This window comes from Nicotiana tabacum, chromosome 19 (genome assembly GCF_000715075.1).
Source record: "Nicotiana tabacum cultivar K326 chromosome 19, ASM71507v2, whole genome shotgun sequence".
NCBI lineage: Eukaryota > Viridiplantae > Streptophyta > Magnoliopsida > Solanales > Solanaceae > Nicotiana > Nicotiana tabacum.
Window position 1 is genome coordinate 37,016,730 of NC_134098.1, and position 72,089 is coordinate 37,088,818.

At 36.6% G+C, this 72,089-nt stretch overlaps 1 protein-coding gene, 1 long non-coding RNA gene and 1 other non-coding gene across 3 annotated transcripts; 2 read left to right on the plus strand and 1 right to left on the minus strand.

Annotated features, from left to right (window-relative positions):
- Positions 1-7,823: 7,823 nt before the first annotated feature.
- Positions 7,824-9,396, plus strand: LOC142173843 (uncharacterized). The gene is made up of 2 exons (XR_012703208.1): positions 7,824-7,958; positions 9,196-9,396. It is a non-coding gene; the product is annotated as an uncharacterized LOC142173843 (long non-coding RNA).
- Positions 9,397-17,012: 7,616 nt separating this feature from the next.
- On the plus strand, positions 17,013-20,511 carry LOC107803717 (putative pentatricopeptide repeat-containing protein At5g06400, mitochondrial). The gene has a single exon (XM_016627482.2). The coding sequence runs from the start codon at positions 17,199-17,201 to the stop codon at positions 20,334-20,336; it is 3,138 nt and encodes a 1,045-aa protein (XP_016482968.1). The 5' UTR covers positions 17,013-17,198; the 3' UTR covers positions 20,337-20,511.
- Positions 20,512-34,713: 14,202 nt separating this feature from the next.
- Positions 34,714-34,819, minus strand: LOC142174073 (small nucleolar RNA R71). The gene has a single exon (XR_012703424.1). It is a non-coding gene; the product is annotated as a small nucleolar RNA R71 (small nucleolar RNA).
- Positions 34,820-72,089: the final 37,270 nt, after the last annotated feature.

Sequence of the window (72,089 nt, forward strand, 5' to 3'; positions counted from 1 at the left end):
GAGACCTGCAATCATGGCTTCATACTCGGCCTCGTTGTTAGTCAACCTAGTAGTTTTGATAGATTGCCTAATGGTGTTACCCGTGGGCGGCTTTAAAACGATGCCTAGCCCGGACCCTTTTACGTTCGAAGCTCATTCCGTAAAAAGGGTCCATACCCCGATGATGTACCCAATTTCAATAAGAGTTCTTTTTCAACTTCGGGTACGAGGGTCGGCGTGAAATCGGCCACGAAGTTCGCTAAAATTTGAGACTTGACAGATGTACGAGGTTGATATTCGATGTCGTACCCACTGAGTTCAACGGCCCATTTGGCCAATCAGCCTAATAGTTCGGGCTTGTGCAAAACATTACGAAGTGGGTAAGTGGTCAATACGCATATAGGGTGACATTGAAAGTACGGTCGTAACTTTCTAGAGGCACTTATCAGTGCAAGTGCACATTTTTCTAAGTGTGGATATCTAGTTTCTGCTTCTCCTAAGGTTCGACTTACATAATAAACGGGAAATTGCGTACTTTGCTCTTCTCGAACTAGTACACCACTTACCACGATTTTTGATACTGCCAAGTACATGCAAAGTTTTTTGTCTATTTTTGGAGTATGAAGCAGTGGTGGGCTCGATAGATATCACTTTAATTCCTCTAATGCTTGTTGGCATTCCGGGGTCCAAGCGAAATCGTTCTTTTTTTTGAGTAGAGAGAAAAATTTGTGACTTCGATCTGACGACCTTAAAATGAATCGGCCTAAGGCAGCAATTCATCTAGTTAGCCTCTGCACGGCTTTTACACTGTCCACGATGGCGATGTCTTCGATGGCCTTGATTTTATCGGGATTAATCTCAATCCCTCGTTTTGATACCATGAAGCCGAGGAACTTGCCCGAACCTACCCCGAAAGCACATTTCTCAGGGTTGAGCTTCATGTTGTATTTCCTTAAAATCTCGAATGTTTCTTGCAAATGAGCCAAATGGTCCTCTGCGCGCAGGGACTTAACTAGCATGTCATCAATATAAACTTCCATTGATTTACCTATTTGTTCCTCGAACATTTTATTTACTAGGCGTTGGTAAGTAACTCCTACATTTTTTAGCCCGAAAGGCATCACATTATAACAATATGTTCCATACTTGGTGACAAATGAAGTCTTTTCCTGGTCTTCCGGGTTCATTTGGATTTGATTATACCCGGAATAGGCATCGAGAAAAGTAAGGACCTCGTGGCCGGCCGTGGCATCGATCATGCGATCGATGTTGGGCAGCGGAAAAGAATCTTTGGGGCATGCCTTGTTTAAATCCTTGTAATCTACACACATTCTAAGTTTGTTCCCTTTTTAGGGACTACAACTATATTGGCTAACCATTCGGGATATTTCACCTCCCGAATGGACCCTATCTTGAGAAGTTTAGTTACCTCGCCCTTTATGAATGTGTGCTTTACCTCGGACTGGGGTCTTCTCTTTTGCCTTACCGGTTTGAACCTAGGGTCCAGGCTTAGCCGATGCATCGTTATATCCGGTGGGATCCCTGTTATATCTAAATAGGACCAAGCAAAACAATCTATATTATCGATAAGAAATTGAATAAGCCTTTTCCTGAGTTCGGGGGTTAATCTCGTTCCCATGTATACTTTTCGTTCGGGCAAATGCTCGATTAGTATGACTTGCTCCAACTCTTTAATCGTTGATTGGGTAGCGTCGGAATCATCGGGAAGCGCGAAGGATCGAGGGATCCTTTGATCATCATCTTCATCGATCTTCTGATTTTCTGGTTGGGTTAAAGCTGATGTCTGTGATTGCTATTTGGCATCTCGTACCCCTTTTGAGTCTAATCCCTCTTTTGGCGATGGCAAGGATATCAGATTCGCTTCCTCGACAGCAAATATTTCTCTTGCGGCCGGTTTTTCTCCGTACACTGTTTTGACTTCCCCCGATATTGGGAATTTAAGAACCTGGTGTAGGGTCGAAGGTACAGCTCTCATGTTATGGCTCCATGGCCTTCCAAAAAGGGCGTTGTACCTCATATCGCCTTCGATTACGTGGAACTTCATTTCATGGATGGTCCCGGCCACGTTTATTGGCAGAATTATCTCGCCTTTGGTGGTTTCTGTAGATCGAGCTGTTCTACAACCTTCGATCTAATGATGTTGGTCGAGCTACCTGGATCAATTAACACACGCTTAACTTTAGTTTTATTCATAAGTACGGATATTACCAGTGCATCGTTATGAGGTTGTATGACTCCTTCTGTATCTTCATCATTGAAAGACAAAGTTCCTATGGGTGCATAATCCTGAGTTCGAGATCATTTTTCTCTCACAATCGATGTCTTAGTGAGTTTAAGCACCGGCCCTTGAGGGGTATCGACACCGCCGATGATCATGTGGATGACGTGATGTGGTTCTTCTTGTTCGTTTTGCTTGCCGAAATCCCTGTTTTTGAAATGGTCCTTCGCCCTGTCGCTTAAACATTCTCAAAGGTGCCCTTTATTGAATAACCGGGCTACCTCCTCTCTTAGTTGCCTGCAATCTTCCGTTCTGTGGTCATGGGTGCCATGATATTCGCACATTTGATGGGGATTCCTCTGGGCAGGATCGGTCTGCATGGGTCGAGGCCATTTAGTAACTTTGATGCGTCCGATAACCGACACGATGGCGGATGCATCAATGCTGAAGTTATACTCCGATAACCGAGGCACTTCCTTAGATCCGGTAGGCCTATCGAATCCACTTCTGTTCATCAGCCCCCGAGACCCTTGACCTCGATCACTTCTTGTCACACCCTAAAATCGAGGAGCGCGACCGTCTCTCAACCGAGTGAACCCGACCGAAGCCTGTTAGATTTCATTCTACCCAAACTCATCCATGAATAGAGATAATACATATTATCATTAATTAGACGGAAATGTGTTCATGTCTACAATACCAATTCATTTCCAATAGTTTCATCATTTTTAAAGTCTCAAATGGACAAGTAATACATCCACAACATAACATAGTTTGTCTTTCCCCAGCACCAATACACAACCCACACTATGTCTACGGAGCCTCTATAGATAAAGAAGAGTACAATGATAATGCCGGCAATAAGGCCCCGGCTATACCTCAAATAGAATACACAAAGTACAAAAGATTCATGACCCCGGAATAAAGTGGGGCTCACCAAGTCAGCTGGGAAGAAAGTGCACTGCTATCACTGATCAATATCTCCTGCTGTGGAACCACCTGCATCCATTGAAAGATGCAGCGCCCCCGACAAAAGGGACATTAGTACCGTCGAATAGCACTAGTATGTATAACTAAACATCCTCTCAATAGAATGACAAATAATACAAACAAGATTATCATAATGTCATTGAAAGCCTTAATCAAATCAAACCTCAATTTAGGATCAAAACAGTGTTCAAATTAATTTCCATATCTCACATTGGAAGATTTTTAGTATTGATATACCATTGTCCACAATACCAGTACCATTATTCACCATACTAATACCGCTATTCACAATACCATTATTCAAAAAACCAGTACCACCGTAGTCTCAACATGGAGTCCGATCACGATCCGACCGGCTAGGCTGTCTTATTTGAGACATCAATCCTTTTTATATCAAGCATCGCATTTCATATTACTTTCATATCTTTTCATTTCATTGGCACTAATGGCCATAATTATAAGGACATTCTTGGCATGTTGGCCATATTCAATATTTTATGCTCACTTTATCAATTTCAAATATCATTATCATCATCAACAACAAATACAACTCAAATCAAGGTGTGTAGTACCCATGTGAGTAATTTAGAGTCTAAGGCACATAAAGATATTTCACAAAAATTGGCATAATAGCCTTCATTTGAACTTGACTTAAAGTCGAAACATTATTAATGCACAACCCATATTTTAACACATCCTCAATTGGTAACATAATATGAATAAAACATTTAGGATGTTTGTTTAATATATAATCTTTTAGCCCAATCTTACTCGGAATGGCCAGTCTCATAATGAATCACTCGGGACTTACATAATTTACATGAATATCGTGGGATTCAATTCTAAGAGAAGCGTTTAGCCAACATACCTCACTTGAGCTTTCTTACACTCTAAATATTCCGGAATTCTTAGCAACTTCAATCTATTGTAAAAATATAACAAATTGAATCAAAATTAGGAAGGTGATCATGGTTCAAGCTCATTTGAGCATTTTATCAAATACTAAGTGTGCATTAAGGTTCCAAGGTCCCTTTTATGGAGAATTCCATCATCCCACAACCCAATATTTACCATTTTTAGCTCAACAATCTTCCTACACCTTTGATAATACATGCATGTAAAATAAATAACTCTCATGCCCAAAACTTATCTTGCTAGTTACCTATTTTTAGAAAATTTTAAAATTAGGGTTTAGGGTGTAGAATCTTACCTCTAGGATGAAGACCTAGTGAGCTTCCCTTCTTAATCTTCCAAAACTTGAGCAAGAATTGAAGAAAAATTATTGAAGAACACCTTCTCACTCTAGGGCACTCTCTCTCACTCTAAAATATCAGATTATGTCTCAAAAATGGCCCAAAGAGTGTATTTAACGAAATAGGGTCGGGTTTTAAAAACCCAAAAATGGAGCTCCGGAATAAGGTATGCGATCGCATAACCGATATGCGGACCGCATATCGGTCTCATAATTGGTTACAAAATAGCCAAAAGAACTGTCTGTGTATGCGGTCGCATAGTCGACCGCATAGTTGCTTCTAACTGACCCAATTAACTGCCTCACTCTGTGGCCATTATGCGATCCGCAGAGTGGTTCTGTGGTCGCATAATGGACCACAGAAATGCACTTTTCCACCAAAAATTTTCCTTTACTTTCCAGTGTATTGTTCAACCCAAAATGTCCGAACCTCAAACACGTAAGCCTAGTCCGACACCATGAAATATTATTTTCTTTGCAAACTTTGCCGGACTTTACACTTAAGTACTTCAAAATTTTTCGGGGTGTTACACTTCTTTTGTTGCTTTGTCCGGGGTTATGTCTCGATTCATTGATTCTGTGGTTTCCGTTATACGGTCGGTATCGATCCCAGATCAGACCTTGTTCTCGATTGATATCCCTTCGAGCAGCGGGTTCAGACCCCAACTGATTGTGCACGTCGGCCCAAGTGATAGCTGGGTACTCGATCAGGTTATGCTTCAACCGCCATGAAGCCGTCAAACTTCGTTCGTTCAAACTTTGAGTGAAAGCCTGAACAACCCAATCGTCCGTGACTGGGGGTAGATCCATTCGTTCTATTTGAAAACTAGACACGAACTCCCTTAGCATCTCCTTATCCTTTTGTCTTACCTTAAACATGTCCAACTTCTTGGTCTCGATTTTTATGGCCCCGACATGTACTTTTACGAAGGAATCCACAATCATAGAAAAAGAATCGATAGAATTAGATAGCAAGTTATGGTACCATATCATTGCTCCCTTTGACAGGGTTTCACCGAATTTCTTCAATAATGCGGATTCGATCTCATCATCCTCTAGATCGTTCCCTTTGATGGTACATGTGTATGAGGTGACATGTTCGTTGGGGTCGGTAGTTCCGTTATATTTAGGAATCTCGGGCATGCAGAACTTCTTTGGGATCGGTTTAGGAGCCGCATTTGGGGGGAAAGGCTTTTGTATGAATTTTTTGGAATCTAGGCCCTTCAATATTGGTGGTGCCCCTAGGATCTGATCAACCCTGGAGTTGTATGTTTCCACCTTTTTGTCATTTTCTTCGATCCTTCTTTCTCCCGATTCTATTCGTTTGGTCACTTCTTCGAACATCTTAGCAATTTCGGGATTAGTCCCCGACTCCTACTCATTTGATTTCACTGTAGCTAGTTCCGTTGTATAGGCGATTTCTCGGGGTTGACTGGGCTCCGTCCTACTCGGTATTTGGGTTTGACTCTGCAACTAAGCTATTGCTGCCTATTGAGCTTGCAACATTTCTAAAATCATTCGCAAGCTGACGCTGTTTTTCTCGACGTTATGGGTATCTCGACCTGCAGATCGAGTGCCACCATGAATGCTATTTTCGGGTTCAGAATATAGGTTCGCCTCAATAGACACATGCGAATTAATGTCTATCGGCACTTCGATTCGAGCTCCAACGGCATTGACAAAGGTCTTTCGACACTGGGTGTCAAGTTGTTGTTCTCATCTTGAAGACCAACTTCATTGTTGATAGGTAAGGCCATTTGATTAATAGTTAGTCGTTGCTAATCCGAAATCCAAGATACTTCCGGAAACAAGCGCAAAACAGTGTATTTTTGCAGATTCGTATCAAATAACCATTTTTATCCTTAGCCTCACGGTGGGCGCCAAACTGTTTACCCGAAAAACGGATAGAGTTGAATTTGTACGTAGTTCTAAGGATATATGGTATATCTTAATACAAATCGTAAGGATAAATAGAAATATCAAATACGGATTGCAAAGAATGCAAAATAAACAAGGTTGGAATGAAGATGATTTTTAGGACTAAGCAAGGTGAATCAATTTATGAAAATTAAAAGAATAACTCTTCAATATATGAGTATATGGTGCTTGAGTTACAATGTAAGCAAAGAACTGTCCTTTACAGAAATGTAGCCATCCTCTTTATAGTGAATGATCCTACTTTTAGATATAATTAAAAATACATAGTGGGAGACCCATGATAAATCAGTTTTTCCATAATTCCTGCCAGGATTCTCTCCTCTAGTGGGATTGCAACAGCTCTTGTCTGTGAGCTCGATATTGACTCGAGCTCGATTCTGACTCGGAGTCTGGTATCGATTCGGGGTCGATGTCGGTCGGTCTATGCATCTTAGGCTCGACAATTTCGCCTCGCCCTGTAGTTCGATTTGGATACGAGCTCGATAATGATGCCGAGCTTGTCATTGATCGGTCCTTGAACTCGAAGCTTGATGACATGACTTTGGACCTCGACCTGGTATTACGAAGCCGCCCTTCGATCAAAGTATCACCATACCGACCAGTCCGTACGACGGACTAATCGGTTTTGACCGTATACGGTGTTAATTATAAGTTATAACATTATTCCAAAAACATTGTAATATGTTTGCTTATATCAGTTTGAAAAATAAACGCAGCATTTTGTGAAAATATATCTACTTATATGCGGTAGAAGTCTACAATCACATGGAACATCTTCGTTATTTTGGTCCTCACGTGAACTAATATGAAAATTATTCTTTAAAACTTTTCAAATTAACATAAAATGAAAAATTATATTATACTACTGATAAAGTTCCAACATCTAGTCACTTAGTGCACCTACCTTGGCATGCATCTAGAACATCAGTTTCCTTTTTAGATTGCATAAACTTTGACAAAATGTTCAATTGAATTAATAGAACTCATAATTAAAGCAAAAAAAAAAAAAAAAAAAAATTCAAGAATACTTCAAATAAAATGTAGATAATGCGCAACAAGTTTGAATATTTTGTATATGTACCGAGTAATCATAATATCCCATATAAAGAGAGAGGAGTGAGGGAGAGAGGGAGAGAGAGATTACATATATTTGATGCACGAAATAGGTGCAGTAGTTTGATGGGTCAGAAGAAATGCAAATGTGCAAAGGAAATAAGTAAATCCTCATCCTAATACACTTAAACTAAAATTTTGAGCTGCTCAAAGACTAATCCTCAAAACTTGGAGGGTGTGCTTAAAATTGTCAAAAAGTCATAGGGGTCCAAGAAAATTATCCGAATAAAAAGATACTATTTTAAGGGTTTTATTGCTAAAAAAGATAAAAATAAGATGACAAGTCTTAGGAAGTGGTGAGCCACTCAGAGATGGAATTTGGATTATTTTGTTTGGTTTGTATTATTTGCTTGACTAATGCCAGTTGTGTAGATCTAAGCAACTTGTTACCGGCTGCCGGCTGCCGGCCTCTGCCTTAGGGTTTCGAGGAACCACTTCTCTCTTAAGGTATTTTTCATATTATGATTACTCAATTTTCCCTATACTCAAATTATACCATAACTAGGAAATTGAAATTAAATGATTAGTCCTCCTTTTTATATTTCTATCAATATATGACTAGCAAGTTTTTTTTAATTTATTCTAATAGCTAGAGATATCTTTGCAAAATTATTTTTTCCCACATTTCAATGATCTTAACAACTCGGCTGGTTCACCTTTATTTTTATTTCATTAATAATATGATTGGCAAATTATTGCATTTCATCATTTGTGCCCTATGCTGTAAAACTTGCACCTTATACCTGACGAATAATGTAGTCTGACATCATGAAGCCCTTCTTCATTTGGAAGTTACACTAGTTTAGTGCATTGATGAGATGTTAAAACAATTAGGAACAGTAATTATTGTCTAAATATATACTTAAGTTAATTTTTGTTTCTTTCCCTTCACGCCAGGCTGATTCAAATATTATAGCAAAATGAAAAGTAGGTAATTAATGTTTGACCAAGTATGATTGACCAGAGAGGACTATATCAAATTGTTGGATTATGTTTCATTCATTGAATTGAGTAAACTAAAAGCTAATTATAGTTTCAAAGTTAAAAGAGAAACGAACTTGCTACTTGACTCTAACAGAAGGGGAGGGAGAAAGAGAGCAAACATACTGTGAAAACGAAACCATTACAATCAAATAAAGTTTTGCTTGATCTTTAGACTGAATAAGTTCGAATTAGTGAAATATTACATCAAGAGCAAGCCTATGGTACATTTTGTGGGGTACATGAATTTGTTTCTGGGAGTTGAGTTAATTTTTTCTATTCAGAGTCCCAATTTGGTCGTGAATTTTGTGTATGTGGAACTACTATCTGTTGTTTATTGTGACGTCCTATGATTTGCGAGGGATAGGTGATGTTCTTTGTCGGATTAAGTAAGCGAGTTTATACAAATTAGTGATTTTGAGTCGAATATTGAGGGTAGGATGTTACAGTAGGATATTTTGTCTGTGTTTAATAAAAAAAAATTATTTTTGAAGTCAAAGAAATTAAATAAATTATTTGGATTTCTAACAACCGATTTGATTCACTTTTTCAAGTATAATCGATACAAAAAAAGAACAAATAATAATACGAAAATAAATTGACTGAATAAAGGAAATGAAAATCGTATTGATGCATGCAACCTTTCTTCTGTGTGAGAGAAATAATCTTCTCGAGGCCTCTGAATTGTTCCATGTTTTCGCAGGGAATTCTCGAAGGCTTTCCTTCAGTCTCCTCGAGGCCTCTGAACTGTTCGAATTCTAATTCCTGGTGAATGCCATAGCGGCCTAATTCTCTTCAATTTCCGGGAGCAACATTCTTTCCCTCTGGAATCGGTCAATGAAGTTTCGTAGTGACTTTGTCCTTATTTGTATAATCTTGAAGATATCTTACACGTGTTTTTTTTACCTATTTCTCTCTAGAATGGGCTTAGATGAAAGCATCTTCAAGTTCATCAAAAGAACTAATAAGATGTTCGTGTAAATGAGAATACCATGTTAGAGCTCTTTCTGTAAGTGTCTCCTCGAATGTTTTGATGAGCACTGATCCGTTCTCTTCCTTTATGAGGTCAATCCCTTTGATTCCGATTGTATACGCCATGATGTGATCACGAGGGTCCCAGGTGCCGTCATATTTTGGAATGTCGGGCATCTTGAATCCCTTTCACGGTTGATGGCATTCCGGAATTTATTCAATTTTTTTATTTTGTTCCTTGAGTTGCCTCTGCAAGGTTAGGATAGTATCTTGCCATTCAACGCTTAAAGTAATACATAGGCATCCAGCTCCGGCTTCTCCTAGAAGTTCTCGGGTTGCTATGTGAGCCGTTTTGGAGTTGGGGGTTCCATCAACAGTGTCTGTTCTCGGAGGCGGGGTCGGCATTATAGTTAGTAATAATGTGTTCGAAACTAAAAAATCAGAGAAGTAAAGAAACGTTTGTTCAATAAATAAAATATAAATTATTCCGAGCCCACAAGTTGATTGTGTGTCCCTAAAGAATTTAATCCCCTCACTGTTGCCTAAGATTTTGGATTAATTCCTCCCAGGATAGAACGGAATAACTATTCTGTGATAGCGATATTACAAATCACAGAACTTCAGCGAATTCAACAAACAAAGCAAATCATACTTGACACTTATGTTATTTTGAAAAAACAATGCAACAATGTAGAAAAAAAGGGGAGAAGTTTTCAGATTTTTCATGTATAAAAAATGAGGCCAAGCCTCTAAATTTATAGAAAATGAAAGGTTGAGATGAAGAGGTGCAACCCAAAAGGTGCCTCTTCCATTTCCCATTCACACCCCCTTAAAAAACCTAACAATCCCCCACATGAATGGGAAATGGCAATATGTTTAAAAAATATGCAAAAATTTGTGTGATTCGCAAGTAAGTATTAATCGCATCTAGATAAGTAGGTTTCCCTTTTAACTTTTCGCAGTGAACATATATCGGATATACTCGGTCAATCAGTAGATTTGATATTTTTGAACTCTCGAGTTTTAGTGTATACCTATACAACCATAAGTCATACAATCAGCCCTTTAACTGTCTTTGGTTCTCATTGTTGTGTTCGTTTCAGCCATGAACACCGCCTGGTTCATAAGTGCGTAGAGAACTGACCTTACAGAATTCTCCTTGAAGCGGCTTATACTTCACACTTACATAGGTGATTCCTAAACGTGTTATCCTGTAGAATCACTATTTGATATACTTCGTATCAAACTTAAAAATCATTAAAAATTTTTAATACTTTATCCTTGTTACTGAACATTATTTTCATCACGAGAACGAATCAAAATTTTATTTGACAATGTTGAACCGCCATTAATGACTTTGCTTGATCTTCTTGAACCTAGATCTTGGGATCTCCCATCTTCTAGGTAGAGTTACCGCCACACTAACCTGTCCTCGGCTATAGTCTCATTCTCTTCGATGATCTCTCAACTACCTGTCTAGTTAGGCCTTTTGTAAGTGGATCCGATACATTATCCTTTGACTTTAGATAGTCAATTGTGATAATTCTGCTATAGAGTAGTTGTCTAATGGTATTATATCTTCGTCGTATGTGACGAGATTTTTCGTTATACATAAGGCTTCCATCCCTTCTTATAACCGCTTGACTATCGCAATGTATGCATATAGGTGCCGAAGGTTTGAGCCAAAAAGGAATATCTTCCAAAACGTTTTGGAGCCATTCAACTTCTTCATCGGCCTTGTCTAAAGCTATAAGCTCAGACTCCATTGTAGAGCGGGCGATGCATGTCTGTTTGGACGACTTCCAAGACACTGCTCCTCCACCAATGGTAAAAGTGTATCCACTTGTGGATTTTGTTTCTATTGATTCGATGATCTAATTTGCATCAATATATCCCTCAATAACCGCGAGATAATTATTGCAATGCAATGCATAATCTTGGGTATATTTCAAATACCCCAAAACTCGTTTCATTGCTATCTAATGAGCTTGGTCGGTATTACTTGTGTATCGTTAAGCTTACTTATCGCACAAGTTATATCAGGTCTTGTACAATTCATGATGTACATCAAACTTTCCAATACTCGAGCATATTCCAAGACTAGTTACCGGTGAGTATGTGTCAAAGTAATCAAGACCTTCTTGTTGTCTAAGCCCTTAGACAACTAATCTTGCCTTATAAAGTCAATAATACCATCAACTTTCATTTTCCTTTTTAAAATCCACTTAAAACCCAAAGGTTTATTTCCTGGAGGAAGATCAACTAATTTCCTCATATGATTACGTAATATGGATTCTATCTCATTATTGACTGCCTCTTTTCAATATTGTGCTTCCGATGAAGACATTGCTTCTTTAAACGTTCGAGGCTCATTTTCTAATAAGAATGTCAGAAAATCTGGTCCAAAGGAAGTAGTTATCCTTTGACGTTTACTACATCTTGGATTTCCTCATTAAATATACTTTTCTCTGTTTCTTTCCGAGGTCGCTTAGATTTTTTCACTAGACGACTCACACTCCTTTTTATACGGATAAATATTTTCAAAAATTCAGCATTATCTGATTTGATTACGGTATTAATATGAATGTCCGACTTTCTGATTATCAGCCAGAAAGTGATATGCCTTACTATTTGTTGCATATCCTATGAAAATACAATCACTGATTTTCGGTTCGATCTTTATCCTTTTGGGTTTGGGAACCTGCACTTTAGCTAAGCACTTCCATACTTTAAAATATTTTAAGTTGGGCTTCCTTCCTTTCTAGTTTTCATATGCAATGGATTGCATTTTGCTATGGGAAACTCGATTTAGTATTTGGTTAGCTGTAAGAATAGCTTTCCCCCACAAGTTCTGGGATAAATCAGAACTTATCAACAAGGTATTCATTATCTCTTTTAGCGTTCTTTTCTTTCTTTCCGCAATTTCATTAAATTGCGGTGACTAAGGGGCAGTCATTTGGTGAATAATGCCATATTCCAAATATATTTCTTCAAAAGATTCATATTTGCCACCCCTATTGCTCTGTGAGCAATCATATGAACTGTTGTAGTGTCACGATAGAGCCATAATTAACAAATGGTGAAGTTTTTACGTCTTCTAAATCAATCTGACACAACTAGAATTAATAAGCAGTGAAACAATCTAGATGGTGCAAGTCCCATAGACAATGAACCGTCACCTGTAACTACCTCACTTATGTCACCTAGTGGTAGTCCGGTCATAAGCTATAATGATCATTCACCTCCAACATCTACAATCAATAATCATTCACTACCAGACTTCATTGACCACTCACCTCAAACTCACAACATCCCTACACTTAGAAGAACCCAAAGAGAAATTAAAACACCTACACACCTAAGTGATTACATTCATATGTACCCAAACTGCAATCCAATAGCTGCATACCATCTCTGAATGCATTAACTTCTAAACATCAGTGTGTTTCTCGTGGAGTTTTAATCCATGATAGTCAATCTTTGATGAAAAATGTCTGTCATGATAGTGAATCTTCTTTATATGAAGAAGCTGCTATTAATCCTACTTGGAAAGCAACTATGACACAGGAATTTGAGGCTCTACATGCCAATCACACATGTGACTTAGTCCCATTAACAACAGGGAAGAAAGCCATTAGTTGTAAATGGGTGTACAAGGTAATACATAGATCTAATGGAAGTATTAAAAGGTTAAAGCTCGTTTAGTGGTGAAAGGATACACACAACAAGAAGGAATAGATTACATAGAGACATTCTCACCTGTAGTAAAGATAATTACTGTGAAGTAGTAGCTGTGAAAAGAGGGTGGGACCTGCTTCAATTGGATGTCAACCATGCCTTCCTCCATGGGGATTTGAATGAGGAAGTGTTTATGGAAGTCTCACCTGGGCTTATGGTGTCTAATCCAGGACTTGTTTGTAAGCTAAACAAATCCCTATATGGCCTAAAACAAGCTAGTAGGCAGTGATATGTCAAGTTAATAGAGGCACTCTGCTCTAGAGGTTATGAGAATTATATGCATGATTATTCATTATCATACCGTCATATGAGACATCTTTGGTGTATGTGGAAGTATACGTTGATGATGTGATTCTCACTGGGACAGATCTAGAAGAAATAGACCTTTTGAAGAGGTTCCCACATGACAATTTGAAAATTAGGGACCTAGGAAGATTACACTATTTTCTTGGATTGGAAATTCTCTACAAGATGATGGAGTCAATGTCTCTCAGAGAAAGTTTACCATTGATTTGCTGAAAGAGTATGACCGTCTCAGCTGTAGCTCTTTGTCTTCACCTCTTGATCCAAATGTGAAACTCAAATCAAAGGAAGGTGCTCCTCTATCAAACCCCTACTACTATAGAAAACTGAGTGGAAAATTGAATTTCCTCACCAACACAAGGCCAAATATAGCATTTAGTGTCCAATATTTGAGCCAATTTATGCAAGGCCCAAGGGAACCACACTTAAAGGCAGCTTTTTACTTGTTGAGATACTTAAAGACTGATCCTAGCCTGGGAATTTTCTTCTCCAAAGATGGTGACTATATAGTGAGAGCATACTGTGACTCTGACTGGGCATCTTGTCCAAATTCTAGGAAGTCAGTTACTGGCTACATTGTTTTGCTGGGGAACAACCCCATTAATTGGAAGTCAAAGAAGCAGGAAACCATTTCCTTGTCATCAACAGAAGCAAAATATAGATCCCTAAGGAAAGTGGTTGGGAATTAGTATGGTTACAAAGGCTGCTTGAGGAGCTAACAGTCCCATTGCAGTATTTTTTGACAGTCAGTCAGCACTCCATATAGCAAGGAATCCAGTGTTTCACGAAAGAATCAAACACATTGAAGTCGACTGTCACTTTGTTAGAAACAAGCTTCAAGAGGGCCTCATCTCTTTACATCACATTGGGACCACTCAACAACTTGCAGGCATTCTCACTAAGGCTCCCACACGCATTAAACATTCCAACATTCTTGACAAGTTCAGTGACTCCCTCACTTCAACTTGAGGGGAGGAGGGGGTTATTGAGATATATGATTATAGTCTTCTAGTTAGTTTATATTATTTGTACCTTTAGCATTAGCTAGTTGCACTATTTAGTTAGTCTGTTAGTCGGTTAGTTTTGTTAGTTTGTTAGTTAGTTGGTTTCATTCATTTTCCTATTGCAGTTGTATATATACGACATTACTGAGTAAATATGTACAATTGAGACTTTCATTTCCAAATTTATTTCTTCTGTGTTCTCTCATGATCTCAGATTGCGGCTTCTCCTCAAAGTCTCCTTCACCACCATTGGAGCTTATCTCGAGCTCTGCTCATTTTTCACATCTCCAAAATTGATAGATTGGAAAGAGAGAATGAACTAATTTTCTCAGTTTGGACATGATATGCTCATGTCAAACTATTTTTCTACTCTTTCTTAACTTTATATATTTTAACCTTCCCTACTTTTAATAAGAAAATCAGATAATGGAAGTATGGTCAAGTGATTGGTATATATGATACAATATGAAACATAAACTAATGAAAGAAGTGTATGATAAAATGGTGGATAAAGAAAGCAAAAATTGCTTCATTGCATGACTGTTGTCAGTAGCTCATTGCCTTTGGTGCAAGGCCATTGGATGAATCGCAGGGTTTTGGGGAGCAAGATTTTTAGCTTTTATTTTATTTATGGAAAAAAAAAATTATTACTCCATATAGTTGTAACTTTTCTTACTTCTGCAAAATCTTCTGCAAAAGGGAATGTCGTACCAACTCCGGTAGCAATGTGATGTATCGTGAGCTTCTTCTTCTTCTTCTTTTTTTTTTTTTTTTTTTTTGGCAATTGGACTTGATAAGCTGTGTGAGTCATTCTTTATTGTTTATTTATGGATTAAAGTGACGGTAAAAAGAGATTTTTTTTCTTTTAAATTTTTTAAAATTGTTTGTAGATAATGGTTATGTTTGGTATGAAAAAATATTTTTTACGAAATATATTTTCCTAAGCACATCCAGTATCTTTTTTAGTTTCACTTTCCTTATATGTGTCACTATCATGCACTTGTCTAACTCAATTATGTTTACGGAAAATTGCCAACAAATATCCGTAACATATTAAAAATGGCTTAAAAATATCCCATTAACTTTTTGGTTCACAAATGCCCCTAACGTTTGTTTTTGGGCTCAAACTTACCCCTATATATAACATAAGGGCCAACAATACCCCTAACGTATTGAAAATGGCTCAAAAATATCATCCGTTAACCTTTTGGTCCGCAAATGCCCATAACATTTATTTTTGGGCTCAAACGTACCCCTATATCTAATAGAACTAACCTGATCAATTTTTTGACTTTAACTTCGCCATGTGGCATTTTCTTAATCCGCCACGTATATTATATGTATTAAATAAACCCACCTGTATCTTTTAAAATACCCAACGACCCTGACCCGCTCCTATATATTTGGACGGTCGGCTAAAAATAATTACATTCGCTAGTTAAATATATAAAAAATAGACATTGATTGTATATAAAAATTTGTATATTATACATTAATATTTTAATATATATTTTATATGATATTATTTTTAGGAAAAATTATACGGTGTAGTTTTTCTTTCAAATTTTGCAGATCTTAACAAGTTTAACAAATATAAATTTTAATTTGCAAACATAAAAATGATAATGTTCTATTTATATGATTCTAAAGGAGAAGTAAAGAAACAGATGAAAAGAAAATTATTTAAAACCTTTAATTATATACATATCCAACTGCTTAGCACATTAATGGACTTCACATGATCTTTTCAATAAAAACTAATAGTGTTTTAATATATAACGATAGAGCTAAAATATTAGCAAAAACTGTCATTCCATTGTCAGATTTGCTTAATAAATTCGAGTTATAGATCATAATTAATAGAAAAAACTACACTGTATAATTTCTCCTAAAAATAATATGATGTAAATATATATTAAAATATTAATGTATAATAATGCATATTTTTATATATAATCAATGCTTATTTTTTTTTTAATATATTTAGCTAGTGAATATAATTATTTTTAGCCGACCGTCCAAATATATAGGAGCGGGTCAGGGTCGTTGGATATTTTAAAAGATACAGGTGGGTTTTATTTAATACAAATAATATACGTGGCGGGTTAAGAAAATGCCACATGGCGAAGTTAAAGTCAAAAAATTGATTAGGTTAGTTCTGTTAGATATATGAGTAAGTTTGAGCCAAAAAATAAATGTTAGGGGCATTTGCGGACTAAAAGGTTAACAAATGGTATTTTTGAACCATTTTCAATACGTTAGGGATATTGTTACCCCTTCTGTTAGATATAGGGGTAAATTTGAGCCCAAAAACAAACGTTATGGTCATTTGGGAACCAAAAGATTAATTGAAAATATTTTTGATCCATTTTCAATACGTTAGGGGTATTGTTGACCCTTTTCCGTTTATGTTTATGGTATTGTCACATAAGCTTGATTAATACATATGCAATAATAATTTTGAATATATATTTAAATGTTTGAATATTGTCACATAAAATCGATCCATAATAAGATTGAAATAGAATCCCGTTGTCCCATTGCTTGTTATGCCTACTTATTTTACCTTTAAAAACACAGAAAGAGACCACCATGTGACGCAAGTCACAACTATGGTTCAAGAAAAAAGAGCCTCTATATTTAAAAAAAATCACCACAACAATATCCCTGGAGCTACTACTATGAAGCAATGTTTCAAACGAGAATGATTTTGAAGTACATACGCAAACAAAGGTCCCTAATTTGTGGAAACAAACTGTTGAATCTTGATTCCTCAAGATTTAAGACTTCCTCTGCTTCAATTTCCACCAAGTCATCTAAGCATCAGAAATCCAAGAAAACTGAAAACCCCAGTTTGAAAAACCAGATTGAACCCCAGAATTTCAGTTCACTCTTCAATGAGATCAGAGAGATTTTAGGAATAGAGACTGTAGTAACTGCAGATGAAAACCCATATGGGCCTGAAATACTAGTCGTGGATTCATCATCTTACACGGGAAGTGTTTGTGAAAATGCCAAGCCTAGTACAGAGCTGGAAATGAGAAATTTACCTAAAGATACTCGGATAGAAAGTTTGGTGAAAAGGGATGTTAGTCCCATTGTTCACAAGATTACAGAGATTGTGAGGAGTGAAAATGATGTGATTTCAATGGAGGAACAACTGGAAAAAGCAGGTTTTGAGTATAATGAGGAGGTTGTTGACAAGGTTTTGAAGAGGTGTTTCAAAGTTCCTCATTTAGCTTTGAGGTTTTTCAATTGGGTGAAATCAAGAAAAGGATTTAGTCATACTACAGCGACTTATAACACAATGATTTACATGGCCGCAGAAACTAAGAAGTTTCGCTTGGTTGACGAATTGGTGGAGGAAATGGGGAGGAGTTCTTGTCAGAAGAATCTTAAGACGTGGAGTATTCTGCTCTCCCATTTTGGGAATGCAAAGTTGATTGGCAAAGCATTGTTCACGTTTGAACAGTTGAAGAAATTTGGTTATGAGCCTGATTTAAGGGCTTATAAGACCTTGTTGAGTTCGCTTTGTAATGCTGGAAAAGCAGACATTGCTTTGGAGTACTACAATGAGATGATCAACAAAGGCTTGATGTTGGATGCAGCTATGTCTGGACAGCTGCTCAAATGCTTGGCTAACTCTGGAAATATTGCTGCAGTTCACAAAGTTGGCGACGACATGATATGGGTTTTTAGTATTTCAGAAAACCATGTGTATGGCCTTATGCTGAAGAGTTTCTGCATTGCAGGGAGGATTACAGAAGCTTTGGAATTGATTCGTGATTTAAAGAATAAAAATGTGAAGCTTGATTCTGAATTTTTTGTGACATTGGTGAAAGGACTGTGTAGGGCTGAGAGGATCAGTGATGCATTGGAGATTGTTGAAATTGTAGAGAAAAGAAATGGTGCTGATGAGAAGCTTTATGCAGTGCTTATAAGTGCATATTTGAGGAAAAATGAAATTTCAAAGGCACTTAATCTATTCCAGAGCATGAAAGATTCAGGAAGTTTGCCCACAGTATCTACCTATACTAATCTGATGCAGCACCTTTTCAGGGTTAATGAGTTTCAGGAAGCGTTGAACCTCTATAGCGAGATGACAGAGATAGGAGTTGAATTGGATTCTGTTGCAGCAACTGCGGTAATTGCAGGTTATATCAGCCAAAACTGCATTTCTGAAGCATGGAAAGTGTTTGAGAATATGAAGGATAAAGGAATTGACTTTAGCCGGAAATCATACACCATTTTTATCAAGGAACTTTCCAAAGTGTCAAGGACGAATGATATTTTCAAGGTTCTGAATGAAATGAAGGCCTCCAAGATGGTTATTGGGAACAATATCCTCCAGCATGTTATTTCATATCTGGAGAGAAAAGGAGATATGAAGAACATCAACAGAATCAAGCTGCTACAGGGTGTTTCTAAAGTTCACCAAGAAAATGAAACACCCGAATTGGATGTGAGCAGTCAGCAAGGTCGAAATTTGGAATTAAAATCAGAAAACCTAGAACGGGTGTCCTCAGCTCTTGACATGCCAGAGGCAGCTTCAAAATCCTGTAGCGAATGTGATATACATGAGATTTGCCAAATTTTGTTATCATCAACAGATTGGTGCTTAATACATGAACAATTGAAAAAATACAACATACATTTCACCCCAGAAATTGTTGTGGAAGTTTTGCGTAATTTCAGGCTGCAAGGTTGTGTGGCATTGCAATTTTTTTCTTGGGTTGCGAAGCAAACTAATTATAGGCATACAACGGAATTCTACAATATGGCCATTAAAATAGCAGGACAGGGCAAGGACTTCAATCAGATGAGAAATCTATTTTCTGATATGAGGAGAAACGGTTGCTTAGTAACAGCTCATACCTGGACAATCATGATAATGCAGTATGGCCGATCCGGACTCACAGATATTGCTGTTCGTACCTTTAAAGAAATGAAAGATAGCGGTTGTAAACCCACAGAAAGTACATACAAAGCTTTGATCCCATCTCTTTGTCAGAAAAAAGGTAGGAGAATTGATGAAGCAGTAAAAATATTCCAGGAGATGATTCAAGTTGGATGCACTCCTGATAAAGAACTAATTGAAGCTTATCTCGGTTGTTTATGTGAGCTTGGTAAATTAAGGGATGCCAGAAGCTGTACTGAATCTTTACAAAAACTCGGTTTCAGTAACCCTTTAACTTATTCATTGTACATTAGGGCACTTTGTCGAGCAAGGAGGCTGGAAGAGGCTTTAGCATTGGTTAACGAAGTTGATGACGAGCAGCATGTCTTGAATCAGTATGTTTATGGAAGTTTAGTTCATGGATTACTACAAAAAGGGCAGTTAGAAGAGGCATTGGCTAGAATAGAATCTATGAAGCAGGTCGGTATTCATCCTACTGTTCATGTATATACTTCCTTGATTGTTTACTTCTTTAAGGAGAAACAGATAGGAAAGGCTCTTGAAATTTTTGAGGAAATGAAAGATTTAGGCTGCCAACCAACAATTGTTACGTATTCAGCGTTAATACGAGGGTACATGAACATGGGAAAGGTTTCTAATGCTTGGAGTGTGTTTCATCAGATGAAAAAGAATGGACCATCTCCTGATTTCAAGGCATACTCCATGTTCATCTCTTGTCTATGTAGAGTTGGTAAGTCTGAAGAAGCTCTCCAACTTATCTCTGGAATGCTGGATACTGGGATTGTTCCTAGTACAGTTAATTTTAGAACCGTCTTCTATGGGCTCAACAGAGAAGGAAAACAAGATTTGGCGAATACTGTATTACAGATGAAGTCAGATGTGAAAAAGAGAAGAAAGTTGCTACCTTGATTTTCCATTCCTAGTTGTATGATCATTCTTGCTTAGCTCTCTTCTTTTTTTTTTTTTTTGTGTGTGTGTGTGTGTGTGTGTGTGTGTGTGTGTGTGTGTTTTTAACAACAACAACGATAACTATGCATCAATATCAAGCTATCAATTCCAAGCTGGTTGAGAGCAGCTATATGAAGTAGGGTGAATTACTTGGGCCTCTCTTTTAGTTTAGCAAAGATAATCTCCCCTCTAGTTAGGGGCCGCAACAAATCAATTGACCCATTTTCAAACAAACAAAAAAAGGGCAGTCTGGTACACTAAGCTCCCGCTATGCGCGGGGTCTGGGGAAGGGTCGGACCACAAGAGTCTATTGTATGCAGCCTTACCCTGCAGTTGTGCAAGAGGCTGTTTCCACGGCTCGAACCCGTGACCTCCTGGTCACATGGCAACAACTTTACCAGTTACGCCAAGACTAAAAAAATTGGAACCTATGAATAGTAAAGGAATGGATCTTTGCATGTTTTGTGCAGTTTGTTTTTCTATTTATGTTTGCTTTTTTAACAAGGATTAGGCAAAATGATACTATAAAAATTACTGTGAAGAGAGGGTATTTTGATCAGAACATGTAACACTATCACTTTTTATCATAAGAGGATTGTTTGTTAAGTACGTTTAATATAGATTTGAGATCTAAGCAATTGACCCGACAAAGTTAAAGATATAGCATGACTTAAGTCCAAGAAAAAAAAAAAAAATATATTACGCAGTATTCATCTGATTCGAATTTTTTTAAGATATTATTTCTAGCAATCAGTGTGAGAGAAATGATAGCGTCATGGGTGGATAATAGGAATAGAAATTAAAAAAACTCGACCTTCAATTCGATCTATGAATTGAAGATTGCTCTATTTCATGGTTTAGAAAAATTGCAATAACAGCTAATCCCATGATCAGAGCCTGCTATGGAAAATGACCGACAACGAAATTTTGGGATGTGAAAGAGCATTTAAGAACCATAGCACTGCTTTCTTGTTGTATAATGAGGCCACTACAGGAAACAATGGTTTAGAAATGTTGGTTTTAAATAGGAAGAGTTCTCTCGGCTTACGCTACAAATAACCGTCTAGAAAGTTGACTAGTTAACCACTTAACCTTGATATATTTTTAGCATGCCTCGCCCTAAAAATGTTTTTAAAAATATTGGTGACACACTGACACTTGTGAAAAGAGAAGGCCACGGCTTTGCCGTTACAAAAGAGTCTCACCACGCTCCCTTCCATATGCGTTATCATAATGCTTTGCTTTTACATGCTTTGGAAATAAGGACCTAATTATGTAAATAATTTACTTGTAATCTTATTAAATTACTTATATTTATTATTGTATTGATAATGATAATGAATGGCATCAATGAAGATGCAAGATTAACAAGTTTGTTTGTTTGATATTGTTAGGTATTTTTGATAGTTTTTAAAACTTATGGGTATAAGTTACATTTCATGTTTTTTCAAAAAAAAAAAGTGAAATATGTTTCGAAAAATTATGTCCAGACATATTTTCATCTTCAAACCAAACTTTACCCAAATTAAAATTTTCAAAATAAATTTGAGAATTTATAGGTAAACGCTAGCTTTCTCCATCCCTTCTTTATACTCGTCTATCCCTCGATCAACTAGATGGGCGTAGGAACATGGGAACTTACTTATTTGGCAAGAGTTGGACCATAACACAACATAAAGAGCAAAAGTGGGGTGCTTCACACGTTTGGAGACTTCCCGGAAACTACTTTAACCTGTAGCATTATGATCATTAAGCTTTTAAGACAAACTAACAACCACACAATTGCTAAAGATTTTTAAAAAATGGTGATTGATTCTGTTGCTTCAATGATGAATTATTCGTTTGTAATCAGCAGTTGAACAACTTTATTTTTCTTTAAGCTGACTCAATAAATCTCTTGTTACTTCAATAAAATGATCAAAATTCTTATCGACCTCTTCTAATGGTGACATGAAGCCTGGCGGTTCAGTAAATGACTCTTCGCAAGTTTCTGCACTATTACCAGCACCCACTAGGTTGGTGTCGACATTCCAATAGTCGTTTGAATTCAAATATTTAATAGCATCAGGAAGCCTAGGGTCAATAGCATAGCCAAATTCCTCAAGGCAAATCAGAAGACATTGCTTGAAATCTCGATCTTTAGATTGGTCTAAAAGTACCTTGACTTGAGCTGAGATTTGTTTAATTGTTTTGCCTTGGCCAAGGCCAATTGAATCATAATACGCGTCAAACCTTTCAAGTTGGCAATGCTACTATGCGGAACAGATATAAGAGATGTCGCACATAAGTTGAAATCACTAGTCTTGTGACAAGCTGTTGGAAAACGTGTCGGACGTGTCAGGCTATTAGAAGGGAAAAATATTTAAAAGAGAAAAGCAATAAATTGCACGAGACATGATAAGACAAGATTTACGTTGTTCGGCAATTTTGCCTACTCCAGACCACATAAATAATAGCTCTTTATTAATTGAAGAGAGAAAGAAGAAGTTGAAGGATGATTTGCAAATGAAAATGCATACCCCTTTTATAGGCATTTGAATGTCCTGCCGAGGTAAGCGCTTACATCATAGGTATGCCGATATAAACGCATACATCATAAGAATGTCGATGTAAGCGTTTACATCATAAGTTCATCTCTTTTTAATTTTTCTTTGTTTTGTTTTGTCTACTTTTCTTTCTTTCACATATAACAATAGGGTTGTTACTATCAATCTCCCCCTCAAACCTATGTTACATCAAGAAAGAAATTTTAAAAAAAAGATTTGCTATTCTGTGGTGGCGCCTTCACACTATCAGTCTTGAAGGCTAACTGAGGCAGTGCACAACCTCAGTTTGTCAACACCGACAACTTTGGTTAACAAGTCTGACGGGTTCTTTGATCCTGGTATCTTCTGCCGGGAAAGAGTTTCTTCACTTATCAACTCTCGGATATGATGATACCTCAACTGGATATCTTGAAACACTAGATTCTTGACAAGATGAATTGCACTCTAGCTATCACTGAAAAGCTCACAATTGTCTTGCTCTTTACCTAGCTCTTTAAGAAAATTCTTGAGCCAAATCATCTCTTTTCCAGCTTCTGAGATAGCCATGTATTCTACTTCAGTGGTAGATAGAGCAACACTTATCTGAAGTCTGGACATCCAGCTAATAACAATACCACCCAAGGTGAACACGTATCCTGTGGTACTTTTTCGACTATCCAGATCGCCGCCTAAATTTGCATCGGCAAAACCTTGTAAGATAATATTGCTCATTTTAAAACAAAGTACTATACCTGAGGTGCCTTTGAGATATCGCAGTATTCATTTTACACCTTCCCAATGCTCCTTTCCTGGATTTGACATGTATCTACTGACAACTCCAACTGCATGGGCTATGTCAGGTCTAGTACAAACCATAGCATACATCAAACTTCCTACTGCTGAAGCATATGAAACTTTGGACATGTACTTCCTTTCTTCATCTGTCTTAGGTGATTGGTCCTCCGACAGATTAAGATGGCTTCCAAGTAGAGTGCTTCTAGTCTTTGCATCATGAAGACTGAACCTGCTTAGTACCTACTGTATGTACCTTTCTTTAGACAATTTTAAGGTTCCTTCAGACGTGTTTCTGCTAATCCTCATCCCAAGCATCTGCTTAGTTGGTCCTAAGTCTTCATTTCAAACTCCTCCGCCAGTTGCTGCTTAACTCTGTTGATCTCATTTATGCTGGATCCTCCAATTAGCATATCATCAATGTACAACAGTAAATGATATAGGAGTTATCAAGATTTTTGATATAACAACAATGGTCCATCTCACATCGTGTGAAACCTTTATTATGCATGAATTCATCAAATTTCTTGTACCATTGTCGGGGTGCTTGTTTCAAACCATACAAACTCTTCTGTAACTTATACATAAGGTTTTCTTTACCAGAAACTTGAAAACCTTCAGGTTGCTTCATGTAGATGTCTTCTTCAAGGTCACCATGCAAGAAAGCAGTTTTAACATCTAGCTGCTCCAAATGAAAATTTTCTGCAGCTACGATACCTAACACCAACCTGATAGTAGTTAATTTGACTACATGAGAGAAGATCTTGGTGTAGTCAATCCCTTCCTTCTACTGAAAGCCTTTTACTACTAATCGTGCTTTGTATCTCTTCTTACGATCATGCTCTTCCTTGACCCTGTACACCCAATTGTTTTGCAATGCTTTTTTTTCTTTTTGGTAACTCTGTAAGTATCCATGTTTTATTCTTTTGAAGAGAATTCATCTCTTCTTTCATGGCTAGCTTCCACTTATCAGAGCTTATCACCTGCATTGCTTCAACAAAATGCTCTGGTTCTCCAGCATCAAGTCAGAAGTAAATAGTGGAGAGAGAGAGAGAGAGAGAGAGAGAGAGAGAGAGAGAGAGAGAGAGAGAGAGAGAGAGAGAGAGAGAGAGAGAGAGAGTTAACCTATCTGGAGCATTCGTGGCTCTTTTAGATCTCCTTAATGTAGGTTCAAGATTAACTGATCCCGAATTTGATTCGAGTCCTCACTCCATATCTGATTCTATCTCTGGTTCTGGTTCTGATTCTGATCCAGATTCGGCTTCTGGTTCGGCATCTTCAATTTCAGATCCAGTTGTAGTCTCTCTAGCCACTTCATTTTCTGAGATTTTTTCTAACTCAACTGTTTCAGATGTCTGTCTACTGGTGCTGGTTGGTTCTACTTCAAGCTTGTCTTTGTACATTATATTTTCATTAAATGTGATATTCCTGTGTCTTAGGATCTTTCTATTCTGATTATCCTAAAATCGATAACCAAAATTGTCATCACCATAGCCAATAAAGAAACATTTCTTGGCCTTAGGATCAAGTTTATCTCTATCATTAGAGTTTACCTTCACATAAGAATCACAACCAAAAAGTTTTTGATGTGAGAGAGTTACCTCCTTTCCTGTCCATACCTCCTCAGGAATTTCAAAATCCAGCGGTACAGAGGGTCCCCTGTTTATGAGGTAAGCTATTGTGTTAACAGCCTCAGCCCAAAAATACTTCGGCAATCCAGAATGTATTCTCATACTTCTGGCTAGTTCATTCAGGGTTCTTTTCATCATCTCAGCAACGCCATTTTGTTCCGGTGTTCCAGGAACTGTCTTGATCATTCTGATTCCATTCTCAGAGCCGAATGCTTTAAACTTTTGACTATCATACTCTCCTCCATTGTCAGACTTCAGACATTTTAACTTTAGACTTGTCTGATTTTCAACTTCAGCTTTCCATCTTTTAAAGGTAACAAGCACATCAGATTTATTTTTCAGAAAATAAACCCATAACTTTCTTGTGGCATCATTAATAAAGGTGACATAATAGCGTGAACCTCCGAGAGAAGTTACAGGTGCTGGTCCCCACACATCAGTATGCACTAGTTTCAGCTTCTTTTTCTTTGGCGTCCTTCCCACCTTTGAGAAACTAACTCTCTTTTGTTTCCTGTAAATGCAATCTTCGCACAAACCTAATTCAACATGCTTTAGGTTTGACAACTTTTCTTTGGATGCCAACAACTTCATTCCCTTCTTACTCATATGCCCGAGCCTCCGGTGCCACAATGTTGTATCACGACCATGATCAACTGTTGCTATAGTATCTCTCTGTATTGCAGTTACATACAGTGTTCCCTTCTTGAAGCCTCGTGCCACAACCAAATTTTCTTTGGTTATCTTCCACGATCCGTTACCGAATGTTGTTGTATATCCTTCACTGTCAATCTGACCCATAGATATCAGATTTTTTTTGAGACCAGGAACATGTCGGACATTTTACATTTCCATAGCGTGCTTTGTGAAGTCTTTATATGAAGTTCACCTTTCCCAACAACGTCCAGAGGTTCGCCGTCTGCTAGATAAACTTTTTCAAATTTTCCAGCAATATAATTATGCAATAATTCTTTGCATGATGTAGAGTGAAAGGATGTACCTGAGTCGAGAATCCAAGATTCGACTGGACTGTCTGCACAATAAATTAGTGCATCACCTACTTGTTCAGCAATTGCATTTACTGAATTATCATCCTTGTATTGATCGTTCTTCTTCTTCTTTGGCTCTCTACACTGACTACTGTAGTGACCTTTTTATCTCAATTCCAACACATAACATCTTTGCGATTTTTGAATTGCCCTCTTCTCCTTGACTTTGATCTGCCACGACCATGACTTTGTCCTCTTTGGTTGTTTCTCTCCCTGCTTTCGGTATTCAAAGCAGATCCTGAGAAATCACTTGATTCTCTCCGGTGAATATTTTCGCTTAGAACCAAGTCTCTAATATCATCCAATTTGAGTTTGGTACTTCCCGATGAACTTCTAAATGCAGTTACTATTGCAGATCAACTCTCTGGTAGAGATGATAGTAGAATCAATGCCCTGACTTCGTCATCGAATGTTATATTGATAGAACTCAACTGAGTTAATATTATATTAAACTCACTGATATGTTCTATGACATATCCATCTTCTGTCATCTTTAAGTTGAACAATCGACGCATCAAATAGACTTTATTTGAAGAAGATGACTTCTCGTACATATTTGATAATGCCTTCATCAGGCCTGTAATAGTCTTCTCGTTAATGATGTTAAACGCCACATTTCATGTTAGCGTCAGAAGAATCACACCAAGAGCTAGGCGATCTAATAGATCCCAATTCGCTTTGGCCATAGTCTCTGGTTTTACCTCGGTCATAGGTAAGTGTAATATTTTCTGGTACAAATAATCCTTTATTTGCATTTTTCATAATCCAAAATCTTTGCCATTGAAATTATCAATCTTAACCTTCCCTTCTTTCGATACCATTTTTCACAAAAAAACATTTATGTGAATAGGGCTTGTGAATAGTAACGATGATCAATAGTGTCGCACTATTCTTGTGAATAGTACCTGCACCAACACCGTACTTTTCTACTAGAATTACACTGTCTGTGTTCTGATACCAGTTGTTAGAAAACGTGTCAGGCTAATAGAAAGGAAAAATATTTTAAAGAGAAAAATAATAAATTGCACAAGACAGGACAATACAAGATTTACGTGGTTCGACAATTTTGCCTACTCCACGATCACACAAAGAATAACTCTTTATTAATTGAAGAGAGAAAGAAGAAGTTGAGGGATGATTTGTAAATGAAAATGCATACCCCTTTTATAGGCATTTGAATGCCCTGCCGAGATAAGCGCTTACATCATAGGAATGCCGATGTAAGCGCTTACATCATAAGAATGCCGATGTAAGCGCATACATCATAAGAATGCGATGTAAGCGCTTACATCATAAGTTCATCTCTTTTTGATTTTTCTTTCTTTTATTTTGTCTACTTTTCTTTCTTTCACATACAACAATAAGTTTGCTACTATCACAAGTATCGTCAATCACATCTCCAAAACAAGGGATAGCAATAAGAAAGAAACTGAAGAAGATTATCACCAGCCATGAGACCTTCATCTTTTTTTTTTTCTTTTGCTTTTCTTAATCTTCAATTTTGATGAGGAACCGGGTTTTATAGCAGAAAACGGGAAGGACAATTAATTTATATGATCAGAAAAATGCGTTATTTTAATTGGTGAAATCAAATTTCAATTATTTCTATTGGGGAAACTATTGATTATTGAAGTCAAATATATCTTTTCCTTCTCCGTGACTTGGAATAATTAGTGATTTTTTTTCTCTTCCCTTTTCCATCTAAAATGTTTGCGCGATACAGGATATTTGAGAAAATTTGTTACCTTAGCATTTTAGCAGCATCAATAAGATGGACTAAAACAAGTGCATTCTGCAATGGGTTGACATGTTTCATTTTGCAATTAGAATTGTTAATAATAATGGTTAATATAAGGATTTTACTCCAGATATCTTTGTAAATTGTATGTGTTAGAAACATGTTACTGTAAGTTTTTATATTCGAGGTTGACATGTTGTTTGGTTAAGTGGAGTAAGTTGGATTGTTAACTTGAAGTAAATTAGCTTGCAACTTAATTAATGTACTACATTATAAATGAGTTGCTGCTTTTTATAAAAATTAAGCTTTGATCTTATTTTGAATGCAAAGAGAAAAGTGTGGAAAGGAATTTCTCCCTAATTTCACGTGAATTTGGGAATTTGGACTTGATTAAATACCTTTGGGTATCTAAATATTTGGTACGGGATTGAATGTAAAAAATATAAATGAAAAGAAAATCATGATATTATTGGTGAACATGTGGATTTGATATGGCACCTCAAAGAATTAGCATCAATGCATTGACTTCACACAATAATTAATTCAGTGTCTTACTCAACGTAACTATTTTAGTGGGTGAAGGATTGCCAAGAAACTGCAAAATATGGACTTGAAGAAATGATCAAATGCATCCAAGTTATGCATGCTTACGGGTAGGAGTACGCCTCTTTGAGCTTGACTTGACAACAAGAATGTTGTCATAGGGTAGCATTAGTGTTGCCAAGCTAAGGTGCACGAGCTAGCACCAAGGCAAAAGGAAAAACGGAGAAATGATGGCCAAGGCTTTGAGGAAGACAAGTCAGCTTGGCAAGGGCTTAACAATGAGATGCGGGCTGAGGGTAACACTATGACATGGCAAAGGCATCAAGGCATAGGGCAGTGATGCCAAGGCAAAGCAAAATCGAAGTGGGCAAAGGCAGGCTAAGTGCAACGAAGGCATGCGCGCAAGACAGACTTGTCATGACATTGGGAGCGGCAAAGGGCCATGTGCGTGAGCAATGGCAAGGGCCAAATGCGGGTGCAATGCACCCGAGAACAAGGCGTTGAAGCCTGATTCAAGCCAAGTTACGCACATGGGCAGCAAGTTCCAGCATTGACAAAGTCAAAAGTGATTAAAAGGCACATGCTGTGCACATAACGGCGGTTGGCTTTTGTTCAAATCTGACAGGCAGTTGTTAGTTTGTAGCCATGTTTCCATTATCTTAGCATGATCTATCATGGTCCTAGTAATTGGGGGATGTCAACTACACTAGGTTAAAATAGTAGGTTGTGTGGGACAAGTATCTAAGCCTAAGAGCGACAAATGTAAAGGCACGGGGCTGTCACATGTTCTATAAATATGCATCACCCTTATGCTTGTAAAAACGTGTGGGAGTACATGTTTGGGTTAGGAAAGAGTTCATAAGTTTGTTTTCAAGAGTGAAAATGCCTAAGGCTAAGAGTAATCTTGTGAAAATATCTAAGGGTCAAGAGTGATCTTCTTGTACACGACATTGTACTTTGAATTTGAGTTTCTTTGTATGCTCGAGTTAAATACAAAGTTGGAAAAAGAATTTTCTATATATTGTGCCTTTTGTTCTTGCTTATTTACTATTGACTTTACTTAGATTCTGTTTAACCCAAAATATAGATTTTTCGATCAAAGTCAATATCAAGAAGAAATCGGGTTACTGATAACCAAGAATTTCTTTACTTTCCCAATGATTTGAAGAATAGGGCAATGAATGGAAATAATTGACAAAGAAAAAAAATACGAAATAGATTGATAATCACTCTCAAAATTGCGGTTAGAACCTTGAGAATAAAGCAATGAATGATTGCTAAATTTCAATAATAATCAGATGATATTACAAAGCTTTACTTATAGATAGAGAAACTATCATTGGCTAAGTAACTAGAAATAACATCAGGACCAACCGTATCTCTCCACATTCCCATGAATTAAATGGAAAAGATGTGTGTAGTTTCGAATTTAAAAGTAATGCTAGCAGTTCTTTCTCATCCAAAAGCTTTTACTTACCGGATAACTCTCAAAACTTGGCCGGAAAGTGAGAGAAGATTTTATTAATGAAAATATACCTGACACGTGGATGGCACATGAGTCAATACATCGCAAGTTTTTCCTATTCAGCTCTAAGTCTTTCAAAGTAAACTTGATCGAAGATTAAAGATCGAGAGGTTGGTCTCGGAATCGTTTCATTTTTACTAGTCAAAGTGGTTACGAATCTGGATGGTCACAAACATCCGGATAGATAGTACTCTCGGATTCAATGGACTCGATGATATTCGGAATTATCCACTAACCACGCCCAATAGTTAAGCATAACTTATGAAATTTGCACTTACTTTAGATAATGAATGTAACGTATGAGAGAAATATTAGGGATAATTACAATTAGATTATCCTATAAATATTTCTCTCTCGCACAATTGTATTCCACTTGAATTCTATCAGAATTGTTATAAGACTTTTCTCTATTGTTCATCATATAACATCCATCAAAGATCGAGGGCCATACTACTTTCTATTTATTGTTATCTCAACACAATTATTTACTTTGTTTTTTTATCTGTTCTATTTTAATTACATCTATATCAACAAAAGCATTAGACATTATTGGTATAATTTAATTTTTTGCGGACTAAAATATAAATTCAATTGCTTAGACTACAAAACGAATCTTAGGTTAAACAGGATTTTTCAAATGTGAATGAATCTTGATAAATGAATTTAGAAAATTTATTAGATACATTCTTGATTTTGTAAATATATTTTGGTATTCTAAAATTCATTAAACTTATTCATGAACTCTATTTAATATCCTTAAGACGTTCAAGAACTCTTTGCGTATAAATAGAGGCTCTTTTCATTTCATTTGAAAAAAAGCAGCATAAAAAATAAGTTATTTTCACTTGAAAATATTTGAGAGAGACATTGAACAAGGTGACATCACATATTCAAAATAGATCATTATTCTTGAATGCTAATTTATGTGTAACTTAATTGAATCGCGAAAATAGTATTGTTATTGTTATTATTCCATTTTCACGTGGGAGAGACTTCAACTATCTTACAGAAACATCATAATTTATCACCCGTCAGCGAATTGGTAAGTAGAAAGAATTATTTAGACATTTAAGAATATATTACAAGCATGTGCAATCGACTTTGAAGGTAATTGGAATGATCATCTCTCATTGATCGATAATAGTTATCAAGTGAGTACTAAATGCCCCCGTTTGATAAACTTTGTATAGGTGACGATATAGATTGGTCATTGGATGGTTCGAACCGGATTAGACACAACTAATAGGACCAAACTTGTTCTGAAGTCTTAAAGAAAGTAAAGATCATCTAAGAAAGGCTTAAAACTGCGATCAAAAGTCATATTTGGACAAGCAACATCCAAAATTAGAGTTCATGAAAGACGACTCTATATTTTTGAAAGTGTCGCCTATCAAGGGATTAAGAGATTTGGAAAGAGGGACAAGTTGAACCCTAAATTTATTGAACCTTATGAATCCTTTAGATGGTTGGTAGAGTGGCCCATAAGTCACCATCGGGTATAAGAAACAGCATACATCAGGAATATCGTATAAAAAGAAATATCATGTGAGATATGCTTCATTACATATGTGTACCTTTTAAATCACAATTAGCAAAAAATCACATGTATCTATTTAAACTTTGATTTTTCATATTTGTAGGTCCAAATTATTGAGAATTGGGGTTCTGATGATTAACAAGTGTGTCCAGTGAACGTGTGCTAACAACATTGTCCTCAAAGTAGTTGCGGAACGTGTGCTAAGAACCAGGTCCTCAAGCTGTTGAAAGTTCTTACAAAGCAGTAACTTTTACACAAAGTTACTATAGTCCGATATTGCTGGAAATGACTCTTGATGCGATAAGGACTGTTACCCAAGAATATCAGCCCCGATAATTGATAGACAATAGTCACAAGATTTGTAGAGTCCGTGGAACCTTAGCATTGCTACCAAAAAAGAAGGTGATTGCATTTAGGACTCCTAAAGATTTCAGAAGACTGGGAAGTTAAATACTTTCCTTAAGTACTAAGAAGATTTTTCTTTTGCACATCAACTGAAGAACGGTATACAACATTTCCAGCTTAACACCCAAGTTGATCATTGATGTGTACTGAAAGTCAGTGTTCTTCTTGAGTCTGTTTTTTCATGTATATTAGGAGATTGAATTATACTCATATGTCATTCAAAACATGTTCGTCGGAGTCATTGTTTGAGTGCAAGTTAGAGTATATTGTAATACATTCAAGTAGTAGAAGTCGGAGAAGTGTATGGGTATTAGTTTACAAGTTTTGTAATCAGTAGATTTGGCTCATTTGTTCTAGTGAAGTTGAAGTTAAAATCCTACGTGGTAGGTCGTGGTTTTGCACCTTTGAACCTGGTGATTTTCCACATAAAATTGATTGTTTTATTGTTTATTTCATTTACGAGTAAGAAGCTAGGCAAAGAACTTAAGTCACTAGGAAAGGTATTCACTTCTGAAGAACTGGTTAGCAAAGTTCTAAGGATTCTTCCTACTTCACGGGGATCGAAAGTCACAGCCATTCATGAAGCAAAGGAGTTGGATAAGATTTTACTGAACAAGTTGATTCGAAACTTAAAAACTCATGAGATGAGAATGTTGGAACTACGCAAGGAAGAACCAAAGAGGGATAAGGCCTTGGTTCTTAAGGCATCCGAAGAAGATGAGTCTGACAATGATGAACTGGACCTAGCTATGTTTGCTAAGTTCAAAAAGTTCATGAAGAATTCCAAGAATGCATCTAAGAGAGAAAATAGTGGCAAACCTAAGCAGATTGACAAGCTTTCATATGATGGGTGTTACAAGTGGAATAAACTGGATCACATGGTCAAAGACTATTCAATGTGGGAAATTGAGTAGAAGAAAGAAAGAGCCAAAAATGAGAAAAGAGAAGAGTTGAAAGAGCAAGGCCTGAACAAAGGCAAAATCCTAGGCAAGGGGTTCACTGAGGCCATGAAACAAGCCTTTCTAGCATCATATGAAGACAGTGGAAGTGATAAAGAGGAGGAAAATGAGGACGAGGCTATTAGTCTTTATGTTGTGATCGATTCACACAAGGTTGTTGAAGTTGAACCCCTATACAGCTAGGAATGCATATTGAAAAAAACCCCTCCTTTTGATGGACACCACTATGATGAATGGAAGATGCGTATGGAAGTGTTCCTTCAGGCTACTAATTTTGACCTATCGATAATTGTCAATCATGGACCAATTACACCCACCAAGGTGGATAGTGATGGAAACAAAAGTATCAAGAGAGAGGAGGAATATGATGTTGAGGATCGTCAGATGATCCATAAAAATGCTAAGTGATATTCGGCTTAAAGTATGTATATTTATATGCATATTTCCTTATATTTTACTCATGTTTCGTAGATTTCGGATGTGTAATGTAATAATTTATGCTAATTCATGATATTTTTATGAGTAGGAATCATCCGGAGGCAATGGAACGAAGGTGCGTGATTTGAAGCAAAAAGGGGACGAAAGGAAAAAAATATCACAAAGTAGCACTTAGGCTAGTGTGGGGCGCTACATGTGGCGCAGAAATAAGAACTCAAAAATTTCCCAGCGCCCCACGCTACCCAGGGCACTGGTGACGGAAATATTTCTTACCTCGACTGAGACAAGGTTATTTCGACCCAAGACACTCCCAACTCGTATAAAAGCAAGCCTAAACCTATTTTGGATGCGAAGACGCCACTTTGAGAGGAAAATACACACACGGAATATCCGGGAGCAAGGATTCTCAGTTTTTCTTCATCCTGCTTAGTATTTTCAACTATCCAACACTTATGAAATTTTTTTGATTTTATCATGAGTGGTTAAAACCCATAGTTCTGGGGTTGTGATTTAGCCATGAATATTATTGTTTGAAGTTGACTTAACTTTGATTACAACTATTCAACAAGTTTTTAGCGTCATTGCTGGGGACTTGAATATTGACTACTTTACTAGCTTTTACATTAGTTGTTTATTTCGTTAAGTCTAACGTTTCTTATTAGTTGCTCTGCTCTCAGGAACTTTGATTGAATGCGAAGGGTCAGAAACCAGGATAGACTTTAAGGCTTTGACCCCAAACCTGAGAGAACATTTCACAGGAGTTTGAGAGAAGCAAGGGACACAAATAATCTTCAGGCATTTGTTCAATTACTTGTGAACATGGCAGAGGAGCAACATATAGCTGTTCAAGAGGTGGCGATGCCCAGCATTGCTAATGTCACCTCCAGCATTGTGAAGCCCATAATCACTGGGCACTTTGAGCTAAAACAGAGCATGATCCAGTTAATACATTCAAATATGCAGTTTGTGGGTCTTCCACATGAGGATCCACAACAACACATTCTGAACTTCTTGGAGATTAGTGATACTTATATCACTAACAGAGTCACTCCAGAATATGTGAGGCTCACACTATTTCCGTTTTCTCTGTTCAGTGAAGCAAAGAGGTGGTTGAAGGAAGAACCGGCTAATTCTATCACATCATGGAATTATCTATCTAGGAAATTTTTACACGGTTACTCCCTTTAGGCAAAACTACAAAGATCAAAAGTGAGATAGCGTCCTTTAAACAGAAATTGAAGGAGTATTTATATGCAGCTTGGGAGAGGTTCAAGGGCTGCTCAGAGATTGTCCTCATCACAACTAGACAAATGAAGCGTTGGCTCATACCTTCATAGAAGGGCTACATCCAGAGACAAAAATTGTGGTGGACGCTACAGCGAGAAGTCAAGTGTTGGATAAAAGCTTTGATGAAATTTATGCTTTATTGAACAAATTGTCCAAAAGTAATCCTTGTTGGCAAGGAGAGTGGGCAGACATACCTTTCAAACATCTGTGGGGGTCCTCGAGTTAGTTGATGTTTCTGCATTATCAGCGTAGGTTGCCACATTGGCCAACCAAGTCGATAAGATAACCTTGGTTATTAACAAGCAACAAGCTCAATCAGTGCAGCAGGTTCGGATATTTTGTGAAGTATGTGGAGAGGGTCACACGAGTGACTTATGCCCAGCTAATCCACAGTCTGTATGTTTTGTGGGTAATGGAAATAGGGGCCAGACAAATCAATACAGAAACACTTACAATCCTAACTAGAGGAACCACCCAAACTTCTCTTGGGGTGGAAACCAAGGTGCGCAGAATCAGTACATGCCACAAGCTCCTCAACCGCAATATAGACCACCACAGGTTGAACAACATATAAACTCGACGAGTCACATTGAGGAGATGCTAAAGAAATTGATGGCTGACTAGCAGGCCCAAGCAGCATCGATGAGAAATTTAGAGCGAAAAATGGGGCAACTTGCCAGTGCCCAAAATACTCGACCAATTGGAGCTCTTCCAAGTGACACTGAGGCTAATCCTAAGGCATCTATTAATGTTATGTCATTGAGGAATGGGAGACAGTTAGAAGAAGTCCCATCGAAAAAGAGAAAGCAAGTGACCTTTAATGAAAAACATGCCACCATAGAAGCAGAATCAGAAAAACTAAAGGAGTGAGAGAAGCCAGTTGAAGAGGCGGTGGAAAGAAACCTTAACCACTAGTTGCGAGGCCATCACCTCCATTCCCTTAGAGATTGCATAAAGTTAAGGATAATGCTGCTTATAAAAAGTTTCTTGATATTTTGAAGCAGGTGCAAATTAATATTTTGATGGTAGACATCTTGCAAGAAGTGCCCAAATATGCCAAATATATCAAAGGCATAATGGCATAAATAGGAGGTTAGCCGAGTTTGAGACTGTGGCACTCACTTAAGAATATAGCTCAAGAATTCAAAGCAAGCTACCTCAGAAATTGAAGGATCCGGGTAGTTTCACTATCCATATTTCAAATGGTAAGCACGCAGTTCGGGCGAGATTTGTGTGATCTTGGGGCAAGCATCAATTTGATGCCGCTATCTGTTTTTAGACTATTTGGGTTGGGTGAGCCACGCCTAACTACGGTGATTCTACAGTTGGTTGATCGCTCCCTTGCTCATCCAGAAGAGGTGATTGAAGATGTGTTAGTTCAAGTGGGTTCTTTCATATTTCCTGTTGATTTCATTATCTTGGACTATGAGCATGATCAGGAAGTCGCATTTATTTTGGGGCATCCATTCTTAGCTACGGACCGAGCTATTATTGATATATGTAAAGGAAAGATGACAATGAGAGTGGATGATCGAGTGGAGGTATTCAATGTTTATAAAGCACTCAAATTGCCAGCCCACTATAAAGATCTATCCATGATTTCTATGGTGGAAAGTGATGTGACTTCATTGGTGCCTTATATGAGCCCTATAGATCCTCGTGAATGAGTTTTGAAGGGGGTGAAGAAGAAAGTGAAGATTTGATGATGGAAGAAATCGAGCAAGTCCTTATCATGTCTTGCAAGTATGTCCATGGGCTTGGGATATTTTAGGAAGTTGGATAGGCCTATTACTCTAACCCCTCCTAATCATCTGTTGAAGAAGCTCTAAAGCTAGAGCTCAAGCCTCTTCCAATGCACCTGCGCTATGCCTACTTGGGGAATTCTGAAACATTGCCAGTGATTATCTCATCCAGCTTGACCAATGTGCAAGAAGAAAAGTTGTTAAGAGTGCTTCGTGAGAATAAAAAAACTATTGGGTTGACAATTGCTGATATCAATGGAATCAGTTCATCATTTTGCGTGCATAAAATCTTTCTAGAAGATGGACACCGCCCACTGTTGAGCAACAAAGGAGGTTAAATCATATTATAAAGGAGGTCTTGAAGAAGGAAGCAATTAAATGGCTTGACGCGGGTATCATCTTTCCTATTTCTGACAGGAATTAGGTGAGCTAGTGCAATGTGTGCTTAAAAGGGGGGGCATGACTGTTGTAGATAATGAGAAAAATGAGCTAATTCCTACTCGCACCGTGACGGGGTGGAGAGTTTGCATTGAATATAGAAAGCTCACCAAAGCAACCCGCAAGGACCACTTCCCACTTCCATTCATTGACCAAATGTTGGACAGGTTGGCTGGGCATGAGTATTATTGCTTCCTTGATGGTTATTCGGGGTACAACCAGATTGTCATACACCCAGAGGATCAGGAGAAAACGACTTTCACGTGCCCTTATAGTACTTTTGCTTTCAAGTGAATGCTTGGTCTTTGTAATGCACCGGCCACTTTTTAGAGGTGCATGATGGCCATTTTCACTGATATGGTGGAAAAATTTGTAGAAGTCTTCATGGATGATTTTTTAGTCTTTAGGTCTTCTTATGATGATTGCTTGAAGAATTTGGGCCACGTTTGGCACGTTGTGAAGAAATAAATTTAGTGCTAAATTGGGATAAGTGCTATTTTATGGTGTAAGAGGGCATCGTGTTGGGACATAGAGTATTGAAGAGCATTGAAGTTGATAAGGTGAAGGTGGAGGCGGTTGCAAAATTACCTCCACCCATCTCTGTGAAGGGTGTCCGGAGTGTCTTGGGAAACGCATGTTTCTATAGACGTTTTATTAAATCTTTTTCTAAAATTGCTACTCCATAGGGCAGGTTTCTTGAAAAGGGTGCGACTTTCAATTTTGATCAAGCCAGCCTGAAGGCATTCGAGGAGCTGAAAGAGAAGTTGGTGGCTGCCCACATTATTGCAGCAACGGATTGGTCCTTACCATTTGAACTTATATGCGATGACCATGCTATTGGGGAAGTGCTAGGGCAGAGGTAGGACAAGATGTTTTACTCCATATACTATGCGAGTTAGACTCTTGATGATGCACAACTGAATTTCACAACCACTGGAAAGGAGTTGTTGTCAGTTGTGTGGGCCTTTGAGAAATTTCGAGCTTACTTGATGCGAACAAAAGTTATAGTCCATACCGATCATGCAGCAAACAGGTATCTATTTACGAAAAAAGAATCCAAGGCTAGATTGATGTGCTGGATTTTATTATTGTATGAATTTGATGTAGAAATACATGTCGGAAGGGCACATGAAACCAAGTGGATGACCACCTGGCGAAGCTGGAAAATCATGAGCGTGTGGAGGAAGGTGGACAAATTAAGGAGACATTTCCTGATGAGAAACTGTTTGCCATCACCCATGACCTTGTTCCATAGTATGCAAACTATGTGAATTATATTGTGAGTGGGATACTTCCTCCTGAAATTCAGTCTAAGGCAAGGAAGAGGTTTCTGCATTATGTGAACTTTTACTACTAGGATGAGTTATTCTTGTACATACAGTGTGGATCAGTTGATGAGGAGGTGCATTTCTGAAAAGGGGGTGGAATTAGTGTTGTATGACTGTCATGCCTCACCTTATGGGGGCCATCATGGAGGCGATAGGATAGCTGCAAAGGTGTTGCAGTCTGGGTTCTATTAGCCAACATTGTTCAAGGATGCCCATGCATTTGTTAAGAAGTGTGACCAGTGTCAAAGAATAGGAACAATCATGAAGAGGCATGAAATGCCTTTGAATAATATCCTGGAGGTACAGATTTTTTATGTGTGGGGCATAAACTTCATGGGACCATTCCCATTGTCTAGAGGAAACAAATATATCTTGCTAGCGGTCGACTACGTGTCAAAATAGGTAGAGGCGGTCACATTGCCAACCAATGATGCCAAGGTGGTAGCTGCTTTTGTGAATAAAAATATATTTTCGATGTTTGGGACTCCACGTACCTTGATTAGTGATGAAGGAATACATTTCTGTAATCGGTTGTTGAATAACCTTCTAGCCAAATATGGGGTCCGCCACAGAGTTGCCACGGCATATCATCCACAAATAAGTGGACAAGATGAAGTGTCCAACATAGAAATAAAGCAGATACTAGAGAAGATAGTGAGTGTGAACAGGAAAGATTAGGTTGCAAAGCTAGATGATGCCTTGTGGGCATATAGAACTGCATACAAAATACCAATTGGGGCATCCCCATATAAGCTTGTTTATGGGAAGGCATGTCACTTGCCGGTTGAACTTGAACATAAGGCGTATTGGGCGATTAAAAAGTTTAATATGGACTTTGAAGCCGCGGGTGAGAAGAGGCTCTTGATGTTGAATGAGTTAGATGATTTTAGGCTGCACTCTTATGAAAATGCTAAGCTTTACAAGGAGAAAACAAAAGGATGGTATGACAAGCGTATCAAGCCACGTCACTTTGAACCGGGACAAAAGGTACTATTGTTCAATTACATGCTTAAGCTATTTCCTAGGAAGTTAAAATCGAGGTGGTCAGGTTCATTTAAGGTGCTGAGAGTCACTCCTTATGGTTAAAGTGAGTTGCACGCTTTAAACGGTGAAAGAAATTCTTTAGTGAATGGGAAAAGAGTCAAGCACTACTTGGGAGGTGTCATTGATCGCTAGAAGTCCAAAGTAATACTCGGTGATGAGTAAAGTGAGGCCATGTGTCGTGCCGCGATGTTAAATCAGGCGCTTATTGGGAGGCAACCCAATCTTTAGTGCTTTCATAGCATAGCTTTTTGTTTTTTTTAGTTAGAGTAGGCTAGAGTTTGTTTTTAAATCATAGGTAGGAATGGTGTTGAATGTGTATAATTGATATATTAAGTGCTTGGGGGTTCAGGGATTTCATTCAAAAAAAATCGAAAAGTAGCGCCCAGTCCAGTGCCCACCGCTACTTGGGGCGCACAAAACAGGCGGCAAATGTCCCCCGGTGCCAGGCCTAGTGGGATGCTCTGGGCTGGCGGCAGGTAAGTATAATTTTTTTTTCATTTTATTGTTTTTATTAATCCACTCCCATAAAACCCGACACAAGTACCCGTTTCTAATTACCCCTTAACCCATCTTCTATTACTCATACCCATTCCCCACCTAATTAAAATAACTCTAACCCCCTAAATCCTCATTCACCGTATCTCTCTCTCTCTCTCTCTCTCTCTCTCTCTCTCTCAAACACATCTCTCTCTCTCTCTTCCCACTACTCTCTCTATCTCTCTCTTAATTTGTCTAGTTTCTCTCATGCATTCATATCAAATCCCCCCAGGTATGTTCCCCCTTCTCCATTTTCTTTTATTTTGTAAGTTATATTCCACATCCACATCCCCATCCCAAACGACCCCAACCCCAATTCCCACATAGTTGTCTTTTAGAACTTATTTTCTATGGTGGGTGGCCTTTATGTGCAATGAAATTGGTTATTAAAAATTGGTTGTGAAGTTGTCTACTGAGTAGTAAACTACAATTCCTTCTACTTTGTTTAAAATTTGGGAGGGCCTCCATGTTCCACCATTGTTAAGTTGAGTTGCACACACTTAATGCCCACCATGAATTTGATAAAATGCTTGAAAGAGTAAATTATGCACCGGTTTGTTTGAGTAGCCGAGTGTAGTTTTATGTGATGTCGGGCTAAGTGTGGGGTATTTGGGGGTGGTTTTACATAACCCGAAGCTTGTTTTTAATACTCACATACAATAACCACACCACCAAAACCATGTATCTTCTATTATGTATGTTGTATCACTTTGTTAGAATTAGCTAGTGTAGCGTGTTAGTTGTAGAGATTGGGGACCGTGTGTTGGTTGTTTGAACTAATGATAAGTCACTTCGCCATGTTCGACTACTTGATTTGTGTGGAATAGTAAGTAAATTATAATTGTGTGGCATATGGGAGTCTTGAGTACCCATCGCCTTGTGGTTCAATATTTCTGCACTTTTGAACCACTATTGTGAGTATATTACATAGAGCCTTCGGTTTTAAGTGTGGGGTCACCTTTGACTCTCACGATAACCTTAGGCAGATTTCTTGATTCATTCTCACATTCATGTTTATTGTGTTGGAGGTTGCTATGGCTCGTGACGGTGTTACCAAGGGAAAAGGAGTGGGGAAGTCCTATACTACTGCTCCCCCTCCTAAAAAGTGCAAGCAAGGTGAAGGTTCATCTCGCCAAGCAAAAGGAAACTAGGTTGATGGCGATCATGGAGGGAACCATCGGGGCCAAGGCCCCAATTGGATATGGTTCGGGAGGACGCCATCCTGTGGTATCACATCTTTGAGCCATATGAGCGGTACGTCTCTGAAATGGGGATTAATGTGAACACCTTGGAGAAGAATTTCTCGGATGTGCTAGCTCGGTTGAGAGATATGAAGATGGACAAGTTCCTTGGGTTCCCGGGACATGCAAATTTGAACATGGCAAGGGAGCTATATGAAAATTGGAATGAGCATCGGTTTATGTCATGGGTTCGAGGAAAGGAAGTGCCATTGGATAAGGCGTCCTTATGCAAATGCTTAGGAGTTGATTGCCCTAATTCGAGGAGACTGCAAAAGATTGTCAAGTGTCCAAGCTACCAGGATATTCGTCACACTCTATGTGGAGTCGGTTATAATGCAAAATGGACGAGGACTAAGGGTGATGCACATCTTGAGATAATTCGATTTGACTTCAACAAAAGTGCCAAGGTGTGGCAGAACTTTGTGCAGGACAGACTGATGTCGGTGGAGCACAATAGTGAGTGCACTCGAGGCCGGATGTGTTTGATTTTTTATTGATGACTGGGCGACCCATCAATGTGGGTGAGATTATGTTAGGAGAGACGACCCGCACACGGTTTGGGTGGAAAATAAAAAGATTCTTCTTTGGAAACTTGTTGATGCAGTACATGCTCTCTCGTGAGGTACCTGAGTACCCCGATTATGATGAGGTGGTGAATGAACCAAAGGGATTGATGGACATTACTTCCTTATTGGAATCTACATCCAAGCTGAGCCAGGTTGTGCGGAAAGAGAGGGATGAAAACTTCAACAGATATCTATATAGCTCCTTGAATGTGATAATGAGCAAGTTGGGCGTGACGGATGAGCAGTGTATGCATATGCGCAATGATCTATCCAGTTCTTCAAAAGAAATGTTGGGAATTATGCCTGGCAGTCCCATTCACCCGTCAGAGGATGAAAACATCCACAGGGGCTCAAATGATGAGGATGATATTGGTGTTGATGTCACGAAGCCAATGGCTTTGGTGCCCCTAGGAGCAGATGATGATGAGCCCAGAGCTTCGGCTAGTGGGCATTCTGAGGATGAATGATTCGAGTATAACCCTCATGGGTCTGACTAGCAGGGAGTTCTTCTTTCCACCTTACTTTGTTTTGAATTCTTACATGCATCGGGGACTATGCATATTATAAGTATGGGGCAGGGGAACTACTTTCTATAATGTAATTGTATAAAACTATTTTTTTTATTAGTATTTCTTTTAGAACTCGTAGTAAACATAGTCTAGCTTGTTAAAAATAAAAATAAAAACAAAAATAGAGAAAACTCAGGGGGGGAAATCAAAAAAATCTCGAACTTTTCCCGACGATGGATCTCTTGGACAGTTTTCTTGAGAGATTAAAGTCTGGTTAAAAACACCAAAAAGATTTTCTTTGTTTTGGATAGTTAGATAGTATCCCTTAGTTTTTCTTTGGGCGTCGATTCTTTTCCAAGGGTGTAGCTTGAACCGGGTATTTTATTTTTATTTTTTTAGGAGTAGGATAGGAAGAAAACTGAGTTGCTATAAGATATTTATTGACATGTTTGGTGTTGGCAGATTAGGCTATGGCATGCGCCCTGTCTTCCTGTTATATTTGATTTGAACGGTGATACCTAAGTAACATAAATAGCCTACTCTGTGACGTCGTTTCTTAATTGTTTGACTTGTATGTCACCTAGTGCACTATTGCTTAAAATTCTCAACTATATGGGCTTTCTTGACTTGAGAGTTGAACAGAACCGTCTTGATTGAGTCATGTCCAATGTGTGTGTAAGGACTTTTTATATTCTGTATTATCTTGTGTAGTCTAGAACTTGCCTCGTGTGTTAATCGAAGCAAAATCATTAAGTTGTGCTAGTCTAGGAGATGATGTAGGCATTTCTTGCTTGATCATAGATGTGCTTGTCACTTATAAATAAAATTTTCTCGTTGCTATCCCTTTTTGAGCCTATAGACCTTTTCTTTGGTACCCACATTACAAGCTATATCCCTATTTTGTTCTTAATTTGAGCTTGTTAAACCTTTGCCTCCGAAGGCACTTAGGCGCTAAAAGAAGTAAGGTAAGATATTGGGAAGTAGCTTTCGAGTGGAACCATGGAAGGGCCCATAAAGTGCACTAAAGTTGTGAAACAAATACCACTAGCTGATGAACGTTAAAGTACGGAGTGTGTATAGAAAAAGAGAAGTAAATTTCAAAAAAAAAATAGACAAATAATGTTGATCGTCAAAAAGAAGAAAAATGCACACCTCCTAATCTTACTAATTCGTGCTAGTGGGGATGTAGAAGTGCTTAATTGAAGAAATGGCTAGGTTGTGTATGGTTTGTGGCGAGTGAATTGGTTGAGAAGAAAACGTGCTCGATTCTTGAATGTAGTGTATTAAAGTGCTTAGGAGGGTTAGTCACCATTCCTAAATGTATCCTACCTTTCCCTTAACCTACATTACAAACCATAAAGTTCTAATTGATCCTAGACTTGTCTAACTTAGATTAGTAGAGATGTACACTACGGGAAAGCTTATGGTACGACACGGGATGCACATGAAAGTCTTTATGAGAGTGAGCGACTTTTGTTCTATTGTGTGATATCCTTAATTTATGTTCAAAGTAATATTTGAATGTGTGGACTATTTCTATATCCACTCTCTTGTTTGTTGGTGAGGGCACATAATCTCACAACGGATTGATAATGTTGTAAACTTCTCTTGTTGGGTGAGTGTGCGAGTTGAAGGTGCTTAGTGGTAACGAGTCAGCTCTTGAGGTAGGGTGGTTGTAGATAGGTTGTTTGAATTGATTGAATTGTAATATTTATACTTGGACATGTTTAAAACGGGAAGAATATAAATTTTGTATGTTCATGCTTGCTTGCCGGTATCGACCATAGTCAACGGTAGAGTGTATGATTGAAAGATTGAGTTGCTCCTCCCTAGTTGGGATATATGTTGTTGGGGTGTAGTTGATAGTCCCATTGTTCGAGGGAGAGAAAGAGTCTAAGTGTGGGGTGGTGATATTCGGCTTAAAGTATGTATATTTATATGCATATTTCCTTGTATTTTACTCATGTTTCGTAGATTTAGAATATGTAATGTAATAATTTGTACTAATTAGTGGTATTTTTATGTGTAGGAATCATCTGGAGCCAATGTGGGACGAAGGTGCGTGATTTCAAGCAAAAAGGTGAAAAAAAGAAAAATTCCACAATGTAGCACCCAAGCTAGCGTGGGGCGACCTGTGGCGCAGAAATCAAAACTCCAAAATTTCCCAGCACCAGGGCTAGCGCCCCATGCTACCCTGGGCACTAGTGACGGTAATTTTTCCTACCTCGACCGGGACAAGGTTATTTCGACCTAAGACACCTCCAACTCGTATAAAAGCAAACCTAAACCTATTTTGGAGGGGGAGACGCCACTTTGAGAGGAAAATACACACACGGAACATTCGGGAGCAAGGGTTCTCAGTTTTTCTTCATCTTTCATAGTATTTTCAATTATTCAACACTTGTGAAATTATTTTGATTTTATCATGAGTGGCTAAAAGCCATAGTTCTGGGAGCCATGAATATTGTTGTTTGAAGTTGACTTAACCTTGATTACAATTTGGTAATATATAGTTATTTCTTCAATTCTGTGATTAATTGCTTAATTGTCTAGCCAACTGTTAGGTTTTATTTACTATCTATGATATGCTTCGGAAAGCTACATCTAGATTAGAGAAGAGTTGAAGATGACATGATCTTAACTCTGAGTGGAGGGCTGATTTGTGGATAAAATAGGAATATACCTAGTCACCATGTTAATTGAATATTGTAATCTTAATGCGTTCTTAATAGATTGATTCCATTGAAATATATGTGTTAATCTTTTTTAAATAGGCGAGTAGTAATTCGGGAGAATATTATGAGAGCAATTACTCGATTAATTAGCAATCATGAGCGAATTGTATGAAAGGGAGAGTTAATTAGAACGCAATAGGATTGCTAAATTGATCATAACCCTGGAATCTTTATTTCTACTGAATCAATAACTATTTTGTGCTTGAGTAATTAGTTACTTATTACATCTGTTGCTTAGCATAATCGCAATTTTGAACTCTGATTGACTCGACTGAATAACAATCTTGGTGAAATTAGTGGGTCGTCAACACAAGTCTCTGTGGGTTCAACACTCGACTTTTTACTTTATTACTTGTACGACCACGTATACTTGCGTGTATGTTTGGGAACAACACTAAGGCAAAGGATCTGCTCTATAGAAGTCTACCAAGGAGTTTTTTCTTCAAGGTGTCCTCTTGCATCTCTACTCATGATATATGGAGGAATTTGGAGGCTAATTTTGGAAGTAAAAATATTGAGGTTGCCCTAATGGAAATTGAAGAAATACATACAGAAGAGGAAGTGATAGGAATGATAGCTATGAGCGACTCAGAGGCTGAAGATAGCAAAATCAGGTAAGTATCTCTAACTTAAAAGAAAATATCCATGTTATGTCTAAAAATCAGTTAGTGGCCATAATAGTTACCATGATGAGTGAGATGGATAGATTAAGTGCTGGAAATAATCAGTTAGTAAGCAACCTTTTATGTGTTAAGCTTGATCGTAAAAGGCTTGAATATGACAAAGTTGATCTTGAAGGACATGTCAAAAATCTTAAGGACCAAGTCCTTGAGCTCACTTCTCATAATGAGCAGCAATCTGCTACAAATGGTAAGGGAATAATGAGTGATCTGCAAAACAATATTGAAAAAGAACTAAAAGAGCTCAAAAATAGTTTGTATGATGCTGACTCTAGAAATAAAGTACTGCAAGAGAGCCTTGAAAAGGAAAAGTATGAACTATCTAGGCTAAGCAAGTGGCATAGATCCTCTGATGCACTGAATTTGTTGAATGAGAATTGCAGCACTAATAAATTAGGAATTGGATATAGGAAACCTGTATCTAGGTTTGATCCTAAGTATGTAAGAATTTTTGATAATAAGATGTGCACTCACTATGAGAAGGTGGGACACTTCAGAGATACTTGCCATGTCTTAATTCATGCTCAGTTCAGAAATACCTTTGGGTTATTTAAACATGTGGAGAAGGAAGAAAAACCCACAATCAATCACCCTGTTCAAACCAAGTGGGTTAAGGTCAATAAGAAAAGGACAGTTAATACTCTCCCCCTCTGGGCAAAAAGAGATTTGATTCATCATTTTTCTAACCAAAAGGGACCCAATATTGTCTGGGTTCCCAAGCCTAACTTGTGAAATTTGTTGCACGCTAAAGTGAGAGAAAGCAATCAAGACCTGTATCTAGACAGTGGATGCTCAAGAGATATGACTGGGGAAAAGAAAATTTTTCTCTCACTGACAGCCTTCCAAGGAGGGAGTGTGTCATTTAAATATGGGAAGAAAGGATAAATAATAGGTATTGGTAAAGTTGGTAAGTCACTCTCTCATGCTATTGAATATGTGTACTATGTTGTGGGACTCAAGCATAATCTTCTCAGCATTTCTCAAATGTGTGATAAAGGTAATGAGGTAAAGTTTAATTTCACAATCTTTATGGTCACCAAGTTGGATACTGATGAAATTATTCTGAAAGGCAAGAGACATAACAATGTCTACAAGATATCTACAATGTCTCTTCCTCAGAGTGAGCATACATGTTTAAGTGTAGTGGAAGATGATCCACTATTGTGGCATAGAAGACTGGGACATGTCAGTCTGTCTCAACTCAACAAGTTGGCAGCAAAGGACCTGGTCCTTAGGTTACCAAAAATTGAGTTTACATCAGACAAAGTCTGTGATGCCTGTGTCAGAGGTAAACATATAAGGTCATCCTATAAATCTAAGAAAGTTGTCAGTGCTTCCAAATTCCTGGAACTTCTTCACATGGATCTATGTGGACCAATGAAAGTTAAGAGCATGGGAGGAAAGAATATTGTGCTTGTTATTGTTGATGACTTCTGTAGGTACACATGGGCCTTGATTCTAGCATCTAAGGATGAAACCTTTGATGTATTTTATGTGTTTGTCAGAATGATTCATCAAGTATAAGAACAAACCATGGGACTGAGTTTGAAAACTCTAAATTCATTGAATTCTGTAGCATTCATGGCATTAAACGTAATTTCTCTACACTCAGAACTCTAAAACAAAATGGTTTGTGGAAAGAAATAACAGATCTCTAGAAGATATGGGTAGGATTATGCTGATTTTCAGTGAATTGCCTATAAGCTTTTGGGCTAAGGCAGTCAATACTGCTTGCTACTTGTTAAACAGGTGCATGGTCAGACCCATTCTTGAGAAGACTTCCTATGAGTCACTTCGAGGAAGAAAGCCCAACATCACTCACCTAAGAGCTTTTGGGTGTAAATATTTTGTGCACAATAATGGCTAAGAAGCTCTTGGTAAGTTTAATGATAGAAGTGATGAGGGAGTTTTCTGGGTTACTCACCACATAGTAAAGCATACAAAGTATTTAATAAAAAAATTGTGTATGGAATAAAATATTTATGTAATTTTTTATGAGTCTAACAACATGGCTCAAAAAGGTTTGCAGGATGAAGACTATGATATAGGGCTCACTAATGAAGGAACTTCTGGAGAATTTGAACGATAACCTGAAGGGCCATCAGGAAATCATGAGGGGGATGAAAGTGATCAGGAAAAATAGGAAAAAGGTAATTACATTGACTGATACTCAGATAGGTGAAGTTGCACCCTCTGACACTTGTCCTTTGGGTCACTCCTCTCCTGAACCATATCAGGGTATACAAGTTAGGCCAAATCTCACATCCCCTTGAGAATATCACCTTTGATACAAATGCAGGAGTACAAACGAGGTCATCTCTAAAAAAACCTGTGTGCACTCACTGCATTTCTCACACAGATTGAGCCAAAAAATATAAATGAAGCCCTAAAGGAGCCAGATCGGATAATGCCCATGCAAGAGGAGTTGAATCAATTTAAGAGGATCAAGGTCTTTCATCTACTGTGAAGACCCAAAAACAGAACTATTATAGGTACCAGATTCAAAGCAATATTCAAAGAATTTGTTGAAATGATTGGCAAAGAATTGAAAATGAGCATGATAGGTGAATTGAGTTTCTTTCTTGGGCTACAGATCATACAGACACCTACTGGAACCATGATTCATCAGCAAAAATACATCAAAGAACTCTTGAAGAAATTCAACATGTATTCTTCAAAGTAAATTGATATCCCTATTGCCATTACAACAAGGATAGATCTAGATGAAGAAGGAAAAAGTGTGGAGCAAAAACTATACAGAGAAATGATTGATTCACTGTTGTATCTCACTACAAATAGGCCTGATATTATGTTCAGTGTGGGTCTATGTGCAATATTTCAGGCTAATCCCAAGGAGTCTCATTTAAAAGCCGTGTAAAAAATACTCAGATATCTTAAGGGAACTCCTGATTTGTGTCTGCGGTATCCAAGAGGTTACATCTTTGACTTAGTTGGTTATGCTGATGCTGACTACACAGGTTTTCATGTTGACAGAAAAAGCACGTCAGAAAAAACATATTTTCTTGGTTCATGTCAGGTGTCTTCGGGAACAAAAAAGCAAAATTCAGTGGCCCTATCTACAGCTGAAGCAGAATATATGGCAGCAGCATCTTGCTGTGCCCAATTACTATGGATAAGACGGTAGCTCAGGGACTATGGTAATTTGTTAATTATGTTTCTATTTTCTGTGACAACACCAGTACCAAAATCCATGTCAGCATAAGAGAACTAAGAACATTGATCTCAAACATCATTTTCTCAGAGACAATGTTGAAACGAAAATATCTCAATAAATTTATATAAAACTGAAGATCAAATTGTTGATATTTTCACCAAGACACTAAGTATGGACCACTTTGAAAGAAACAAACTAGAACTGGGATTAATCAATGCCTCCCACTAGGTTGAACCCCAATGATTGGCTAGAAAAAGGAGTCAATAGATGTAAATAGTTGATGTATCAAATGCTTGATTCAGTCTTATACTTGTTCTAAGTACACATACTTGCCTAGAAAGTCTAACTGATGATTGTGCCTTATGATATTAACTTATTGTGCTGGAAGCTTTATTGCAGAAACGACTAAGGAGTTGCAAAGGAGTTAGTTCTTGGACTCAGGTACGTGTCATCTTGTCTAAAATCATTGGAACTTAATAACTTAAATTACTGCTACTCTCAGACTTCCTAATTCAGTTAGCATCACTCCTAGTTGTTATCAAAGTCAAGGATCAAGGGGGAATCCTAGTGTAATTATATTCTAATTAATTCTAAGAGTCCAGTCATCAAAAATAATTGCTATTAGAGTCCTGTTAGAACTCCAATCCAGTTACCCTCTCTCTTCTAGTCAAATTAGGATTACTCTCTTTAAAAGCCCTCTCTTGGTACCTCTCTCAAACCTCATTGTTCCTCTCAAATCCTAAGCAAGAACCAGAGCAAATTCATCGTCCTCTCACCACCATGACTAAGTCTAGCCAAACCCCTTCAAAAGAAAAATCATCATCTAAGCCTGGAACTAAATCCAAAATTTAGAAGTCCAAGCCAATGAAAAGTATAAAATCGGCTGGTGATTCTGAACCTACACATGTTATCTCTCTACCCATGCCCATTATTGTTCCTATATCATCAACCTCTATTACTGTTACACCTGTAGTTTCTACTCCTGTTGTACTTTCATCTCCAAAACCAACCACCCATGCACCTGTGTCTGTCTCATAAATCATCTCCAAACCCACTAAGGTCAAGGCTACTTCAAGAAAATCAGTAAAGATTGGTAAAGAAGTGGATCGTAGTACTGCTAAGGGGGAACTAAAAGTAAAGGAGGTCACTGCTCTGGGGGGAATCTGCAATCATCAAAGATGCTCAGGTAAAACCTCATCCATCAAAACTTGATGTTCTAGCTTTTGGAATTGAGGTTTCCCTGTTGGAAGTTGTTGAACCCTCGAGTGACACACCACATTAGAAAGTACTGATGTAGAAAAGGAAGTAGTAACTCAAGACAAGAATTTCAAAATAGTTGCAGAATTACCTGTGGTTGAGGGGGAATGTGAGAAAGAAACATGGGATAAAGAAGGTTCGGATGGTAGTTCTTACAGTTGGACTGATGATGAGGAAACTCATAGGGAAGGAGAAGTAGAAACAGAAAATAAGGGAGAAGAAGTGTAGGAGAAATCTCAAAGTTCTGAAGAAAAGAAAAGTGGGAATGAGGGTGAATCAGGTAAAGGGAAAGAAGGTGAGGTAGAAGAACAATTAGGTGAGCAAGTGGGAGAATCAGAAGAATAAGGAAAAGGAAGTGAGGGAGAAGCTGAATCTGAATGTGGGGTTAATGAAGATGAAAAAGAAAGTGAAGGTGAGGGTATTGAATTTGAAAGTGAGGAAGACAATACCAGTGAGCAATCTGAAGGCTCTATGACTATTGAGAATACAGTCATGGCCCCTTTAAAAGAAGTTCATGAAGAGGAAGGGTCTGAAGAACCTAGGCCTTCCTTAACTCCTTTCGTAGGAGATGAGGAAGTTGACAATGATGAGGATGATTTTCCATTATATAAGGTTGGGAAGAAGAACAGAAAGACTCCCGCAAAACCTACAAGACCGGTTTTACAAGCAAGAAAGGAAGTGGCTCCTCCCACTAGACCTCCTATCACCAGGAGCAAAAGAAAAGTTGTTGATGAACAAATGATCAAGGAGTCCAGGAGTACCAAGAGGACAAGAAAGCAAGTTCCTGTTGCTGAAACTGTAGTTGAGTTGGATGAGGAGGATGAACCTGGTTCTTCCCTAAGGGGAAAGAAACCACCCATGAAGAAGACTGTTGCTAAACCCACCAAAGAAACTGCTACCTCTCAGAAGACCAGCAAAGGGAAGAAGAAAGTGCTGAGCCTTGGGTAGTTGACAGGTTGACTGAGTTCAAAAATAGAAAGGTGTTGAATGGGAGATACTTGCTAACACTGATGAAAAGGGCATGGCCCAGTTGGTAGAAAAGCATGACCTGTAGGGATGGACACATATGTTTGTTAAAGACTTTCCCCCAGTATGTATGACTGTAATGGTTGAGTTCTTTGCAAATTTTCAGTTTGATGGCAAGGTAGTAAAGAGTTATGTGAGAGGGCTTGAGATGGAGTTTGATGCTAAAGAGCTTGGGCTACTATTGAACATTCTTTCCCTAGGTTTTGACAACTATCTGAAGAAGAAATGGCCTGGTATTGACAATGATGTGGACACATGCATTGTTGATACCAAAAAGTTCTCCCAGAAGTTGGAGCTGGATGCTCCCCAAAAGGTGTAAAAGACTCACATGACACCTTTTCACAAATTGTTGTTTTACTTTGTAAACTCTTGCATTCTGCAAAGATCTGAGAGGAGGCATGAGGCCACCTTGCTTGATATGGATATAATGGAGTTGTTGGATACAGGTAGATCCATAAATCTTCCCATCCTGATGATTCAGCATATGGCAAGGGCTACAAACACCTCCAAGCCTAAGCATGATATGCCTTATGGCTTTATGCTAACTGAGTTGTCTGACAAGCTCAATATATCCTTGCATGAGCTGATGTTTAGGAATCATAATGATGTTTTGGATGTTGTCACACTCAAGCAGTGTGGATATGCTGAGATCAAGGCTAGAGGGCCAATTGGTTCTGCCATTTTGCCAAGAAGCAGCAAGGCTGCTAAACTCTCTAAAAGGTTGGAGTCGACTTTAGAAGAAAATTCTAAGCTTAAGGAGGACAATGATGAGCTGAGAAAGGAAATCAGGCAGCTTAGGGAGGGACTCAGAAGAGACAGAGATGCTCATGGTCAATAGATTGCCACTCTTGTGAAAGCCTTGACCCCCTCCACCTCTCACCCTTGATACTGGTCCTTTACCCAGTGCCTCCCGAGTTTTTTTTGTTTGCTTAGTGGTGTTTTGTTTTATCTTTCTAGTCTAGTTTTTGAGTAGTTTGCAGGATATTTCAGTTTATTTTATTTTAATATTTTAGTTCAAGGCTCTGGGCATAATTTGGCACTACTTAATTAAATCTCTTATGTTGTTACCTGCTTCTCAAATAGTTTATATCATCAGCATAGTTCATTTGTCTTGACGTTTCTTGTGCTTGTGTTGTAGCCTCAATGGCCATGATTCTTGAATTATCTATTGCTTAGACTGTCTAACAGCTGTTGGTTTTTTTTTATAATGCCAAAAGGGGGAAGATAGAGTAGGGGATGATGCACTTGTCCCAGGGAGATGTCTATTCAAGTGTTTGTGTTGCTCACAATCTGCTACTATTCTCAACTGTGATGTATTGTGTATGTTTATGAATGTCATTACCTGGTTCACGAGCATAAAGTTTGTCATCATCAAAAAGGGGAAATTTGTTGAGAATTGGGATTTTGATGATTAACAAGTGTGTCTAGCGAACGTGTGTTAAGAACCAGATCCTCAAGGTAGCTACTGAACGTGTGCTAAGAACCATGTCCTCAAGGTAGCTGTTAAACGTGTGCTAAGAACAAGGTCCTCAATGTAGTTGTTGAAGGGTCTTAGAAGGCAATAACTTTTATACAACGTTACCGTGGTCTGATATGGCTGGAAAGGACTCTTGATGCGATAAGGACTGCTTTTTAAGAATATCTGCCCGCATAATTGATAGAAAATAGTCACAAGATTTATGGAGTCCGTGGAACCTTAGGATTGCTGCCAAACAAGAAGTTGATTGCGTGTATGACTCCCAAAGATCTCGAAATACTTGGAAGTTAAATACTTTCCTTATGGACTGAGAAGATTATCCGTTTGCACATCAATTGAAGAACGATATACAGCATTTCCAGTTTAACACTCAAGTTGATCATTAGTGTGTACTGAAAGTCAGTGTTATTCTTGAGTCTGTTAGTTCATGTGTATTAGGAAATTGAAGTGTATTGAGATGTCATTCAAAACATGTTAGCCGGAGTCATTGTTTGAGTGTGCAAGTTAGAGTAGCTTGTAATTTATTCAAGTAGTAGAAGTCGGAGAAGTGTGTGGGTATTAGTTTACAAGTCTTGTAATCAGTACATTTAGCTCATTTGTTCTAGTGAAGTTAAAATTAAAATCCTACGTGGTAGGTCGTGTTTTTTGCACCTTTGAGTTGGGTGATTTTTCACGTAAAAATTGATGTTCTTGTTTTATTGTTTATTTCATTTACAAGTAAGGAGTTAGGCAAAGAACCAAGTTCTATAGTAATTTAGGAAGACACTCAAATTAACACAAATGATATCCAATCATCTTGATCTCGACAAACAAGTCATCATATGATAATTCACATTGATAAGTCACATAAACTTATACTTTATTCTTTCATGTATGATTATCAATATTATTTTATAAATCGTACGCATATGTTGAGAAATTAGTATAATATATTGAGAGAGAAAGAGATACACAGTCGCAGTCAATTACAAAACTCATCAATTTTCTTTCACCGATTACAGAACTCCTTTCATTTTTCTCTTCTAAATTTATACGAGATCAAATTAAAAATAAAAACTACGGTTCTCCGTCTTAAGGTGGGATATTTTAATCCGTATTTTAAATGAACAGACCAAAAGGCAAGGACAATTTTGCTAACAATATTCTACACAGTGGTCATTTTTATAAAATTTTAGAAAAAAATAATTAAAATAGACAAGTAACAGCATTAAGGCATGGAAAGTAAGTGAAAGGTAAATGTCACAAACTTTTACAACTTCAGAATCCCGAATTTATTCTTTAAGAAATGGATACTTGCTCAGTTAGTTTTGATACTTCTAATTGATAATTTCCATTTAAGTTTTCGAGCCGGCCTGCTTTGTAAAAAGAAAATAGTTGCTCAGAAAACAATGCAGGAAAGCCAAAATGGTTTAGTGTTTTCCAACTGCTGACAATGTTATTTTATTTTATAATTATAGTTGTTGGTAGTTATAGAGTTCTCCGACCCACCTATGATAATACTTTGAAAAATATTGACACACTTGCATTTCATAAAATATTAAAACCAAGAAAGTTTTCAGCAAGGGCGGCCCGAGGATAAAGTTGCTAAAGTAGCTGCTTTAGGCCCCTTATTTTACGGGCCCAAATTTTCCTAATAAGTGTATATGTTATTTTGTTTTTAAAAATATATTTAGTGTTTTAAATACAAAGTACAATTTTTCATAGCAAAAAAAAAAAAGATTGAACCGTTGAGCTTAGATTGAGAAAAAGAATAGTCTTTTGGGAAATTACTTTCTATATCATAAATTGAGAAAGAATTCAATTATTCATAACTCAAAAAAAATTGAAACTTTAAATACAATCCAAAAAAGAACCCTTGATAAATTTTTACAAACAATAAAATAAGAATTCTAAATTAGAAAGTATGTCTCAAGAGAGATTAAATGGATTAGATATATTAGAAATTAAAAAAAAATATTAGAAGAAAATGATTATAAAAATTATTAATAACTTTGCATATAAAAAAGGTAGAAAAATAAACTTCAAAAACAATTATACATGAAGTTCTTTTTTTGTCGAACAAAAAGCCTTACAAAAAGCTTAAGGTCTTTCATCGAAATTTTGCTTTAAACCGCCATGTTTATTGAGCCACCCCGATCTTCACCTCCACTTATTTTAATGGTCCCTCATCTCACTCAAGAAAATACGTTATTTCTATAATTGTAACTCTTAATATTATACATCAATATGTTGAGTTGTAAAAGGTATAAACAAAAAATGTGTTAATATTGTCCCACATTAGTTAAAAGTCATATAGTGTTCCATATTTGTTGAGGGACTGGATTATTACCTCTTCAAATGTCACGTCCCTACTACACGAATTAACTTTTGAAGTTAATAAAATCAAGTACGATTTTCTTAACAAAAAAGAAAAAATGGAAAGCTAATTATCTTACCGTTACTCTATCCATGATTTAACACCACTGTATTTAAAAAACATAACAAAATAAAAAGAGAGGGAAAATAACTAAGGAAATGGACACCCACTTTCATACTTGTGTGTGTGTGTGTGTGTGTGTGTGTGTGTATATATATATATATATATATATATATATATATATATATATATATATATATATATATATATATATATATATATATTAAAGAAATAAAGTTACCATATATAATTGGCATTCAGGCTGTCACGATCCAAAATCCAAAATTATTGTCGTGATGGCGTTGGACACCACTGTCAGACAAGCCAACCATAATCAATTAACTTAATTACCCATTTTAGTATTCTTAAAATAAAAATTTCTTTAATAAAATTTTAGAGATAAAAACTCGTAAAGTAAGTGATAATTTTTTTTTTTTGCACCTAAATTTCTAAACAATTCACAACCATTCCCAAAATCCGGTGTCATAAGTGCATGAACATTTACTAGGGAATTAAAATAAAATACAACATCTGTCCAGAATACAAATTAGACAGGAAAATATAATAACTCTGAAGGAGATTCTGTTAGCTGCGGATCGCAATATAGAATGCAGCTCACCTATATCCCCACAATTTTTATAACACCTCTGCGCCCACAAGGCTGCTATACATATATGTACCTGCATAATAAAATGTGCAGCAAGTGCAGTATGAGTACGAAAACAACGTGTACCCAGTAAGTATCAAGCCTAATGTCGAAGAGGTAGAGACGAGATGGCCGACTATGACACTCACTATGGGTCAATAATATTAAATAATCATGAAAATAGAAATATTTATATCAACGATGATTCACATAATTAACAATAATTTATTGAACCAGTAGAAGTAATTAAATTCCTTCAATTCCAATAATTCTCAGTATAATAATTAAATTCTTTCAATTCAAATAATTTTTAATCTATTAAGTAAATCCTTCAATTTCAATAAAAATTCTAATTTATCAAATAACTTTATAAGTTGTAATGAACTGTCCAAGTATCGTGTAATTATTATTATTATTATTAAGCACGATTTCTGCCGAGGACGTACGGCTCGATCCAGAGTGTCGTGTACACTGCCGAGGGACGTGCGGCGCGATCCATAGATGCATCTATCCTGCCGAGGCGTTCGACCCGCTCCACAAGAAAGGAGGACATTTTCTTATGTGCCTCCGGAAGGACAGTATGTTTATTATAAGATAAATTTGGGAGGAGAACAATTTCTTTTAACAATTAATTGATTTAAATAGAAAATCAAGCCTATGAGATTTCCATCGTTTAATATCTTTATCAAACAATTTACAATATATTCATATATATCAATTAATATTAATTAATCAAAGAATATAATTTACACAAGTAATACATGCTTTGAGTCCTAAACTACCCGGACTTTAGCATTAATAGTAGCTACGCACTGACTCTCGTCACCTCGTACGTACATAGCCTCCACAATTAGCAACAATTATTTAATCTTAATCACCTATGAGGTAATTTCCCCCTCACAAGATTAGACAAGAGACTTACCTCGTCTTGCTCCAATTTAATCCACTATAAGGCCTTTTTTCACGATTATCCAACTCCGTCTGGCTCAAATCTAGCCAAAATAATTCGATACAATCACTAAATATTATAGGAATCAATTCTATAAGAAAATACTACATTTTAAAGAAAAGATTCGAAATTAATTAAAAATTCACCCGCGGGGCCCACATCTCGAAATCCGGCGAAAGTTATGAAATCCGACAACCCATACAATTACGAGTCCAACCATACCAGTTTCACTCAAATCCGACTCCAAATCGATACCGAAATCTCAAAATTTCGTTTCTATGAGATTTCTAAACTTTTCCAAATTTCAATCTCAAAACACTAATTAAATTGTGAAAACAATGATATATTCGTATATATTGATCAAATCCGAGTTAGAATCACTTGCCCCAAATGTCTTTCCTTGAAAATCTGCCAAAAGTCGCCTCTGTTCAAGCTCAAGTTTGTCAAAAATGGCAAATGGGTTGAATGCCTCTGTTTTTATAACTTACAGATCTGCCCAATTCGATCTTGGGAGCTCGATCTGTCCAGTTCGATCTTGGGAGTTTGATCTTGGGAGCTCGATCTTGGGAGCTCGTTCTCGGGAGCCCGATCTCGGGAGCTTGATCTCGGGAGCTCGATCTCGGGAGCTCGATCTCGGGAGCTCGTTCTTGGGAGCTCGATCTCGGGAGCTCGTTCTCGGGAGCTCGTTCTTGGGAGCTCGATCTCGGGAGCTCGTTCTAGGGAGCTCGTTCTTGGGAGCTCGATCTCGGGAGCTCGTTCTTGGGAGCTCAATCTCGGGAGCTTGTTCTCGGGAGCTCGTTCTTGGGAGCTTGTCAGGGGGTTCGAGTTTTCAGGGTCCTCGATTTTGTCAGGGACCTCGATTTTTGTCAGGGGTTCGATTTTTGTCAGGCAGCTCGATTTTGACAGGCAGCCCGATTTTGACAGCATTTCCAGCAGAAAAATTGCAGCAGCTTTTGCAGCAGCTAAGTCCTACTTTTGATCCGTTAACCATCCGAAACTCACCCGAGGCCCTCGGGACCTTAACCCAAAATACCAACAAGTCCTAAAACATCATACAAACTTATTTGAAACCTCAAATCACATCAAACAATGCTAAAATCACGAATCATGCTCCAATTCAAGCTTAATGAAACTTAGAACTTTCAACTTCTACATTCGATGTTGGAACCTATCAAATCAACTCCGATTGACCTCAAATTTTACACACAAGTCATAAATTACATAATGGAGCTACGAAAATTTTCGGAACTGGATTTCGACTCCGGTGTCAAAAAGTCAACTCCCCGATCAAACTTTCAAACTTTAAATTCCTATTTTAGCCATTTCAAGCCTAATTTCACTACGGACTTCCAAATAAAATTTCGATCACACTCCTAAGTCCAAAATCACCATACGGAGCTGTTGGAATCATCAAAATATTATTCCGGGGTCGTTTTCTCAAAATATTGACCGAAGTCAAACTTAGCACTTTAAGACCAACTTAAGGAACCAAGTGTTCCGGTTTCACCTCAAACACTTCCAAATCCCGAACCAACCATCCCCGCAAGTCATAAATCATTACAAGCACCTACAGAAAGTTTTATTTTAGGGAACGGGGTTCTAAAAGTTAAAATCACCGGTTGGGTCATTACATTCTCCACCTCTTAAACAAACGTTCGTCCTCGAACGGGTTTAGAATTATACCTGAAGTGCTAAATAAGTCTGTTTAACACCTCGTGCACCTACCCGTGCTACCACACCCAGTTGATCACATTAACTCGAGCCAATCTTAAAATTCTCTCATTTATTTAAGCAAATAAGCCTTAGAGCAAAATTCTAACATCCAGAATTCTCCACCATGCCTGTCTCCAACCTATAAATGTTGTATCAATCACTACACGATGCACTAATACAGGATTGCATACCTTTTTTGAATTTAGACCATGCACCGCATCATTCACATGACTATAATAACATCCTCCGATAACAATAGCCAAAGTTCACGAATCTGATGTTCACAACACACCTCATGATACATATAAGTCATGTTCCAACTCTTGAAATTCTTCCACGATGGAAGAAATGTGTAGAAATTCATAATCAACTGTCGAGTCAACAATTATTGAGTTTCTCCTTATGACAAGAACCATTGCCTCATTATAACCAAATAATGGTATTTGCTCTTTATTACACTCCATATAATCTGATCGCACAGATCCAAAATCCAATAATCTCGTCTCACCAAGTATAAGCTGCTCAGGCAACAAACCACCTCAGACACGATAAAACGAACCAATAAGCCTCATATGATGCCACGATGAGCTAATAAGCTACGGACTCGATTATGATACATAAGAAAAACGAACTCTGTAAAGGATTTCTCAACCCACGTGACTAATTAGACAACTGAAAAAGGTGTCATGAACCTTCCTTAGGAAAAGGGACACAAACACACAAAATAGAATATAGGAGATTGTACTCAACATCACATTATTGCGACGTGCAACCTGATCCACACATGATACCGTTGTTGCGTGCAACCCGATCCAAACAACATACCCGTGGCGGCGTACCACCCGATCCGCACAAAAAGAATCTATAAGAAAATACTTACCGAGCTAAAATGCTCATTACTACAAAATATCCGAATATCGGACACAAGCACGCTCAGTGCATAATATCATCCCTGGAAGAACCGACAGCGCCATACGCTACAAAACTCAAGCACAACTAAGGTACGATATATGATCTGAATCTCGAGAGCCATCCTGCTCACATAACACCATCGCTATGCGGAACCTCATCACATAAGAAATTTATCAAGCTATTTCATAACTCACACGGCACAATATAGTATTACATGAAATAACCGACGACAAAACGACATCCCACATCCGAATACTCCAACATAGGGACCTTTTATGCTGAAATGAACACATCTGGCCTGATATAGAGACACATGTCACTCTGATATAGGGAGCTTTCATACTTGGTTACAATCTTCACTCAATCAAGTGACTACATGTCACTTTTACACAATATTTTCGTGAGACACGCTCCCATGACCTTTCGCACCAGGTAACAAGTCTGCACATCCATGCTACCGGTTACACTAATGCTGTAAAGCATATCAAAAATCCACAAATCAATACACAAGGTCTCTTACACCTGACATCGACCTTAGATGATGCCAAAAACAATACCATCTTACTTTAAACATCTAAATCCCTTTCCTGTTCATCCGAGTTCATGACATCCTTGTCAACACCGAACCGAAATCTTAAATCCTCCACTTTCGAATCCCATGCTACTTAGTGCACTTAACCACGCCAATGCGCAGGAGTACAAGAATTCCATCATAACTCCCGAACCACTAAATAGAGTAAACACTTCATCATATATAAACCTTCTTCTTAACTCATTTCAAGAGAACCATTGCAACACATGACTAAATTTCCATATCCATAGAAAATACCGACCTCAAGTAGTGGTCTAAGCCACCATAACTTTTTCGGGATCCCTCTACACATAACATACCATAATACTTGAATTCCTCCAGATAAAATCAATTACGGCGGCCGCCAAGCCTCGCACGTACTGCCACAAATTACATGCATAACTCTATGCGCTGAAGGAACTGGTCATTGCCACCATCATGCCGATTCAACCATTGTTAGCCGACCCGTCTTTTTCTCAATTTATTCTCAACTTGCCTTAGAAATAATAATAGCTTCATTCATTACATCATGAACTCAAATCCGCACTCATCCCAAGTGACCTTATTTCACGAGACCATGTTGTTTCAAAATCCACCAATCATCTCATACCCCTCCTTGTGCGCACTTTTTCATCTTCAACTGTTACACCCATTCTGATACTTCTTTTATGAATCCGAAGTTATTTTCTTCCGTTTTTCAAATGCTACACCACAACCTAAAGATAACGCAGAGTACTCCAAGCCCTGTTTCATAATCTGCTGTAAAAGCTCGATACTCAACCATACTACAAACTCGAGATCCTTAGACACCGCACTTTAAATTTTTGAACCCGCTAAGACCGTTATTGAGAGTCACTTGCTCTAACTTGTTCCCAAATATGATCAATTCCAAGGCCCTGCTAGCACATGGGCACTTTATCAAGGAAATGTCCGACTGACTCACTTTCCTGTGTATTACATCTACACGAAGCATAAACTCTAAGCCTTCCAAAAACCTGAATATGAATTGATAAGGCCAAATATGGCACACATTCCCCAAATCCTTTGCTCAAATTACCACTGATGTTTTCTTTCTTTAGTTGCAATGACCCACCAATACATCGATAACCAGAAACCGCATAACCTGACACTACGCAATCCAATCATAGACGATGGGGCTCTCCCACTTAGCTTGAAGCTACAATTATAAAATTCTGGAATCCACCGAGATTCTTTCTTTATCGTTGACATGATCCTGCACACGCAACTCGCCAAATTTTCTCGAAATCCTTTTATTAACCTTTAATAAACACTCTGAACCACTAGCCACATTTACATATTAAATCTCTTATCGGGTAGGCAGTAGAATTCGTCGCAGAAGCTTCGTCAACACCACACGACTATTAACATGCTCACAGGAGATAACCCACCTGTGGAAATTACATGCCGACATATTCCAACGTCGCTGCACTGGGTGCAATTACTACGAAATCAGTAGATCATCCTGAGTTCGAACTCATTCACCAGTTGCACCAGTCCGTTCACTCCTCATGGATGTCAACTAAAGGGGCGACAATACCTTCCAATCCAAAGTCATGTCGTATCCTTCTTCATATCAAGCAACTCCCTCCTGTTGTATCCAATCTTTCTTAATATAACAACCAATATTCTAAATTAAGTCCGTAGACCTAGTCACTGTCCATTTTACATCCCAAATCACTCCAAACGTTCATCAAGACATGTAATCATCCTACCACGTAACCCATGTGCTACCTTGCCACTCTCCCACTTTAGTCAACCATCTCATTTAAGCAACTACTCTGCTTCTATTTTCTTACACTTGGCCTTTTCGGAACCTAACCACCGCAAGGCACCTTCCACATGTCCTTCTTCATCCTTCGCTGCCCAGTTGTTGCCTTAACTCAAAATCCGTCTCTGTAGCACTTGAACCAATAGCTCGTTACCAGCTTTAAACCTTTCTGACGATCATCTTTCTTGAGACATCAATACTAGAAATGTTGTTTCGATCATAAATTACTGCACACCGCGATCTCTAACGACTGCTTCCCCTATACCAATTCCTAACACCTCGTCGTGAAGGCGAGTTGAAGAAAACCATAACACTGGTGAACCTTAACGAATTTTACAAGGCGATGACACCACATCAAAATTGAGAACTCTACCACACTCGAAAATATCAAGCTTCGTTACTCCATCAACCCCCAACATGAACATTTATAGTCCGGTTGCCTTTTTCTCCGCTGGAATTAAAACATGGAACCTCTGAATCATGTACTGAGAAAACCTTCTTTCAAGTCGTTTACTTCCCTGACACATAGACATGCATTTTTCCATTTCATAAACACTATGCGATAACAACACACAAATCGTCATAACAATCAATGCCAAATCTCAAACCTTAGGTAGTACTGATATTTAATTTGAAATGACAGAGCTGCCTTTCGCAAGGCGATGACAATAGCCCAATTAATTAAACAAGGAGAAGTATTTTGTACTACATCTGTAGTACCATTAAAATTTTCCTCGATCCTCAATGTATAACAAGCGCTTCACGTCGCATAAGATTGAATAGGAAGGAAATGTAGGCATAAGCCTCAAAGGAATTGAATCACATGATGAAGAATCAAAAAGGGAAGTATTCCTAACATCCCTGTAGCCTCTCGAAGATAAGCACAGACGTCTCCGTACCGATCCGCAAGACTCTACTAGACTTGCTCATGACTCGTGAGACCTAAGTGAACCTAGTGCTTTGATACCATGTTGTCACGACCCAAAATCCAAAATTATTGTCGTGATGGCGCCGGACACCACTGTCAGGCAAGCCAACCATAATCAATTAACTTAATTACCAATTTTAGTATTTTTAAAATAAAAATTTCTTTAATAAAATTTTAGAGATAAAAACTCGTAGAGTAAGTGATAATTTTTTTTTTGCACCTAAATTTCTAAACAATTCACAACCATTCCCAAAACCCGGTGTCACAAGTGCATGAGCATTTACTAGGGAATTAAAATAAAATACAACATCTGTCCAGAATACAAATTAGACAGGAAAATATAATAACTCTGAAGGAGATTCTGTTAGCTGCGGATCGTAATATAGAATGCAGCTCACATATGTCCCCACAATTTTTATAACACCTCTGCGCCCACAAGGCTGCTATACATATATGTATCTGCACAATAAAATGTGCAGCAAGTGCAGTATGAGTACAAAAACAACGTGTACCCAGTAAGTATCAAGCCTAATGTCGAAGAGGTAGAGACGAGATGGCCGACTATGACACTCACTATGGGTCAATAATATTAAATAATCATGAAAATAGAAATATTTATATCAACGATGATTCACATAATTAACAATAATTTATTGAACCAGTAGAAGTAATTAAATTCCTTCAATTCCAATAATTCTCAGTATAATAATTAAATTCCTTCAATTCAAATAATTTCTAATCTATTAAGTAAATCCTTCAATTTCAATAAAAATTCCAATTTATCAAATAACTTTACAAGTTGTAATGAACTGTCCAAGTATCGTGTAATTATTATTATTATTAAGCACGATTTCTGTCGAGGACGTACGGCTCGATCCAGAGTGTCGTGTACACTGCCGAGGGACGTGCGACGCGATCCATAGATGCATCTATCCTGCCGAGGCGTTCGGCCTGCTCCACAAGAAAGGAGGACATTTTCTTATGTGCCTCCGGAAGGACAGTATGTTTATTATAAGATACATTTGGGAGGAGAACAATTTCTTTTAACAATTAATTAATTTAAATAGAAAATCAAGCCTATGAGATTTCCATCGTTTAATATCTTTATCAAACAATTCCCAATATATTCATATATATCAATTAATATTAATTAATCAAAGAATACAATTTACACAAGTAATACATGCTTTGAGTCCTAAACTACCCGGACTTTAACATTAATAGTAGCTACGCACGGACTCTCGTCACCTCGTGCGTACGTAAGCCCCCATAATTAGCAATAATTATTTAATCTTAATCACCTATGAGGTAATTTCCTCCTCACAAGATTAGACAAGAGACTTACCTCGTCTTGCTCCAATTTAATCCACTATAAGGACTTTTTCCATGATTATCCAACTCCGTCTGGCTCGAATCTAGCCAAAATAATTCGATACAATCACTAAATATTATAGGAATCAATTCTATAAGAAAATACTACATTTTAAAGAAAAGATCCGAAATTAATTAAAAATTCACCCGCGGGGCCCACATCTCGAAATCCGGTGAAAGTTATAAAATCCGATAACCCATACAATTACGAGTCCAACCATACCAGTTTCACTCAAATCCGACTCCAAATTGATATCGAAATCTCAAAATTTCGTTTTTATGAGATTTCTAAACTTTTTCAAATTTCAATCTCAAAACACTAATTAAATTGTGAAAACAATGATATATTCGTGTATATTGATCAAATCCGAGTTAGAATCACTTAACCCAAATGTCTTTCCTTGAAAATCTGCCAAAAGTCGCCTCTGTTCAAGCTCAAGTTTGTCATAAATGGCAAATGGGTTGAATGCCTCTGTTTTTATAACTTACAGATCTGCCCAGTTCGATCTTGGGAGCTCGATCTGTCCAGTTCGATCTTGGGAGCTCGATCTGTCCAGTTCGATCTTGGGAGTTTGATCTTGGGAGCTCGATCTTGGAAGCTTGTTCTCGGGAGCTCGTTCTCGGCAGCTCGATCTCGGAAGCTCGATCTCGGGAGCTCGATCTCGGGAGCTTGATCTTGGGAGCTCGATCTCGGGAGCTCGATCTCGGGAGCTCGTTCTTGGGAGCTCAATCTCGGGAGCTCGATCTCGGGAGCTCGTTCTTGGGAGCTCGATCTTGGGAGCTCGATCTCGGGAGCTCGATCTCGGGAGCTCGTTCTTGGGAGCTCAATCTCGGGAGCTCGATCTCGGGAGCTCGTTCTTGGGAGCTCGTTCTTGGGAGCTCGATCTCGGGAGCTCTTTTTTGGGAGCTCGATCTCGGGAGCTCGATCTTGACAGGGGTTCGATTTTTGTCAGGCAGTTCGATTTTGACAGGCAGCCCAATTTTGACAATATTTCTAGCAGAAAAATTGTAGCAGCTTTTGCAGCAGCTAAGTCCTACTTTTGATCCGTTAACCATCCGAAACTCACCCGAGGCCCTCGGGACCTTAACCCAAAACACCAACAAGTCCTAAAACATCATATAAACTTATTTGAAACCTCAAATCACATCAAACAACGCTAAAATCACGAATCATGCTCCAATTCAAGCTTAATGAAACTTAGAACTTTCAACTTCTACATTCGATGTCGGAACCTATCAAATCAACTCCGATTGACCTCAAATTTTACACACAAGTCATAAATTACATAATGGAGCTACAAAAAATTTTTGGAACTGGATTCCGACTCCGGTATCAAAAAGTCAACTCCCCGATCAAACTTTCAAACTTTAAATTTCTATTTTAGCCATTTCAAGCCTAATTTCACTACGGACTTCCAAATAAAATCCCGATCACGCTCCTAAGTCCAAAATTACCATACGGAGCTGTTGGAATCATCAAAATTTTACTCCGGGGTCATTTTCTTAAAATGTTGACCGAAGTCAAACTTAGCACTTTAAGGCCAACTTAAGGACCCAAGTGTTCCGGTTTCACTTTAAACACTTCCAAATCCCGAACCAACCATCCCCGCAAGTCATAAATCATTACAAGCACCTACGAAAAGTTTTATTTTAGGGAACGGGGTTCTAAAAGTTAAAATGACCGGTTGGGTCATTACAACCTAAACCCTAGATTTTAATAAAATTCAAAGTTAAACAATCAATTTAGACAATAGTTAACTAATTCATAACTAATTAATAAAAAATTAAAATTATACAAATAATGTAAGTTTAAATTGAAACCTGCAATTTTTAGGAGGTGGAGGAGGGGGACAGTTTATCTTTTTTTATCATGTTATCATACTTAATTCAGTTAATGATCATATGCAATCATGTTAGGAATGTTTGTTATCTTTTTTAATTATTTAAATACTACTTCGCCTCTGACAAAAATAAACTACTCCATATAACTATAAAACTCTTTCACATTTAAAATCCTATAATTATAGTTCTTTAAAACATTGAAGCTAGATTTGAATAAAGTGAATTTCTTTTAAAATAAATATAATATATAGGCTACACGTCTATGTTTATCCAAATAACAAAAAAGAATTTAAAAATTGAATAAAAATTTTCTTACATATATAATGAAGTAAACATACATGCTGGAGAAAGAAACATCGCAAAAATCGGTCAATATTATATAAAAAAAAAGTTGTTTTTTTCTTTTCTTTTGAAGAATATTTGTTTGAAAAGTCAATTTGTATAAATGGACATCAAACAAATAACAAAACTTTAGCTATGCAATTGCTATCATTAATTTCAATTTATTACATTCTACGAATTGAAGGGTATAAGCTGAAACCCCTTCATTTAGCTGCAGTCAAGCCAATATTGCAAGGGTATAATATTTTTTTCGTTGAAGAATATTAATTTTGAATCATTAGATTATGTGAAAGGTTTTTTCTTTCTCAAACTCAACAAGAGAGATATTGGTTTCTAATTGATAGTTTCTATAGCGATTTTTTTAAGTATAACAAAGAGTATATTATTAAAAAAATAATTGGTATGACGTGAAATATTTTTTTTAAAATGTAAACAAATTATTTCGAAAAAACACTTTACTTTTTTCTACTTCAAAGATAATAATAAGATAAGATATTTTTGAACATTAGTATAGAGTTTTTAAAATTATTATAATAGAAGTCATATCATTAATTAACTGCAAAAAACCGAAATCTTATGGAATATTTACATAAATATCCGGCCAGATTTATTGTTTACTTTTTATAGCTAATATAAATAGATGATATACCGACAACACATGATTATACACATATTATATATGGATTATATATAAAATATACATCCTTTAATTTTTTTAATTTAAGTGGTCGGATGAGCACCTATTTAGGCTGATTAGATAAAGCCAAAAGAAAAATATGAAAGAATTTCAACCAAAGACTAAAAATATAAATAAAGTTATTATGTATACAATTTCTATTAAAACTCATCCTTTTAAAGTGAAATAAATTAATTTTTTGTAACAAAAGAAAGAATGACATAAAAAATAAGATAAAAGAAAGTAAATATTGAAAACAAATGTATGAAAGATCTAAAAACCAGAAATAAGAGATGACAACGAATTTCTTCTTATGTTTCGTCTTTGTTGAGTATAAAAAATTTGGAAGCTAATCTCATCAATTTCAAATATTTTTTTCAACTCAAATACATAGATTAAAAGATAAGAATATCTTAGAATATTGTTTTTGTTTACATTGTGTGTCGTTTTTAAAAAATTACTATTACTAACAAACTGATATGATATTCTAATTTGAATTTAAATGCAATTTGAGTAATTTGCATTGAGGGTAAGCCAAGTATGGTGTAGAAAAATAAACTACTTGGTAATTTTAAGACAATATATGCAATGTTATATAATAATAATCAACTAATTTAACATTTAATGATTCAAAGAACAAAATTCAAAATATGTGGCTAGAGATATCGATAAACTTAAAATGGAGTCATAGTGAAATAAGGTTTTTCCGGCTAAATAATCATTTAAATTTTTAGATAGCCGATTAAAGTAAATTTTAAATTAAGGATAATATCTTCACTTGCATCATTATAAAGACAATCATTATTGAAATATATATAAAGTTTTAGAAATTGAAATTTCAAAATAGAAATATTTTTTAAAAGATAATATCATACCAAATAAGGATAATATCTTCACTTGCATCATTATAAAGATAATAATTATTGAAATATATATAAAGTTTTAGAAATTGGAATTTCAAAATAGAAATATTTTTTGAAAGATAATATCATACTAAATAAGAGTTCAAGTCGTAGTAAAAGAGTCGCGTCATAATCAAAGAATAGTTTATATTGTATCAACCTTTGTGCTTTGCCATAAATATGAGTTATTATTTCTCTTTGTGGCTATTTTTAGGTTCCAATGACCCCAATGAGAGTAGTGCAAAAATAAAATTATCACTACGAGAATTGAGAAAATGTTAGTCTTTTTTCATGTAGTGTTTCTTAATTAATATCTAACGATTATCTATAATTATTTAGAAAGTTTAAATTTTAAGGTTATTTACATATAATTCAAATAACTCAGATATTTAATATGGTTAATGTCAAATATCAAAATGGAGTCATACTAGGAAACAAATTCACCGGCTAAAGAATTTTTTTAAATTTTTAGATAGCCAACTAAAATGAGTTTTAAATTAAGGATAATATTTTTACTTAAATTATTATAAAATAATTATTATTGAAAAATATAGTTTTAGAAACTGAAATTTTAAAAAAGAAGTAATTTTTAAGAGATATCAACACACCAAATAAGAGTTCAAGTAGTAGTAAAAGAGGCAAGTCGTATCCAAAGAGTCATTCATAGTCTCAACATTTGATTGTTTTGCCATAAATATGAGTTATTATTTTGCTTCTTGACCATTTTTAGGATCCAATGACACCGGCAAGAATGGTATCAAAAAAGAAAAATAGATGAAATGGTTAAATTTTTTCGTGTAGTATTTTTTATCAATATCCAATGATTATCTATATTTATCGAAAAAGTTTAAATTTTAAGATTATTTACATATAATCTAAATAACTTAAATATTTGACATGATTAGTGTCCGCGCATCCGCGCGGGTGTTAATACTAGTATATATTAAAGGAATAAAGTTTGCATTGTGGTTAAGCCAAGTTGCAAGTTACTGTAAAGCCACTTGGCAATCTTAAGGAAAGTTTGTGGGAGACTGTCAAAAAAGGAAATATCACTTAAGAATTATAAATAGAATCACATCTATTAAAATTATATTGAAATAAGGATTCTTTATTTAAAATTAAAGTTCAGCCACTGTACTAATATTTTCTAACTAAAATTTTTATATGGAAAGTAAAGAATTTTGATATCAATAGTATTTTGATTCCTTTTCTAATATCGAGTGAGAAGAATATATCCTACCGTAATCAAATGTGCAATTTTAATTAAATATATTTTAAGGTTTTAACCTAAAGTTCAGAATGTAGCTATATTTAATAAATTATTTATTTCATAATGAATAATCCAAAGTGTCTATTTTAGACTAAGTTTTCTGAACTTTTAACAAGTATACAATTAAAACAATTTTTTTAAGGCTAAAAGTTTCAACAAAAATAATAATTACTAGAAGTTTAATAATAAAAATCTCTATATATATATATATATATATATATATATATATATATATATATATATATATATAAAGGAATAAAGTTTGCATTGTGGTTAAAACAAGTGGCAAGCTACTATAAAGCCACTTGGCAATCTTAAGGAGAGTTTGTAGGAGACTGTCAAAAAGTAAATATCACTTAAGAACTATAAATGGAATCCCATTTATTAAAATTAAATTGAAATAAGAATTCTTTATTTAAAATTAAAGTTCAGCCACTGTACTAATATTTTCTAACTGAAATTTTTATTTGGAAAGTAAAGAATTTTGATATCAATAGTATTTTGATTCCTTTTCTAATATCGAGTGAGAAGAATATATCCTACCGTAATCTAATGTACAATTTTAATTAAATATATTTTAAGGTTTTAACCTAAAGTTCAGAATGTAGCTATATTTAATAAATTATTTATTTCATAATGAATAATCCAAAGTGTCTATTTTAGACTAAGTTTTCTGAACTTTTAACAAGTATACAATTAAAACAATTTTTTTATGGCTAAAAGTTTCAACAAAAATAATAATTACTAGAAGTTTAATAATAAATCTCTCTCTCTCTCTCTCTCTCTCTCTCTCTCTCTCTCTATATATATATATATATATATATATATATTAAAGGAATAAAGTTTGCATTGTCGTTAAAACAAGTGGCAAGCTACTATAAAACTACTTGGCAATCTTAAGGAGAGTTTGTAGGAGACTGTCAAAAAGGAAATATCACTTAAGAACTATAAATGGAATCCCATTTATTAAAATTAAATTAAAATAAGAATTCTTTATTTAAAATTAAAGTTCAGCCACTGTACTAATATTTTCTAACTAAAATTTTTATTTGGAAAGTAAAGAATTTTGATATCAATAGTATTTTGATTCCTTTTCTAATATCGAGTGAGAAGAATATATCCTACCGTAATCTAATGTGCAATTTTAATTAAATATATTTTAAGGTTTTAACCTAAAGTTCAGAATGTAGCTATATTTAATAAATTATTTATTTCATAATGAATAATCCAAAGTGTCTATTTTAGACTAAGTTTTCTGAACTTTTAACAAGTATACAATTAAAACAATTTTTTTATGGCTAAAAGTTTCAACAAAAATAATAATTACTAGAAGTTTAATAATAAATCTCTCTCTCTCTCTCTCTCTCTCTCTCTCTCTCTCTCTCTCTCTCTATATATATATATATATATATATATATATATATATATATATATATATATATATATATATATATATATAGGAATAAAAGTTTGCATTGTGGTTAAAACAAGTGGCAAGCTACTATAAAGCCACTTGGCAATCTTAAGGAGAGTTTGTAGGAGACTGTCAAAAAGGAAATATCATTTAAGAACTATAAATGGAATCCCATTTATTAAAATTAAATTGAAATAAGAATTCTTTATTTAAAATTAAAGTTCAGCCACTGTACTAATATTTTCTAACTGAAATTTTTATTTGGAAAATAAAGAATTTTGATATCAATAGTATTTTGATTCCTTTTCTAATATCGAGTGAGAAGAATATATCCTACCGTAATCTAATGTGCAATTTTAATTAAATATATTTTAAGGTTTTAACCTAAAGTTCAGAATGTAGCTATATTTAATAAATTATTTATTTCATAATGAATAATCCAAAGTGTCTATTTTAGACTAAGTTTTCTGAACTTTTAACAAGTATACAATTAAAACAATTTTTTTTATGGCTAAAAGTTTCAACAAAAATAATAATTACTAGAAGTTTAATAATAAAACTCTCTCTCTCTCTCTCTCTCTCTCTCTATATATATATATATATATATATATATATATATATATATATATATATATATATATATATATATATATATATATATATTTATATAGGAATAAAGTTTGCATTGTGGTTAAAACAAGTGGCAAGCTACTATAAAGCCACTTGGCAATCTTAAGGAGAGTTTGTAGGAGACTGTCAAAAAGGAAATATCACTTAAGAACTATAAATGAATCCCATTTATTAAAATTAAATTGAAATAAGAATTCTTTATTTAAAATTAAAGTTCAGCCACTGTACTAATATTTTCTAACTGAAATTTTTATTTGGAAAGTAAAGAATTTTGATATCAATAGTATTTTGATTCCTTTTCTAATATCGAGTGAGAAGAATATATCCTACCGTAATCTAATGTACAATTTTAATTAAATATATTTTAAGGTTTTAACCTTAAGTTCAGAATGTAGCTATATTTAATAAATTATTTATTTCATAATGAATAATCCAAAGTGTCTATTTTAGACTAAGTTTTCTGAACTTTTAACAAGTATACAATTAAAACAATTTTTTTAAGGCTAAAAGTTTCAACAAAAATAATAATTACTAGAAGTTTAATAATAAAAATCTATATATCTATATCTCTATATATATATATATATATATATATATATATATATATATTAAAGGAATAAAGTTTGCATTGTGGTTAAGCCAAGTGGCAAGCTACTATAAAGCCACTTGGCAATCTTAAGGAGAGGTTGTAGGGAGACTGTCAAATAAGGAAATATCACTTAAGAACTATAAATGGAATCCCATTTATTAAAATTAAATTGAAATAAGAATTCTTTATTTAAAATTAAAGTTCAGCCACTGTACTAATATTTTCTAACTGAAATGTTTCATATAGTAGGCCTGAGGTCGCTGCGCTAGATGATGTCATGCATGTATGCTTTTGATTTGTTATAGAGGAGCAACATTCGTATTTTTGTTTTGGTTCTGCTCATCGGGGTGAGTTCCCTTATTTGTTGCTCCACCTATGGGTGAGTTCATGATTTAGCATTCTGCTTATGTGTTTACCCATGTTGGGAGATTCTATAAGTGGTAGCCTGTGTCTATCGTTTGTTTTTATTCATTATTGAGAGTTACGAGCCTAGAAGTGAATTCCTATTGTCCATTACGGTAGGTTTTGATGTGATTCCTGAGATGCTCTAACGGGGTGAGAGTTCGGAAAGCG

What these genes read in the sequence shown, in the direction of transcription:
- LOC107803717 (XM_016627482.2), top strand. Translation starts at nt 17,199, where the DNA reads ATGTTTCAAACGAGAATGATTTTGAAGTACATACGCAAACAAAGGTCC.